The 72089-nt window shown below is 36.2% G+C and overlaps 4 protein-coding genes across 5 annotated transcripts; 2 read left to right on the forward strand and 2 right to left on the reverse strand.

The window, feature by feature from the left end:
• Positions 1–12025: 12025 nt before the first annotated feature.
• On the reverse strand, positions 12026–16646 carry LOC104089769 (serine/threonine-protein kinase PEPKR2-like). Its single transcript, XM_009594736.4, has 3 exons — positions 15694–16646; positions 13033–13329; positions 12026–12717 (listed from the first exon to the last, which is right to left on the reverse strand). Exons 1-3 carry the CDS (start codon positions 16466–16468, stop codon positions 12350–12352), a joined length of 1440 nt encoding a protein of 479 aa, XP_009593031.1. The 5' UTR covers positions 16469–16646; the 3' UTR covers positions 12026–12349.
• A 15901-nt stretch (positions 16647–32547) lies between these two features.
• Positions 32548–38105, forward strand: LOC104089770 (phosphoribosylaminoimidazole-succinocarboxamide synthase, chloroplastic). The gene is made up of 12 exons (XM_009594737.4): positions 32548–32964; positions 33443–33544; positions 33675–33804; positions 35108–35200; positions 35315–35403; positions 35926–36006; positions 36696–36785; positions 36869–36958; positions 37141–37191; positions 37298–37344; positions 37518–37575; positions 37647–38105. The coding sequence occupies exons 1-12, from the start codon at positions 32656–32658 to the stop codon at positions 37704–37706; spliced, it is 1200 nt and encodes a 399-aa protein (XP_009593032.1). The 5' UTR covers positions 32548–32655; the 3' UTR covers positions 37707–38105.
• A 1136-nt stretch (positions 38106–39241) lies between these two features.
• On the forward strand, positions 39242–40208 carry LOC104089771 (glutathione transferase GST 23-like). The gene is made up of 2 exons (XM_033654456.2): positions 39242–39556; positions 39665–40208. The coding sequence occupies exons 1-2, from the start codon at positions 39242–39244 to the stop codon at positions 40025–40027; spliced, it is 678 nt and encodes a 225-aa protein (XP_033510347.1). The 3' UTR covers positions 40028–40208.
• On the reverse strand, positions 39757–43059 carry LOC104089772 (pentatricopeptide repeat-containing protein At5g27460). 2 transcript variants are annotated; one of them, XR_011408229.1, is made up of 4 exons: positions 42907–43059; positions 42560–42812; positions 40442–41728; positions 39757–39940 (listed from the first exon to the last, which is right to left on the reverse strand). XR_011408229.1 is itself a non-coding variant. In XM_070176611.1 (4 exons), the coding sequence occupies exons 1-3, from the start codon at positions 42948–42950 to the stop codon at positions 40493–40495; spliced, it is 1533 nt and encodes a 510-aa protein (XP_070032712.1). In that variant the 5' UTR covers positions 42951–43059; the 3' UTR covers positions 39757–39940; positions 40465–40492. The 2 variants fall into 2 exon arrangements, 1 of the variants encoding a protein (XP_070032712.1); XM_070176611.1 differs by having other exon boundaries at positions 40465–41728.
• Between the last annotated feature and the right edge of the window lie 29030 nt (positions 43060–72089).

The following is a 72089-nucleotide window of genomic DNA, read 5'->3' on the forward strand; positions in this document are numbered from 1 at the left end:
ATACTTTTTTTTGAATAAATATCTTTCGAATATACTTCTTTCAAATAAATATATTTTTAAGAAAAAGTCACCATGTGACACCTTATTTCACAATCATAAAAATTACGGGTCTCAGTCTACTTTCATATTTTTCACTGCACCTCGTGCCCATATTTCTATCAAAATCACACGGACAACTCACGTGTCAATAACAAAATCATCATATTTTTCCCGGCACCTCATGCCCATATTATTTTCATAACTGCACGGACAACTCACGTCCCAAAATATCAATGTATATAAGATCCGCAGGATTAATTTATTTTCAATAAAGTAAGGTTAAAATCTTTAAATCAAGTAACAAATCAACAAAAAGATAAGTTTATTTTAGAAATCATTTGAGTCAAGAAAAATGACATTTCCATTAAAATAAAGCATCAGATAAGCTACTGATTTGGATATAAAATTTATTAGATTAAAACATGCTAGAAATTTTCTTTTATTTAAAATAACTCAATCATCAAAAACAAGTACAACCCAAAAATACAAATTTTCAAAGTCTCGTACGAAGAAGTCAAGGTCAACACAATACATCAAGAAATATAAAACACTTAATATTAAGTCAAATAATACATCACGAAAAACACAAGAATTTACAAATTACGAAAAAATAAAATAACCAAAGGCAAGTGTAGCCATAGAGAAATATCAACAAAAGGGCACTCCCGAGGTACCGCCTCGTAGTCTAAAATCATAAATAAATTCACAATCTTTCCTTATATCACCGCGGGAGCCTTCACATATTATTCTTTAAAAATTATTTTTTCAGAAATAGCATCCCGCGTTTTAGCCACCCTTATCACAGTGCATGACTTCTAGTAGTTCCCCTACTAGCCACGCGTTTCAAGCCACCCTTATCTCACCGCATGACTTCTAGTAGTTTCCCTACTAGCCACGCGTTTCAAGCCACCCTTATCTCACCGCATACATATCAATATCACAATATTTCACAAATCGCACCTCAAGTGTCCAAATATCACAGCATAATACAACTTGCACCTCAAGTGCTCACATATCACAACATATCACAAATTACACATCGAGTGCTCAAATCTTACCACATATCTCAAATTGCACATCAAGTGCTCAAATCTTACAACATATCACAAATTGCACATCAAGTGCTCAAATCTTACAACATATTAAAAATTGCACATCAAGTGCTCAAATCTTACAACATATCACAAATTGCACATCAAGTATTCAATTCTTACAACACATTATTTTTCCACAATAAGGAGCCACGACTCGATCATAATGTGCACAACATCTTAACAAAATGTTCGGGAGTTAACAACTCGACCAAATAATATTTCACAATTTGGCACTTTGTCTCAATATGATTCACGACCTTTATAATTCAATACCAAATTTTCAACAACGTGAACTGAAAAGTAATTCATCCAGGAACAACACTTCTTTTAAATCACAACTTCAAGAAATAAATTGAATTAATCATCTTATTAACTAAATTTTTCATTTAAATTATCTGTAGATAAAATCAATAATGAAAGTATTTTCCATAAAAATGGCAATTCAAACAAACACATAGTTCACATAAAAGTCAAGTGGCAATCACACCAAACTATCATATAAAAACAACCTTGGCAAACAAGGAACGAGGCATGACAATAAGGGATTTAATAAGTTACAATAATTTTCCAACTTAATACTTATTAGCGTCTAGGAATTTCAACCGATATAATTTGCACATATAAACCAAGTACGTACTCGTCACCTCACGTACATAGTTTTCAATTACACAAATTTCCACATAAGACTCAATGCCTAAGGGATAATTCTCCCACTCGAGGTTAGGTAAGATACTTACCCCGGCGAAACTAAATCAATGCTTTAAATAATCTTCGCGAGTGAAGCTACCTCCGGACAACTCAAATCTGAAATTGGCCCCTTAATAATACTACGATAGTCCACCACACTAAACAAATTTCAATCTACAACAATGAAACATAATTGCACCAATACTAATAATACATTTTCAGATTTTTGGTCATTTAGGCATTTTATCAAACACCTAGAGTACATAGCATTTTACTACCTCAACTAATGGTGTTTCTTCATCCAACAATCCCTCATTCCCACCAACAAGATATAATACTACATCCTTTGTCCAATAACTACCTTCTTAGCATCGTTATAATCATCAATGAACTCACATCCACCCAATTGTTACTAACTAATTCATTACAAAAATCTCTACAACACCCAATAATCTAGTTGAAACATTTATGGTTTCCAAGCACCATCCAATAAGTGCAAATACTTATTTCTTGCTCATATATTCACTAACAATCCATGATTATAGGTTTAAGAGTGAAAGATTACCTCTTGAAGACCAAATCTTGAAAGTCAACTTTTGGGGTGTTCTTGAGGTTTTGAAGAAATCCTATGAAATCCAATACAAAACCTTGTTGTAACTAGTGATCTAGAAGTGGAATCATCATAAAAACATACTTAAAATCTCACCTTAGGTGTGTATTGGAAGCCTTGGCCGGATGGGTGATGGAGAGAAAGCCCTAGTCTTGAAGAAATGACTTAGCCCCTCTCTCTACCCGTCCTTGGGGTTATTTAATGGGCTCCTACGTGCGCGGCCGTGCGCCTGGGAAAGTGGCCGCGCACCTGAGGCAGAAAGTCTCAAATATGCGTGGCCGCGCATCTGGGCGTGCATATGACACAGGTCCAGTAACATGGCCATAACTTTCTGTATACGTATCCAAATGACGAACGGTTTGATGCGTTGGAAACTAGAATCAAAGGGATTTAATTTTATAGGTGTTACACCATATAACTCTTTATATCTTGAGAGTTGTGCTCGTTGAAATTTAAATCCTATGCAAACTCACTTGAAACTTTAGTCTATTATGAAATTTCCAACCTCTACATTCGATGTTGAAACCTATCGAATCAAATCCGATTGACCTCAAATTTTGCACACAAGTCATAAATGACATAACGGACTTATTCCAATTTTCAGAATCGGATTTCGACCTCGTTATCAAAAATTCAACCTTTGATCGAACTTTCCGAAAATCGTCTATTTTCCAACTTACGCCAAAATGCGTCGAATTGTCCTACGAACATCCAAATCCGGACATACGCCTTAGTCCGAAATCACCATACGAAGCTATTGACATCACCAAAATTCTATTCCGGGGTCGTTTGCTCAAAAGTCAACTCTCTAGTCAACTCTTTCCATTTAAGCTTCTAAATAAGAATTGTTCTTTCAATTTATTTTCGAATCTTCTGAAAATCAAACTCGACCACACCCGCGGGTCATAATACATATTACGAAACTGCTCGTGACTTTAAGTCACTGAACGGGGCATTAATTCTTAAAACGAAAAGTCGGGTCGTTACATTCTCCACCTCTTAAACATACGTTCGTCCTCGAACGTGCCTAGAATCTTTCTGAGGACATTAAATTACTGAGTGTATTCTTACACACATACTCGTGGGTGATTCTACGTTTCGCAATTTAACATGGGTCCGACAACACCATCTCAGTTGAGATTATTTTTTTTATCCATACTTATAAGCTTTAAATCAAATTCCCTAACTCTCCAATCATTTCCATAATGCCTGATTTTCACTTCGACGTACGGTATTAGTCTCAACTGGCTATAGCAACTCGTGTCTATGCCCACATCAACTTTCTTGATATTGTTGAAGTACTTTAAAAGCTTTTCGGGGTGTTGCATTCTCCCCCGCTTAGGATCATTCGCCCTTGAATGAGAAATAGAGTCTGCCCTCAAACACATAACGTAACTTTTCTTTTCTTCCGCACATATCAATCTCCCAAATTTTTCATACTCCCAAATTTTTCAGAAATTTCGGCAGAGTCTTCCCTGTAAATGGGCCTATCTACCTGCCAGAGTAATACCAAAACAACTCCTAACAACACATCCACAACCCCACAAAATACCAAAATGTATATATCAATAACACTAATCTCAGCATTACAAGCACTGCACTATCACAATGATATCTGGACATGAAGCACATCATATATATGTTCATCACCACATCTCTGGTCTTAAAAGCTGTTCATAATTAATTTCAGCATCATCAATTAATCTCATATTAACCACCACCTCATTTCAAATTTTCACAACACTGACAACAGAATGCGAGGTATGAAAACCTCATGATTACTTACTCGGGTCAATGAGTCACATTTAACGCCACCTGGGCACTCATCTCATAGGTTAAAACTCAATGTTTACAGCACGAAAATGACTGAATATGCACAGAAAATATACAAGAATTATCAAATAAGCCTAACAGGCATGACTCCCTATTAATATTATTGTACAAATTAAATTTCACAAAGGGAGAATTTTTCAAGTCATAAATATTTCACCACAAGAACCTCGTCCTTATATAACTTCCATCGCGGCTCGCAGCCCAGTTTAAATATTTCACATCATATAACTCTTTATATCTTGAGAGTTATGCTCGTTGAAATTTAATTCCTATGCAAACTCACTTGAAACTTTAGTCTATTATGAAATTTCCAACCTCTACATTCGATGTTGAAACCTATCGAATCAAATCCGATTGACCTCAAATTTTGCACACAAGTCATAAATGACATAACGGACTTATTCCAATTTTCAGAATCGGATTTCGACCTCGTTATCAAAAATTCAACCTTTGATCGAACTTTCCGAAAATCGTCTATTTTCCAACTTACGCCAAAATGCGTCGAATTGTCCTACGAACATCCAAATCCGGACATACGCCTTAGTCCGAAATCACCATACGAAGCTATTGACATCACCAAAATTCTATTCCGGGGTCGTTTGCTCAAAAGTCAACTCTCTAGTCAACTCTTTCCATTTAAGCTTCTAAATAAGAATTGTTCTTTCAATTTATTTTCGAATCTTCTGAAAATCAAACTCGACCACACCCGCGGGTCATAATACATATTACGAAACTGCTCGTGACTTTAAGTCACTGAACGGGGCGTTAATTCTTAAAACGACAAGTCGGGTCGTTACATTCTCCACCTCTTAAACATACGTTCGTCCTCGAACGTGCCTAGAATCTTTCTGAGGACATTAAATTACTGAGTGTATTCTTACACACATACTCGTGGGTGATTCTACGTTCCGCAATTTAACATGGGTCCGACAACACCATCTCAGTTGAGATTATTTTTTTTATCCATACTTATAAGCTTTAAAGCAAATTCCCTAACTCTCCAATCATTTCCATAATGCCTGATTTTCACTTCGACGTACGGTATTAGTCTCAACTGGCTATAGCAACTCGTGTCTACGCCCACATCAACTTTCTTGATATTGTTGAAGTACTTTAAAAGCTTTTCGGGGTGTTGCATTCTCCCCCGCTTAGGATCATTCGCCCTTGAATGAGAAATAGAGTCTGCCCTCAAACACATAACGTAACTTTTCTTTTCTTCCGCACATATCAATCTCCCAAATTTTTCATACTCCCAAATTTTTCAGAAATTTCGGCAGAGTCTTCCCTGTAAATGGGCCTATCTACCTGCCAGAGTAATACCAAAATAACTCCTAACAACACATCCACAACCCCACAAAATACCAAAATGTATATATCAATAACACTAATCTCAGCATTACAAGCACTGCACTATCACAATGATATCTGGACATGAAGCACATCATATATATGTTCATCACCACATCTCTGGTCTTAAAAGCTGTTCATAATTAATTTCAGCATCATCAATTAATCTCATATTAACCACCACCTCATTTCAAATTTTCACAACACTGACAACAGAATGCGAGGTATGAAAACCTCATGATTACTTACTCGGGTCAATGAGTCACATTTAACGCCACCTGGGCACTCATCTCATAGGTTAAAACTCAATGTTTACAGCACGAAAATGACTGAATATGCACAGAAAATATACAAGAATTATCAAATAAGCCTAACAGGCATGACTCCCTATTAATATTATTGTACAAATTAAATTTCACAAAGGGAGAATTTTTCAAGTCATAAATATTTCACCACAAGGACCTCGTCCTTATATAACTTCCATCGCGGCTCGCAGCCCAGTTTAAATATTTCACATCATATAACATGTGAGGATCCCGTCCTCAACTCCGAATCACAAGCATTTTGCACATTGTGCCAATTTAAATTTTCAATTTCCTTCTTTCTTCTTTTCAATAGATTTCATAACAGTTTTCACAACACATAATGAACCCACATACCGGTAGGGCATGTAATTCATAAAAATTGGAATCAATCATTCCGAAACACATTAAACCCACTGTAATGAATAATAATAATTACTTTTGGACTTATAGCCCTCAATGGTGTACAAAAATAAAATGACAGACACGGGCTCACATCTTCAAATCTCCCAACAGGGATAAACATATAAGTGGGTCACAAATTTACGAAGCTCACCCATAAGTGGAGCATAATAGGAGGACTCACCTCAATATTTAGAACCGAATCAAATTAAAGGAAAATATTCTTTTATAACAAAATCAGGATCGTACCTGTAATGACACCATCTGGTGTATCGGCCTCAGCCAAATCATAGTGATTATATCAACGGGTCGGGCCTCCACCTCTTAGGCGCCCACTACCCGCCTGTCCTCCACCTCTAGCTGAATGTGCACGTGGAGTATTAACTGGAATAAAGCTTGTAGCTGGAGTGCTCTGATGAAATCCACTCCTCTCAAGTCTGGGACAATCTCTCATAATGTGCCTAGTGTCACCATACTCATAACAACCCCTCCGCGGGTTCGGTTGCTCACACTGAGTATGTGCCGGATAACTGGAATAACTATCACAGGAATCCCGTACCGGTGGTTCATTGTAAGAACTTACTGTAGCACCCCGAATATTTTGAAATTGTTATTGTTTTGTGACCCCGCCGGTACTAACATGTAGAATTATTAAGGACACGGAAATACCGCATGCCCCAGCATCATCCCATACAAATCTCACCTCTTAATCATATACAAGTTTCGGAGAACCTTTCAATACCACATAAATACATCTTAGGTCCCAACTAATATAACACATGACCTCGCAATCTGATTGTTGATAGTGGACTCCTCTCACTTGGCGCGAAACCACAGGACACATTCCGATGATCCACAATACTAATCTTCATCGCTCGTAGGACACCGATAATAAGACACCTCAAGCCATTTATTTGGCGCATGTCATCCTCGTGATAGTTAAACTCGCTTCCTCCAGTGCCTTGGCTGTGTATGTACCCTTTGCTAAATAGAAATACCATACGAACTACATAGTCTATAGTACCACCAACTATTTCAGATCTATATCCACCTTATGACCCTACCACAATTGTGATGATTAGGCAATTAATTAAACCTTCTTAATATCATACTTATCAATCAGATGTCAGAACATGTTGCACCCCCATGTGCACAACTGAATGATCTCTCAATACTTCCGTATCCTCGATCTGGGCAACACGTTATAACAATAGTTGAGCAACCCTGGCTCCCTTATAACCCCTATGTAGTATCACGAACCGTTGGTGCATAGTTGATACCGAGTGCGCAATTTCATACACGAATGGATGCAAAAGAACATAAGATATGTGATTCAAGCTGAATAAATGCTGCACGATAAGGAATGAAAGAAGTGGAGATTTTTCCTACTAGCTCTGTAGCCTCTCGAAGATAAGTACAGACGTCTCCGTACCGATCCGCAAGACTCTACTAAACTCGTTCGTGACTCGTAGAACCTATGAACCCAGAGATCTGATATCAACTCGTCACGACCCAAAATCCCACCACAGGCGTCGTGATGGCACCTAGTCTCTAAGATTAGGTAAGCCGATTTTCATTACATTTCGAAGCCTTTTTTTCCAATACAACTGTCAAAACCAATAGCGGAATAAATAATGAATATAACAACCTCCCAAGACCGGTAGTACTGAGTCACGAACTCTAACTGAATACATGAAATGATCACGAGGACCGAATATACAATATTGTTTGATTAAAAATTAACAGTACAATGAAATGAAAAGACTCCAAGAGACTGCGATGACCAAACAGCTCTACCTTGAATCCTTACGATCCCGCTTTAACTCTGCTCAAGTCCGATATCTCCAATACCTGGCTCTGCACAAAAATATGCGGAAGTGTAGTATGAGTACACCACGGTCGGTACCAAGTAAGTATCAAGACTAACCTCAGTGGAGTAGAGACGAAGTATAGTCAAGGCACTCACTAGTCAAATAACCTGTGCAATATAACAGTATACAATAGTACTGGAAAACAACTAGCAATAATAATAACAAACTCAACTAGTGATATAACAACAACGCAACCAGAACATCATAATTATTGCTCAGGCGAATAAGGAATACAAGTACAAACAATAAGTTAAGTCCTTCAAATATAAATCCTTTACATATTATTCTTTAAGATAAATATCTTTCAAATATACTTTTTTTTGAATAAATATCTTTCGAACATACTTCTTTCAAATAAATATATTTTTAAGTAAAAGTCACCATGTGACACTTCATTTCACAATCATAAAAATTACGGGTCTCAGCCCACTTTCATATTTTTTACGGCACCTCGTGCCCATATTTCTATCAAAATCACACGGACAACTCACGTGTCAATAACAAAATCATCATATTTTTTCCGGCACCTCATGCCCATATTATTTTCATAACTGCACGGACAACTCATGTCCCAAAATATCAATGTATATAAGATCCACAGGATCAATTTATTTTCAATAAAGTAAGGTTAAAATCTTTAAATCAAGTAAGAAATCAACAAAAAGATAAGTTTATTTTAGAAATCATTTGAGTGAAGAAAAATGACATTTCCATTAAAATAAAGCATCAGATAAGCTACTGATTTGGATATAAAATTTATTAAATTAAAACATACTAGAAATTTTCTTTTATTTAAAACAACTCAATCATCAAAAACAAGTACAACCCAAAAATACAAATTTTCAAAGTCACGTACGAAGAAGTCAAGGTCAACACAATACATCAAGAAATACAAAACACTTAATATTAAGTCAAATAATACATCACGGAAAACACAAAAATTTACAAATTACGAAAAAATAAAATAACCAAAGACAAGTGCAGCCATAGAGAAATATCAACAAAAGGGCACTCCCGAGGTACCGCCTCGTTGTCCCAAATCATAAATAAATTCATAATCTTTCCTTATATCACCGCGGGAGCCTTCACATATTATTCTTTAAAATTTATTTTTCCTGAAATAGCATCCCACATTTTAGCCACCCTTATCACACCGCATGACTTCTAGTAGTTCCCCTACTTGCCACGCGTTTCAATCTATCCTTATCTCACCGCATGACTTCTAGTAGTTCCCCTACTAGCCACGCGTTTCAAGCCACCCTTATCTCACCGCATGCGTATCAATATCACAATATTTCATAAATCGCACCTCAAGTGCCCAAATATCACAGCATAATACAACTTGCACCTCAAGTGCTCACATATCACAACATATCACAAATTGCACATCGAGTGCTCAAATCTTACCACATATCACAAATTGCACATCAAGTGCTTAAATCTTACAACATATCACAAATTGCACATCAAGTGCTCAAATCTTACAACATATCACAAATTGCACATCAAGTGCTCTAATCTTACAACATATCACAAATTGCACATCAAGTGTTCAATTCTTACAACACATTATTTTTCTACAATAAGGAGCCACGGCTCGATCATAATGTGCACAACATCTTAACAAAATGTTCGGGAGTGAACAACTCAATCGAATAATATTTCACAATTTGGAACTTTTCCTCAATATGATTCACGACCTTTATAATTCAATACCGAATTTTCAACAACGTGAACTAGCAAGTAATTAATCTAGGAACAACACCTCTTTTAAATCACAACTTCAGGAAATAAATAGATTTATTCATCTTATTAACTAAAATTTTTATTTAAATTATTTATAGGTAAAATCAATAATGAAAGTATTTTCCATAAAAATGGCAACTCAAACAAACACAGAGCTCACATAAAAGTAAAGTGGCAATCACACCAAACTATCATATAAAAACAACCTCGGCAAACAAGGAATGAGGCATGACAATAAGGGATTTAATAAGTTACAATAATTTTCCAACTTAATACTTAAGGGCGTCTACGAATTTCAACCGATATAATTTGTACATATAAACCAAGTACGTACTCGTCACCTCGCGTACATGGTTTTCAATTACACAAATTTTCACATAAGACTCAATGCCTAGGGGGTAATTCCTCCACTCGAGGTTAGGCAAGATACTTACCTCAACGAAACTAAATCAATGCTTTAAATGATCTTCGCGAGTGAAGCCATCTTCGGACGTCTCAAATCTGAAATTGGCCCCTTAATAATACTATGATGGTCCACCACACTAAACAAATTTTAATCTACAACAATGAAACACAATTGCACCAATATTAATAATAAATTTCCAGATTTTTGGTCATTTAGGCATTTTATCAAACACCTAGAGTACATTGCATTTTACTACCTCTACTAAGGGTGTTTCTTCATCCAACAATCCCCCATTCCCACCAACAAGATATAATACAACATCCTTTGTCCAATAACTACCTTCTTAGCATCGTTATAATCATCAATGAACTCGCATCCACCCAATTGTTACTAATTAATTCATTACAAAAATCTCTACAACACCCAATAATCTAGTTGAAACATTTATGGCTTCCAAGCACCATCCAATAAGTGCAAATACTTATTTCTTGCTCATATATTCACTAACAATCCATGATTATAGATTTAAGAGTGAAAGATTACCTCTTGAAGACCAAATCTTGAAAGTCAACTTTTGGGGTGTTCTTGAGATTTTGAAGAAATCCTATGGAATCCAATACAAAACCTTGTTGTAACTAGTGATCTAGAAGTGGAATCATCATAAAAACACACTTAAAAACTCGCTTTAGGTGTGTATTGGAAGCCTTGGCCAGATGGGTGATGGAGAGAAAGCCCTAGTCTTCAAGAAATGACTTAGCCCCTCTCTCTACCCGTCCTTGGGGTTATTTAATGGACTCCTACGTGCGCGGCCGTGCACCTGGGCAAGTGGCCGCGCATCCGACCGCGCACCTGAGGCAGAAAGTCTCAAATATGCGTGGTCGCGCATCTGGGCGTGCATATGACACAGGTCCAGTAAAATGGCCATAACTTTCTGTATACTTATCCAAATGATGAATGATTTGATGCGTTGGAAACTAGAATCAAAGGGCTTTAATTTGATAGGTTGTACACCATATAACTCTTTATATCTTGAGAGTTATGCTCGTTGAAAATTAAATCTTGTGCAAACTCACTTAAAACTTTAGTCTATTATGAATTTTGCAACTTCTACATTCGATGTTAAAACCTATCGAATCAAATCCACCTCAAATTTTGCACACAAGTCATAAATGACATAACAGACCTATTCCAATTTACAGAATCGGATTCCGACCTCGTTATCAAAAATTCAACCTTCGATCGAACTTTCCGAAAATCGTCTATTTTTCAACTTTCGCCAAAATGCGTCGAATTGTCCTACGGACTTTCAAATCCAAATCCGGACATACGCCTAAGTCCGAAATCACCATAAGAAGCTATTGACATCACCAAAATTCTATTCCGGGATCGTTTGCTCAAAAGTCAACTCTCTGGTCTAATACTTGCCATGAGTCTAGTATCCATATAGACTCTTACAGATATTCATAAAGATCATTAGTGACTTCATATAATTTGAAATTGAGGCGTAAATATATGAACAAAAGTTTGACTTCATCCACAGAATACGATGCAATAAGGAAGTTAATGAGCAAACTACAGCAAAATGCTCCATGTGTACATATAACTGAACCAGCGCCTCAAAGAGTATCCACAGGTTAAAACATTTCAATTACTGTTGAGGAAAAGTTAAAGAAAAACAAATAATAGTATGAGATATCAAACCAGTTAGTTTCTTATTGTATGGTGTAATGAGAAGAGTTATCCTATGCTGCCATCAGCTATTTACATGTCTGTACAGCTATCAGTTTTTTCCCCAATACATGTTATCCACTGTCAGGTGAAGGAATGCCTCAACTTTCATCTTAATCTTTGACAGACCTTTCAAATCCAATAATGATGGTGTTATTCGAGTTAATCTGCATCAAGCTTCTACAGTCGAAAATTGCACGCTGGAAACTTAATTAGTCTCCTCCAAGAAAATGAGGCATCAGCATTATAGGGTAAAGAAACCTGTACATGGACTATGGTTGGAATCAAAAAGCCTTGCATAGGCTAGACTTCAAGTTAGACGAACATTGTTCCCTTATTGGACTACTTGTCACACACAATCTGCTCCTTTTTGGTTCAGATATCCTGCAATGCAATATCGCTGCTGCAAGCACATCAACTAAGCCAGAGTCGTCGGATTCGTCAGATTCTCCAGATTCTCTATTCAAACTTTCACACCTTAAATCTTCGGTTTCCCCAGTGTTAGATTTACTGTATCTCTTCTTTCCATCTGATTCTAGTCTAGAGGTAGTTGTTGGTATTTGGCTTGGTGTACCAGAGAAATGCTTTGGCTTCAACCTGACAGACACTGTCTTCAAAGTTCGCTCTGTGTAGAACAGCATCCATGGATGACCTGAAATGCATCTTAATCATAAATTGGAAACTAAAGCAGCAAAGTGTTGATTATTATTTGATAAAGCTGATCAAGAAAAAATTTAACTAGGCAAACGAAGGATACAGAAAAAGTAAAGGTGGTTCTGCCCGTGAACCAGTCAAAGGTAACAGAAAATTGTTAACAAGTCAATAGCTTTAATTAATCAGATACTACTCCGTAGAAAATTTCGTGTTTGATCAAAACTTAGGAACTGAGAATTGTCAACCCAGTTACCTACTTGTTGAAGCAATTAGCAAGGGGAGCAGTCAATAACAAGTAAACTAATATGCTTACTTAGTACTTCTTCTGCAGTTATCCTTGCAGCAACATCCCTTGTGAGAATCCGCTCAAGAAGATCTCGTGCAGGTTTAGACACAGATTGCCATTTTTCGGAGTGAAAATCAAGTTTCATGCTTTTAATTGCCTCAAAAAGAGCATCCAGAGATCCCCCTTGAAACGGAAGAACACCAACTAGTAGAGCATGTAAAAGAACACCAGCACTCCAAATATCAGTCTTTTTCCCGTAATCCCCTGTAAGAACTTCAGGGGCCACATAAGCAGGACTTCCAGCCAACCCACTTAAACTCTGACCTGCATTATAAAAACAACATCTATAAAAAGGTGGAAAGCAGAGTTAGGAGGAATGTATCCCCTCCTATACTTTGCAGAGTAACAGACATAACCACATTCTTCGGAAAAAGACCAAAGAATAAAATAAAAGGAAAAGAAACTTAGACATTTTTTGCCTGAAAAAGTCTATGGTCCCATACTGTCCTCTCTAGAATCAGCACCATCAACATATAGATTTGACAAATCCAAGAGAATATTGCCACAATCTGATATTACTTCAGTTATATTTTGGATTTTTCCAGGTTTATACAAACATTCATCAGTCAAGCCGGAAAAAATTATTTGAATTGCTCAAAACTTCAAGCATAGAGGGTAACTCAATTAGATGTTTTACTATATTCACGATCATTGCTTTAGAAAGTTTATTTGAGGTATGCCTTGAAGAGAGGTGCTACTATATCACCATCTACCAACAGGGGTAGGCAAAAGTCCTTTGAAGTGTATGCAGTTTTCCATGGGGTGTTTGCCTGTAACTTTTTCTTTTTCATCAGGGAATATTTTTTACCCTTTAGGAAGTTAGACTTCAAAAATATCATACTTCAATTTTTATTTTTTAAACTAATGAGAGGTAATTTAATCAACATCTATAGCACATGTAATTTGAGTTGGTTCACTACGCCAAAGGGAAAGAGAGAAATTCTGTGAAGCCCTGACTTGTGTAACGCTCCCCCCCACCCCCCACCCCACCCCACCCAAAAAAAACACACAAATAGACATCACTGATTGGACATCTCCAGCCATTCTTAATTTGCTGTTCGCTGCTCTGTTCGGACTCCACGATTTCAACTCTGTCCTACATACCTTGGTTCTTGCTGCTCTGAAATATTACTCCCTCCTTTTTCTGACTTAGTTTGAGTTTTGTGTCCTGTAGAAGCTTCAGGATTATATCATGGTTTGATTTTGTTAGTGAATTCCCGCTATCCAAGTTTTTTTTTCCTTTTTGGATTAGCCTATTCTCTGTATACTAATCCTATTTATGTTTTATTATGAAAATAAGCTCCAAAATGCTCCTCATGCCTCGAGGAAATATGTCTACCGCCACAGTAAGGGTCAAGCCTGACAAAAAGCACCGGGGGCTTTGTAAACTGCAGCAAACACGAACAATAAAAAGCATGGGAAGGAATAGGTGTTGTCTACGACCTCGCAAAATATTAGAGGTTTACATGGTCGTGAAAATGGGGTTAATATAAAGTTAATGTATAAAATATCACACTCAGTGAACCATAATCTAGAAATACTATATTGGAAAACCACAAAGGAGTTTCTGCTGATCTATGTGTAGTAGAGCTACACATCTGAAAGTACAAGTTACCAGCCATTCATTGAGTTTCACAATAGAATACATGAGGAAATACCGAAATAGGGATAGTTGGTATTGGAATTGTAGGACCCAGCTGTCTTAAGGTATTCAATAAAAATGGTCCTTCAGCAAAAATCAACCAATAACACATCTGCAAGCTAAGTTGTTTTTCCAGATAAACCAATTTCTTCAATTTTACCTGACTTCAGTTAAATTGGGAAAAAACAAAAGAGAAAGAATGAAAAGAGCATCAAATACATAGGAATACACTCATGAGATCATTGATGTTCTCTGTTTCCACTTTCCACCATCCATCTATTCTCTATCACCTGAAAATTCAAGCATTGAAAATTCCATTGCTATGCAGTGACATGGGTGACAAATAGTGGAACACAGTGTAGATTTCAGATTAAGGAGGTGATATCATCCAAGCGCTTGAACCTTTTTTTATAACCAAGAAATTTCCCAACAGCAAGTGGTGTACGGTTCAAAGCTCGGTGGATTGTGGACCCGCCCCTCTACCCTTCTCCACTTAAATACCAGGTTTTTGTAATCAGCAAGGCTCAAACCCGTGACGCGCGCCTAACCTGCGATGCTCTCTTACCACTAGGCCAAAGCCCTGTGAGCCCAAGCACTTGTGCCAATTAACAGAATAGCTAGGGGAAGGCTCACATGTAGGTAATCTCAAAATAACTTTCAAAGATTAGAATTCCCAAATTATCAGCATAATGGACACATCTTTTGAAGAAAGAAATAATCACAAGAGATATCCCAAGATTCAAACAAGTACACAGACCAACCACAGAATTTTTGAGTTAAAAAAATAACTAGAACATAAACTATTAGAAACGAATCGCAGTTGGAAGAAATGTGAAACCGAATGCTAGGCAGAGGCATTGCCACTAAGATAATACGAGCAAAATTTACCATAAAAATAAACCTTCTGGTTAACATGACAGTGTAATAAGTAACACAAAACAAGCAAGACTAACATATATAATTGGGTTCAAGTGCAAGTGTTTTACCATTGGCAATCCTCATAGCCAAGCCGAAATCTGCAAGCTTTATCTTCCCAGAAGCAGTTAAAAGGATATTCTCAGGCTTAATATCCCTATGTACAACTCCCATATCATGACAATACTGTGTCACCAACATCAAATCCTTAAATATATTAGCAGCCTTCTGTTCCGAAAACCTACCCTCCTTCGTCATCCGGTCAATCAACCTCCCACCGGAACACAACTCCATCACCAAATGAAAACTTTCCCCATCCTCATAGACAGACTGCAATGTCACCACACCTGGATGCCCCGATAAGTGTTGCATTATCTCCACTTCCCTATGAACCGTCTCTTCGCCTTTAGGCAGCGTCTTGCAGGCGAATTCAACCCCAGTCAACTTACTCCTACACATAAAAACTGACCCAAATTTACCTTTCCCTAATGCTTCCCCCATTACATAATCATCTTCAATCTTATTCTTCCTACCCATTTGTGTGGCTGCATCTATACATCCTATTTTTCTTTTCAAACCTCGGGTACACAAACTAATCGACGAACTGCCACCTGGCGCCGGAGCAGTTGCAGCAGCAAGCCTAATACTAGTTCTACTACAAGATCCTAGGCCAACAGCATCATCTTCCTTGCACCTCTTTTTCAACCTTCTAGAACATTCTTCTAATGAAAAATGGGTTTTTTTCAAATTCGATATCATCGAATCATGGGTTGAAGTTGAATCCCATATTTCTCTCTGTTTTTTATAAGGGCACGGAATTTCACATCCTTTTCTCTTCTTCCTCATCAATCAATAAATCGATTGCAGCATATATATACGTCAAATTAGGGCAAAATTAATCTAAACCCAATTCACATATCACTTATCCAGTGACTCTGAAAAGCTTTCCCGGAAAAAAGAACACGGAATTGAGGGAAATATGGGGATCAAATGATTTGGGTTTCTAGAGAGTGTCTGCAAAAAGAAAAGGATATAGAGAGAGTAATTTTCGATCTATTTATAAGAGCTTAATAGGTTATTTCTCCTTGTCCTACTTAAATGAGGATATTTATTAGGAGTCAAAAAAGTATGATTTTTTATTTAAAAAAATATTATATAAAAAAGATGTAAATATACTCCTAGCCCAAAGGTTTGAAAGTTCGCAATAATATTTCAATACTTCAAATAAATTTAAGAAAATTAGGAACTGATATTTAAATTTATTTCTGATTTAGATATTTGAATTTACCTGATTCTAAGCATCTTTTTGTGAAGCGTATATAATATTTTCTAAGGATTAACTAAATAATCACAAAGTTAGTGATTGGATACTGATAATAATATATCATAATTAAGTGTTTCCTTTTTTATGTCATTGGACTTTTATTGCTTTTATTATCAATGGATCAAAAATAGATAAGAGAATTATTTTTGAGAGATATTACTTGTATTACTTGATAACAAAATGTTGGAAAAATAAGGTTTTTATGAACATTTATTTATGGATATACTTCCTTGTATAGTTAGGTTTATTAAAGGAAAGTTTCTTGTAAGAAAAGTAATTATTATATGGTAGCTTGATTTCTTTTGCCAAAAATGAGCACATTATTCCTGGTAGGGATGTCAATGTATATTTAAAAACGACTAAATCGACCGAGCCGTATCATGTCGAACCAATTTTTATGTTTCTTTTAATAAAACTATAGATTTTTATATAAATATATAATCATACCGATAATTAGGGTAGGCTTTTTATTTTATAAAAATAAATCAAGAAAATAATCGTACCGAATAAATTTACATGTGAAAAATATATTTACGTATTAAGTTTTAAAATAATTGTAATATATTAAAATTTTCCTTGTGCCTTAGAAATGTGAAAACTGTTACAAGCCAACAAGTAATTAAATTCAAAATCCTAATTCCCAAACATATAATGCTACTTCTATTGAAACTAAAATATTTCTAGCATATTCACTAGCAAGACATAAGGTATTCTAGCGATTAGTATCAAACTACAATATATTGAATATGTTTCCTTTTGTATGATTTAGATGTATATTTTTGAATATTTAATTTTCTATAGACTTTATTCTTGAGTTTCAGTTTGGTTAATGTCTTTTGTACTCGTGTGGTTATGTTTTCTTTGTCTTTGTTTAGTTTCTTTTACGTTGTTGATGGATCTATACTCTCGCCATCTTTCGTATTTTCTTAATCCATCACCCTTTAAATAGTAAAAATATCTAGAGAGTTTGTTAAGTTCTATAAAAGTACGTATGTTATTGCATTCTACTTGTACTAGTAATTTTTACATGACATTTTAAAAAAATATTGAAAATTAACCGAACCGTACCAATAGCGAAGAGAAACCAACACGAGACGGTTTTGAAAAGTCTTATTTTAGTTATACATAATAGAATAACAGAAAAATTAGTATGGTACAAATTTTAAAAAATAATTGTCTGAACCGAACCATTGACACCCCTAATTCCTGGGAAGAATATTTTATTCTTCTATAAATAATAAAAAAAGGAGAACTCCTTTATGCCAATTGTATAACTATATTTTTTAGAAATAAATTCTATACAGTTTTTTCTCTATATATTTTCTTTATATAACTATTTACGACATAGTTTAATTTATCACTAGATGGAATCATACCATAAAATCAATTCAGAAACACTACTAGAGTTTGGTGTGAATATGCTTCAAGAGAAAAGGCACAATTTAGAATTATCGAAATAACTCGACAAATTTTGGGATTTTTTTTTTTTGGCATAAAGCAAGCTAGTTTAAATTATTTCACTTGATTTTAGTTAATTTTTCATTTGAATAAGTTGTCTTTATCAGAATGTTCTATATTCGTATCCATGGAAAAAAATATTCAAATTTTTGAAAACGAAAAAAGAACTTTTATAGGTTTGTTTAAAAGTACGATAATTTAAGTATGTCCAAAAAGGATTTAGAGTCGCCACCAAATAAAACCACTGATTTGATTAAGCGTATTAAGCCACCTAATGTGGTCATAATAAAATCATTAGTTGTTTTCAGAAACAAAACCTTTGAACTTGGAGTCTTAATGATTAATACATGTCATGAAGTTCAGTTGACTGTATGTGTCATTTGTCAACCACACGTTAGATCTTATATACTAATAAAGGTCACGTTGTATAATATTAACTAGTGAATATGTTCGCGCATCACGCTATTATTAAAGAGTTAGTGAATGTACCAATCATAAAAAATTCAATAATTATTTTTTTATATATGAAAAAAAAGAAAACATTCATAACAACATATATTTAGTTAATTCATACACTAATTCATAGGTTAATTCACCAGATTCGGAAGGAGCATGAGAAAACTAAAAAGCTTTGTAATAAAATTACATAAATCTCATTTTATTTATTTTTTTGGTATGAGGGGAAATCCGCAACCGCTACAATCTCTGCCCTTCGGATGAGCACTCTGTGTGCACTGGGTAAACCTCCCTCTTTGTAATAGTACGCAAACTACACATACCGTACTAGGCTTTCAACCCCAGAAGGCATTGAGAGGGGAATCGATCCCAAATCATCCGTATGGATGGTTCCCTCCAAACCAATTGGGTAACCCTAGAGGGTTAAATATAAATCTCATTTTATAACTACTAATTATCATACAATGGAAGCATTTAAATATATATTTAAAAAAGTCAATCTCTACGGACACCCAAGCTATAAAACACTATTTTAAAAAATCTAAATTAATGATGTCAATACGATTCAAAATTATTTGTCTGGCTGGCCTATTTTTAACAAACTTATATTCAGACTACTCATCTAAAATTTGAGTTTATCTCATAAGAAATTAATTTATCCAAGTTAAAAAGTGTTTGAGCGTGCCAAAAACAAAATTACACTTTTTTATTGGCACTAAATCTTGGACCATCAAACAAAAATAAGGTTTAATTGTTTTTTCTTCTCATTTTGTCTATTATTATGATATTATATTTCAAAACTAAAACCAAACCTTCTCTCTCTCTCTCTCTCTCTCTCTCTCTCTCTCTCTCTCTCTCTCTCTCTCTCTCTCTCTCTCTCTCTCTCTCTCTCTCTCTCTCTCTCTCTCTCTCTATATATATATATATATATATATATATATATATATATATATATATATATATATATATATATATATATATATATATATATATATTAAAAGATAATTTTAAATTTATTGATAAAGTTTTAAAATTCAAATTTAAATTAATAAAATTTTATCTTATTTTAATCATGTTACTTAATTCGGTTAATGATCATATGCAATCATGTTAGAAACTTTTGTTATCTTTTCTAATTATTTAAATACTACTTCGCCTCTGGTAAAAACAAAAACAAAAAAAACTACTCCTTATAACTATAAAACTCTTTCACATTTAAAACCCTATAATTATAGTTCTTTAAAACACTGTAGATAGATTTGAATAAAGCAAATTTCTTTTAAAATAAATGTAATATATATGGTACATGTCTATGTTTATCCAAATAACAAAAAAAAAAGAGTTTAAAAATCAAATAAAAGTTTACTTACATATATAATGAAGTAAACATACATTCTGGAGAAAGAAACATCACAAAAATTAGTCAATATTAAAAAAAATTTGTTTTTCTCTTTTCTTTATGAAAAATATTTGTTTGAAGAGACAATTTGTATAAATGGACATCAAACAAATAACCAAACTTTGGCTATACAATTGCTATCATTAATTTCAATTTAGCACATTCTATGAATTGAAGGGTATAAGTTGAAACTCTTTCATTTAGCTGCAGTCAAGCCAATATTGCATGGTATAATATTTTTTTCGTTGAAGAATATTAGTTTTGAATCATTAGATTATGTGAAAGCTTTTATTTTTCTCGAACTCAACAAGAGAGATATTGGTTTCTAATTGATAGTTTCTATAGCGATTTTCAAGTGTAACAAAGAGTATATTTTTTTAAACAAAAATGGTATGACGTGATTTTTTTCAAAAATGTAAACAAATTATTTTGAAAAAATTCCTTACTTTTTTCTACTTCAAAGATAATAAAAAGATAAGATATTTTTAAAAATTAGTAGAGAGTTTTTAAAATTATTATAATAGAAGTCATATCATGGATAAACTCAAAAAATCGAAATCTTATGGAATATTTACATAAATATCCACCCAGATTTATTCTTTACTTTTTATAGCTAATATAAATAGATGAGATACCGACAACACACGATTATATACACATTATATATGGATTATATATAAATTACACATCCTTCAATTTTTTAATTTAAGTAGTCGGGTGAGCACCTATTTAGGCTGATTAGATAAAGCCAAAAGAAAAATATGAAAGAATTTCAACCAAAGACTAAATATATAAATAAAGTTCTTATGTAGGTAATTTCTATTAAAACTCATCTTTTTATAGTGAAATAAATTATTTTATTGTAACAAAAGAAATAATGACATAGAAAATAAGATAAAAAAAATAAATATTGAAAAGCGTGTATGAAAGATCTAAAAATCAGAAATAAGAGATGACAACGAATTTCTTCTTATGTTTCATCTTTGCTGAATATAAAAATTTTGGAAGTTAATCTCATCGATTTCAAATATTTTTTTCAACTCAAATACATAGATTATAAGATAAGGGTATCTTAGAATATTTTTTTTTATATTTACATTGTGTGCCATTTTTAAAAAATCACTATTACTAACAAACTTATATGATATTCGAATTTGAATTTAAATGCAATTTGAGTAGTTTGCATTGAGGTTAAGCCAAGTATGGTGTCGAAAAATAAACTACTTGGCAATTTTAAGACAATATATGCAGTGTTATATAATAACAATCAACTAATTTAACACTTAATGATTCAAAGAACAAAATTTTTGTATATATAGGGTATTAAAAATTCAAATTTTGTGGCTAGAAATATCGATAAACTTAAAATGGAGTCATACTGAAATAAAGTTTTTTCGACAAAAGAATCATTTAAATTTTTAGATAGCCGATTAAAGTAAATTTTAAATTAAGAATAATATCTTCACTTACATCATAAAGATAATCATTATTGATATATATATCATACCAAATATATTTCAAAATAGAAATATTTTTTGCAAGATAATATCATATCAAATAAGAGTTCAAGTCGTAGTAAAAGAGTCACGTCGTAATCAAAGAATCGTTTATATTGTGTCAACCTTTGTGCTTTTCCATAAATATGAGTTATTATTTCGCTTTGTGGCTATTTTTAGATTCCGATAACGCCAATGAGAATAGTGTAAAAATAAAATTATCACTGCGAGATTTGAGAAAATGTTAGTCTTTTTTCATGTAGTGTTTCTTAATTAATATCTAACGATTATTTATAATTATTTAGAAGGTTCAAATTTTAAGGTTATTAACATATAATTCAAATAACTCAGATATTTAACATGGTTAATGTCAAATATCAAAATAGAGTCATACTGGAAAACAATTCACTAGCTAAAGAATTTTTTAAATTTTTAGATAGCCAATTGAGATGAGTTTTGAATTAAGGATAATATTTTCACTTACATTATGTCACGACCCAAAAATACCACCACATGCGCCGTGATGGTACCTAGTCTATAAGACTAGGTAAGCCGATTTCAATTACATTTTTGGAGCCATTTTTTTTATTTTATTAAATAAGTAACTAAAACTAACAACGGAACAAATATGAATGTACAACCTCCCAAGATTGGTAGTACTGAGTCACGAACTCTAACTGAATACATGGAATGATCACGAGGACCGAATATACAATACTGTTTGATTAAAATTAACAGTACAATGAAATGAAAAGACTCCAAGGGACTGCGACGACCAAGCAACTCTATCTTGAATCCTTACGATCCCGCTTTAACTCTTCTCAAGTCCGATGTCTCCAATACCCGACTCTGCACAAAAATATGCAGAAATGTAGTATGAGTAAGCTACGGTCGGTACCTAATAAGTATCAAGACTAACCTCAATAGAGTAGAGACGATGTACAGTCAAGACACTCACTAGTCTAATAACCTGTGCAATATAATATACAAAATAATAGGAAACAAATAATAATAATGGCAGGATAAAACAACCAGTTATATGCACAACAGATAACAAGAATACCATTATTATCACTCAAAAATTAATAAACACAATTACACCCAATTAAATCAAGTCCTTCAAATAAATGTCTTTCGCATAATTTTTTTTCCAGATAACTCTCTTTTAAATATAATTTTCTGAAATAATTATTTTTCAAATATAATTCTTTCAATAAATCTTTTCAAATATAATTTCCTCAAATAAATATATTTCAAATACAATTCTTTCATATAATACTTTCTAAGTAAAAATCATTTCAATTAAACATTTTGAATATAATTCTTTCAATTAAAAAGTCACTATGTGACATCTCATTTCATAATCATAAAAAAAATGCGGGTCTCAGTCAATTTTTATATTTTTTTTAAACACGGGTCTCAGCCCATTTTCATATTTTCACGGCACCTCGTGCCCATAATTAAATCATCATATTTTCCCGGCACCTCGTGCCCTCATTTCATCTCACAACAGCACGAACAATTCACGTGCCAAATATCATTATCATTTCATCACAGCACCTCGTGCCCACATTTCATATCACAACTGCACAGACAATTCACGTGCCAAATATCCTCATTATTTACTCACGACATCTCATGCCCACATTTCAATTTATAATCCGCCTGGCAATAGCCATCGGCTCTCAATTTCAACATAAATTATATTATTATCAATTTACCAATAATAAGACAAATTGCACAAGGTATAAAAGTAAACATAATAAAATCACAACATCACATAAAAATTATCAACACCACAACCCCACGCTCCTATTGCCGCCCTTATCACTCCTATAACCACCCTTATTGCTCCACCCAGACAATATCAATAGCCACCCTTATCGCTCTTATTGCCACCCTTATCGCTCCGCCTAGACAATATTTCAACAAACACAACAACAGTGAAATGCCACCCTTATAACCACATAATATGAACGGTGAAATGCCACCCTTATCTCCCCAAAATAATAACTCACACAACACAACAATTTACACGGAAAATTATCACAGCAACATAATAAAAAATCAATTCATATCACAATTTTTTCAATGGCCACAACCAAATTCCAAAGCTACAACCAAGTCAATTAATTTCACAACAAATAGCCAAAAGCTCCACACAATGTGTACAACACCCAAAAATAATCAATAGAGATAGAAATTACTCAACATAAAGCAAAGTCTTCATAAAAATTAAATTTCTAATAATTATATAAATACCTCTTCTTAAGCTCATTTAATTAATTATTTGCAGAGGAGAAAATCCAAAATGAACTTAAATTCCAATAATTATCAAACCAGCAAATTCACAAAATTTCATAAATAATCAAATAACAATCACATCAAATTGTCATATAACAATAAAGTCAACAACAAGGATTTAGGCACGACAAGTAGATGATTAAATATATGCCAACAATTATCCAATTTACTACACAATATGCTCAAGACTTTAACTCAATAAAATTTACACATATAAACCAAGTACGTACTCGTCACCTCGCGTACATGATTTTCAATTACACAAATTGCACATAAGACTCAATGCCTAAGGGGAAATTCTACCACTCGAGGTTAAGCAAGACACTTACCTCTTTGAAGCTATGTCGATATTCCAAAATTGCTTTCTTGCTTGAATTGACCTCCAAACATCTCAAATCTATCCAAATTAATTGTATAACTTCATTAAAATTTATCGGAATCAATTCCGGATAATAATACGTCGATTTAAAAATTTATTCCAAAAAGTCAATAAAAGTCTTGCCTCTCGGAACCCGACATAATTTTCATGAAACCCGAACACCCATTCCGATACAAGTTCAACCATACCAATTTTATTGAATTCCAATAACAACTCGACCTCCAAATCTTAAATTTTTATTTTTGGAAGATTTTGTAAAAATCTTGATTTCTTCCATTTAAATCCGAACTAAATGCTGAATATAATCATAGATTCATGAAATATAATTACTTTAGGATATAGAACACTTACCCCAACCAAGCTTGTGAAGAATCCCTCCAGAATCGCCCAAATCCGAGCTCCAAAAATTCTAAAACGAAATGCCAAAAATGGCCAAGTTTCATCTTTATGTTTCTTCACAGTTTCGCACTTGCGGACCTTTTAGTCGCACCTGCGAGTTCGCTTTTGCGAGTAAAAATCCGTTTCTGCAGAAGTGCACTGCCTAGTTGACCATCGCATTTGCGGAATCTTTTCCGCTTCTGTGTGAATCGCTTCCGCGATGCCTCACGCGCACCTGTGATGCCCCTCCGCTTCTGCGCCTTCTCTGCCCGCTTCTGCGATCACGCAGGTGCAGGATATTTTTCGCACCTGTGACCACTGCCTAGGCCTTTTCCTTTCACTTCTGCGACTTAAATCTCGCATATGCGATTGCGCATTTGCGATCAATTTCATCGCAGATGCGATGACACCAGCGGCAGATTTTCAGCAGTTCCTTCAAGTCAAAATTTGATCCGTTTAACCATTCAAAACTCGCCCGAGGCCCCCGAGACCTCAACCAATTATACCAAAATGTCCTAACATGCAATACGAACTTAGTCGAGGCTTCAAACCACGTCAAACAATGCCGGAATTACGAATCGCGATCAAATCGAATTATAAGTTTTCAAATATTTCAACTTCTATATTTTGCGCCGAAACGTCAAATCAATCTGGAATGACTTCAAATTTTGCACACAAATCATAATTGATGTAAGGGAGCTATTCCCATTTCCGGAATTAAAATCCGACCTCGTTATCAAAAATTCACCCTTCGGTCGGGCTTTTCCAAAATCTTATATTTTCCAACTTTCGCCAAAATGCGTCGAATTATCCTACGGACTTCTAAATCCAAATCCGAACATACGCCTAAGTCCGAAATCACCATTCGAAGCTATTTCCATTATCGAAATTCCATTCCAGGGTCGTTTGCTCAAAAGTCAACTCTCCGGTCAACTCTTTCCATTTAAGCTTCTAAATAAGAATTGTTCTTTTAATTAAATTCCGAAAATCAAACTCGACCACACCCACGAGTCATAATACATATTACGAAACTTCTCGAGACCTTAATCCACTGAACGTGGCGTAAATTCTTAAAACAACAAGTCGGGTCATTAAACTCTCCACCTCTTAAACAAATGTTTGTCCTCGAACGTTCTAAGAATTATTCTGAGGTTACCAAATTGATGATTTTACTTTTACACATATACTCACGGTTGATTCCACGTTACCATATTTGAGATAAGCCCGACAACATCATCTCATTTGAGATTATTTCTTTTATCCATATTTGTAAACTTTAAGATCAATTTCTTACACTCCAACATTTCAAAAGGTCTGATTTTTCACAACAACGCACGATATTAGTCTCAACTGGCTATAACAACTCGTGCCTATACTATGATGACCCAAAATATCATCTTTAAATTTAATGATTAATTATGTGATCTAAGCACTATTTACCATTACTCGACTTGCGTGTGCAGTCCGTAAAAATATTCCGAAAAGTTTTCAGGTGAAAAATAGATTAAAACGTGAATTAGATGTTTAAAACACAACTGAGTTGACTTTGGTCAATATTTTGAGCAAACAGACTTGGATTAGTGTTTTGACAGTTCCGGTAGGTTCGTATCGTGAATTGGGACTTGGGCGTATGCCCGAAATCAAATTTCGAGGTTCCTAGCCCGAGATATAGAATTTTGATGAAAAATTTAAAGTTTAAGTTCAAATAGTGACCGGATGTCGAATTATGTGCAAATGACCCCGGAATAGAATTTTGATGATTCTAACAGCTCCGTATGGTAATTTTGGACTTAGGAGCGTGATCGGAATTTTATTTGAAAGTCCGTAGTGAAATTAGGCTTGAAATGCCGAAAGTTGAATTTTTGGGAAGTTTGACCGAGGGATTGACTTTTTGATATCGGGGTTGAAATCCGATTCTGAAAATTTTCATAGCTCCGTTATGTCATTTATGACTTGCGTACAAAATTTAAGGTCAATTAGACTGGATTTGGTAGGTTCCGATATTGTTTGTAGAAATTGAAAGTTCAAAGTTCATAGATTTTGATTTGAGGTGCGATTAGTCATTTTAATGTTGTTTGATGTGATTTGAAGCCTCGACTAAGTTTGTATTGTATTTTGGAACATGTTGGAATAGTTAGTTAAGGCTCCGAAGGTCTCGGGTGGAATTCGGAAGGTAAACGGAATGGATTTCGGACAAAGAAGGTTGCTGGAAATTTGCAGAAATTTCGCCAGAAAATTGCAGAAATTTCGCCAGAAATTTTTGGTGTGTGGAGCCAATTTTGGAAGCTTATATCTCATAATTTATAAGGAATCGGAAAATTGTCAAAACACGAAAGTTGTAGTCGTTTGTTTCTCGTTTTCAGAAAGTTAAACCATTAATTATTTGGACATTTGTACAGAAAGTTATGATAGATTGAATGAAGACTGGTAGAGCAGTTTCGCCAGAAATTCTGATGCATGGAGCAGACTTTGGAAGCTTATATCTTGCAATTCATAAGGAATCAGAAAAGTTGCAAAACATGAAAATTGTAGTCGGTAGATTCTAGTTTTCAGAAAGTTATACAATTTATCATTTGGACATTTGTACATAAAGTTATGATCAATTGAAGGAAGGCTAATAGAGCAGTTTCTGGTGGACTTTTAGTGACGGAAAATGGACTTTTAGTGACGGATTGACAGAAACTTAAGGACCAAAAATGGTCATTGCATTCATTTCGTTTTGGATTTTTGGAGCACGGTTCTTGGACGATTTTTGGGCAATTTTCACGAAAAAATATTGGGGCAAGTGTTCCTTATCCTATATTGATTATATTTCATGATTCCATACTCATTTACATCATGAATCCGTGAATTTATGGAAGAAAAATTAAGATTTTTGTAAAATCTTCCAAAAATAAAAATTTAAGATTTGGAGGTCGAGTTGTTATCGTATTTTGGTAAAATTAGTATGGGTGGACTCGTAATTGAATGGGTTATCGGATTTTATAAGTTTCGCCGGATTCCGAGATGTGGGCCCCACAGGCAAATTTTGAGTTAATTTCGAATTTTAATAAAAATATAATATTTTTTTATGAAATTGATTACTATAATTTTTGTTGACTGTATCGAATTAATTATAACTAGATACGAGTCGATCGGAGTCGAAAAATCGAGGAAAAAGCATAATACTTGGTTAAATTGGAGCAAGTCGAGGTAAGTGACTTGTCTAACCTTGTGTGGGGAAATTTCCCATAGAATTGATATTAATGTGATTATTGAAATATGTTGAAAGTCGTGTACACGAGGTGACGAGTGTGTACACGGGCTAAATATAAAAGATTATATTTTTAAATTGTGTAGATCATTGTTGCGCATTTATTAAATTATTTTATCTTAGTTATATTCTTCATCATTGATCTGTGATATATATTTTAAATTTGTTTGCCTTTTTCCTGCTAATTGTTTTACCTGTTTAATTAAAATTTGATTTCTTTCATACTGTGCATTATTTGAAGGTTGATTTTTTTTAATTAAAAATTATTAATATAAAATATTTGACATTTTTAATTTTGATATTGAAGCAACGTATTAAAAATTTGGAATATTATTTTCCTGAATTATTTATTCTTAAATATTTTCGTGAGATTTGTTTTCGTGGAAAATTAAAATATTGGGCATTTGAGGTGCAAATTGTGATATATTGTGATATTGATACGCATGCGGTGAGATAAGGGTGGCTTGATACGCGTGGCTAGTAGGGGTGACTACTAGAAGTCATGCGGTGTGATAAGGGTGGCTAAAACACGGGATGCTATTTCCCGAAAAAAATATTTTCTTTAAATAAATTGTGAAGGCTCCCGCGGTGATATAAGGAAATGAGATATTGTGAAATTATTTATAATTTGGGACTACGAGGCGGTACCTCGGTAGTGCCCTTGTTAATATTGATTTATAGCCATAGTTGCCTTCGATTAATTGTTGTGATTTTCATAAAGTTGAAGGAAATTCTGTTTTGATTCCACGAGATATTATTTGCAATTATTTGGTGTCATTAAATGGGACATACTATTTGATTCATTTCCAGTGTCATTTTATTTTACTATATTGTTAAACATTTTACCATTCCATTATTATATTCCAGTAGTGCCTCACCTGACCTCGTCACTACTCTACCGAGGTTAGGCTTGACACTTACTGGGTACTGCTGTGGTATACTCATACTATGCTTCTGTAAATCTTTTTGTGCAGATCCAGGTACATCTTACCAGCCTAGACATCAGTGAGTTACCTGTGTACGGAGACTTCGAGGTATATCTGCCAGCGTCCGCAGACTCTGGAGTCCCCTTCTATCATTTTATGTTACTTCCTTATTTTTTATTTAGACCTTGATATATAGAGACATTGAGAATAAATTCTTATAAGCTTGTGATTTATTTCTACCGAGTTTTGGGAGTTGAAATTGTTTGAATTGTAGTTTATTTATTTAAGATATTTATTATTATTCTGCATTGTTAGGCTTACCTAGTTTTAGAGATTAGGTGCCATCACGACATCCTACGGAGGGAATTTGGGGTCGTGACACCTACGCACACATAAATTTTCTTGATAGTGTTGAAGTACTTCAAAAATTTCCTGGGGTGTTACATTCTCCCCGCTTAGGATCATTCGCCCTCAAACACATAATATAACTTATCTCTTCCTTTGCAAATCTCAATCCTCCAAATTTTACTAACTCCCAAATTTTTCAAAAAATTTCGGCAGAGTCTCCCCTGTAATTGGGCCTATCCACCTGCCAGAGTAACACTAAAACAACTCCTACCAACACTTCAACAACCCAACACAATACCACAAAGTATATATCAATAACACCAATCTCAGCATTACAAGCATTGCATTATCATAATGATATCAGGACATGAAGCACATCATATGGATGCTCATCACCACATCTCTGGTTTTAAAAGTTGTTCATAATTAATTCCAGCGTCATCAATTAATCTCATATTAACCACCACCTCATTTGAATTTTCACAACACTTACAACAAAATGTGAGGCATGAGGACCTCATGATTGCTTACTCAAATTAATGAGTCACATTTAGAAGAAATGGTTAATTTTTTTCATGTAGTGTTTTTTATTAATATCCAATGACTATCTATATTTACCGAGAAAGTTTAAAATTTAAGATTATTTATATATAATCCAAATAACTTCAATATTTGACATGATTAGTGTCCGCGAATCCGCGTGAATGTTAATACTAGTGAAAATGAAACTGACAATCAACTAATTTCTACAAGAATATGTCCTTTCTATATTCCTATTCTTTGACAACTTACCACATCCCTAGTCCCTATACCCCAGTACTCGCCTATCTAAACAAAGAAAAACCAATCGAAAGAAAATCTAACATAAAAGAATGAATGAAGAGGAAACCAAGAAAAAAAAACAAAAGGAGCAAATAAGCAATCAATATGACAAAACCAACCCATCAAAATTCTCGTATCATACGTAAAAAGTAGATAACTTGCTTGCAGTAAATTTCGCGAGAGATGCTTCTTATTTTTGAAAAAGAACTATTCCAAGAAAGTTTGTAGTTTTCAAGTGATTTTAAGTTTCATCTCCTAACTACTATACGTAATATCTAACTCTACCTTATTTCTTTGATTTTTAACATAACAAAATATAGTGCTTTTGAGTTTTACTTAGTACAACATGATTTAAATAGGGACTGATGTATCAAAGATTTTACAGTGAATTGTTTTCTAAAGATAATGTAAGGCATAACATGGAGACCATTTAGAAGAAGGATCTATAGAAAATAAGGACCCCTAATTGTACTGCAGCTTTCGCTGTTAAAAATTTTCAAATCACCTAGAATTTGCTGTATTTTTTCCCCAACTAATTAATAATAGAATAAATGTTGCTAATGAGTCAATCACATGACAAGAAAGATGCCATCTAATATACTTGACCAGAAAATTATTGAAAGAGGTTCTAGTGAAATTTAAACCAACTCTTCTCACATGAAATTATTATAGCTCAAACAGAAAGAGTGATGAAAACATTTCACGAACTTAAATCCAAGTCACCAAAAATTATTTCAACATTCATTACCAGTTCAAATAGAAAACGATATGGTGCAATGCATCTTCCAGATAGATAGCAACATGCCAAAAACAATCAGGAAAAAAAAAAGTACATACAAAATTATTATAGATATAATTCGACTGCATGAGAAGAAAGTTTGTTCTATGAAGAAAGTACAAGAATGTAGGAACAACATCCACATATTATTATCGACAAAAGAATCAACATAAAGAAGCTACCTAAAATAGAAATATTAATTCGTGACACAATATTAACCAAAAGCTTTCTGGTACTGATGTTCTTCATCTTGTCATCATCCTTGAAGAAGAACTTTTTCTTGGGGCCTGAACTTGTGTTGTTCTGGTTTAGCAATTGACAATATTCAATAAAACGATATCCAATAATATTATTGGGTTAAGTGAAGGGGAATATGTAAAATTGGAATCGAAAAGGATCATAAAACCTTTCAATTTCAAGAAAATCATTTAAAGGCAAGACATACGATACATTTGAAAGAGTACGTAAATGAAAGTTTAATGGGTTATTAAGTATGCAGAATTTAATGGACAAGTAAATATGCAAAATGGAAGAAAGATGGCAGCGAAATTTCTTTCAAGAAAATACATAGAATTAAGGGGTAGGTCAATATACAAAATGGACGAAAAACAACAACGTAACTTCTTCGAGTATGCCATAATTGGAAAAAAGGAAGAAAGGAAAAATGCCAAAAAAGGAGATTAAAGAAAATTACATTTGCTGGGCTTAGAGGTATGCCACACATCTCTACCATTCCCAACTTTATATTTATATATAGATATATAGATATAGATAGATTATATCTTATGTTATTTGGTAAAGGCATAACAGGAAAAGCAAACAAGCAAAAATGATAAAGTAAAAGCTACAAAGAGAGGGGAAAATTATTCACGTACCAAAAGGAAGAAAAAAAAGGGGAAGTGAAACAACCAACTAAAACCAAGTATAGGAGAAAAATTCATATTAAAATGTGCATTAAAAGAGAGAGGCTATTTTGAAATAGTCCTTTCTAGATGTGGCAAAATCAACATATTTTAAATAATTTATTCAACTAGCTTACTTATAAAACTGTTAGGTTATGATTTAATTGTCAAGTTGACCCCCCACGAATTGAATTCAAAATAGCTCGTCAAATTATGTCAAAATAAGATAACATGACGTGCAAAATGCAACTCAAACCCAAATTATAAATTATCAAATTTGGACATTAGGAATTATTTAAAAATACATTAGGTTTCACATTTTTTTTCCAAAAGCAAAATAGGTTGGATCATTGAATTGAACCATTTTGATCCATCCAAATTCGACCTAATCCATAATTTTGGAACCTTTTCTTTCCATTTTCACGTTTATGGGTCAGAATATCAAATTGTCATTTTGGCTTCTACTACAGTTTCATTAAATTTTTATTGAAAATATTTTTTTATATATATTTAGTGTGATATAACAATAATAAAAACTGATAACAGGCCTTTATGTATTTTTTAAGTATATTATTATATATATGGATAGGGGAAGAAAAAAGAAGAAGAATTATAAAGTCATCACTCACAAAGTAAAACTCAAATAGCTAATAAATTGAGTTACTACTTATTTTCAATAGGGAATTGAGGAAAACCAACCCTCCGTATATTATTTCTTCTCTTTTTTCCTTCTTCCCTTTTCTTGTCTTTAAAGTTTAAACCCTCACAGCACAAAACCCAGAAAGGAGAAAGGAAAGAAGGGGAAAAACGATGGCACATCATTTGCCAGCCTTAAACCCTCCCAAAACCCTAAACCCTAACCTTCACTCTATCAGTAAACCAATCTTCTCATTCTCACAAACAGCATCTCGAAAATTTTTGAAATTCAAGAAATACCCATCAGTCACTTCATCCACTATGTCCAGCCAACAGCAAAACCCACTACCCCATATAGCGTTAACCGACAATGACCACAAGGAAGAAGTCATGAACGCTATCAAAACTTCAATATCTAATTGCCTCTCTGAAACCCATCTTGATTTAACTGTACCTGCACTCAAGTCCAAAATCAGAGGCAAGGTAATAAATATTAATACTTGTATTTTTCTCTTTTAGTTAGAAGAATGTAACAGATAAATATGTAGGGTGCTGGAACTTTGTCCAAAAGTTTAAATGCATAGTTTTGATAAATGGATTTTATCTTCTTGATGAAACGTCGACGACTTTATCCCAAATTTATATGCGTAGTTTTGAAGGGAGTATGTTTTATTCACGGATGTATATATGACAAATTGCATGTGTGTATGAACATTATAGATGTATATGATGGAGGGATTATCTTTTAGTGTTTCTATTTAATGTTTTTTCTCTGTTAGCTAGCAGCGTGTGACAGATAAATATGTGGGATGCTGGAACATTGTCCCGAAGTGTTAATGCATAGTTTTGCTAAAAGGGATTTTATTTTCTTAATGGGACTTCATCAAAAAATATATGTTCATAGTAGTGAAATGTGATTTTTTTTCGAATGCACATATGACAAATTTCATGCGCTTTGAAGGTTAGAGATATATATGATGGAGGGGATTACCTTGTAATGGTGACAACAGATAGGCAAAGTGCATTTGACAGAATTCTTGCTTCCATCCCCTTCAAAGGCCAGGTAAAGTTTTTTTATTATTCCCGTTACAAGGTAGCTTATGTGAAGAATGTATTGATATTATTCAATTAGTAATAAGTATAATATGATCACTATCTTCAATATTTAACGTAGTTACACTCTGGGTATGCAGGTCCTTAATGAGACAAGTTTATGGTGGTTTAATAAGACTCAACATATTACTCCTAATGCAGTGGTATCGGTGCCTGATCGGAATGTAACTATTGCGAGGAAGTGTTCGGTTTTCCCTGTTGAGTTTGTTGGTGAGTTTCTACCTTATAGTGTTATTATCTGCAAAATTAGTTCACTGTTCGACCAATATATAATGAGCTTTATGTGTGGTTAGGTTCCTTACTACTACATGTAGTGAGGCAATTGTTGAAGTCAGCCAAATTATCAGTTTGTGTTATATTTTCTGGACCTGCATGTTTAGAAACAATGGAAGTTAACTCTCTTTGTTATTCTCAATCTGGGCACTTCTTGCTCTATGATGCTTATATGTTTAGTCGCAAAATTCTCCTTTTATTGCTTTACAAGCTTAACATGGTTTACCGAACTCCCACCCCCACCCCACCCCCACCGGGGGGAGGATGTAGAGGTTAAGGTATGGGTTCAAATAGCTTTTGCTCGAACTTTGTATGTGTTAGAAAATTTACTAAATAAGTGCAATATATTGATTTCGAACCTATTAAATCAAATGTTGTGTTAGAATTCCATACTCGAACCTATAAAGTTCAAATCCTGGATTTGCCTTTGACCCGCACCTCCCAATAAGGAGAAAAGAGGTAAAACAAAGAACAAATTTGACATAGTTTAGAGAACATAATAGTTGGACTATCATATGATTTCTCACTGTGAGGAAAATGCTGAAGGACTAGCTACGTGTTTGAATCTCGCTCTGGATCACATATGAGCCACTACTATAGCTATCCTACCATCCTCAGCATTTCCTTTCTCCTCTTTGGGAGGAAGGGTGCTAACTGAAGGTAAGTCTTTGCAATTTGTGCAATTGAAATTCTTTTAGATGTCAATTTGAAGCATCCTTAGCGCTTGGAAGGGACCTAATCAATGGTGAGTCTTTGTATTTATTAGATAGTTATATATATATAAGTAATAGTTATATATATATATATATATATATATAAGTATGTCTAGTCCCACATGGAATAGGAGTAATATGTACTATGTAGAGTATAGTTATAAATAAAACTTCTTGTATTATATTGTGAATATACATCAGTAATATTCTTTTCCCGTGCTACTTCTTAGTAATTAATGCCATTGAAAATCTTTTAGATGTCATTTTAAATATGTAAGCTCAAAACCTCCTAATAAGCATCTGATTTTTATGCTTCCATTTTATTTTTGACAAGTATGCTTTCAAGTTTTCAACTGTGTCTTTTAGTGGAATTAAAAATAAATGATAACTTCTCAAAGCTTTTTGTATTAGGTTACTAGGTCCTTGCATCTACTTCTCATGTTAGTTTATGTTTGTTGGTGACTGTCTTGTTATTGTACATCAACAAAGCCGTGACTTCAGATATTAACATTATCTTCTTTTTCTAGTAAGAGGGTATGTTACTGGAAGCACTGATACATCACTCTGGACAGTCTACAATAAAGGGCTTCGGAATTATTGCGGCAACAGCCTTCCAGATGGTGTGGTTTGTATAAATGCATGAATGCCACCATTTTCATTTAGCTTTTTGTCTTCTTCTTTTTATTTGTTTCCTTGATTTTTGTTCTTATGGTCAAGATGAACGTGTTTTACAGGCTTGGTGAAAAATCAAAAGCTTCAAGAAAATATACTCACTCCAACGACTAAAGCAGCAGATCATGATGTTCCTGTAACACCAGACGAGGTCTGTATTTTAACTCTCCTTTTTTCTTTTACTTCTTACTTCTCTACCAGTCTTTCTTTATTTCTATTTACTATTTTATAAAAGAATGAGCTAATTTCTTAAAAGTTGATGAGAATTAGCATAAGATATAATGGATGAATTATGAAAAAATGACTAGCTGGACGCGTTCTTGAAAGATTATATTTCCATCTTTCTGTTTTGCATCTTGGTATTTTGGTGGTATTTGTCAGAATCTGGTTGGTCGCTTTGGTATTATAGGCAGATTTTCTAGCTTTTTGAGCATTTTCATGCCAAAGCCTGGGGATTTTGATATCTGTCATAACACAGAATAAATGTTGATTTGGAAGTGAGAATGACACTTTATCTGCAATATATTTGGCCGACAAGCTAAAACTTATAGTAGACAATAGATGATAATACTACTAGATTTTTCTCTTGTTGCACATTTGTTGTCTTTACCAAATTGCTGAACTTTGTTGTAAGCAAAGATGGCTTAAGTGTCCTGAGCAATTTAAACTGCAGATAGTTCAACGTGGGCTTATGACTCAAGCTGATTATGACGAAGTGAGTAGGAAGGCGATTAGCTTATTTGAGTTTGGCCAGGTAATCAGTTTATATTATGTTTATCAATTATTTTACTTGGTATTCTTACCATGCTTCTTTTTGTTAATACCAGTCTCTTTCACTCAAATTCGCTGAACCAATAATGGCATGATCTCACTTCAATATCATCCCTGTTCCTTAATTTCAAGCTTTCATGATGTTTCTTATCAAATGGCTTTAGTTTGTGCTGTGCAATAGGTTAATGATTGTGGAGACCAAAGCTTTTCTTCCTTTTTTCTTAGTTAATTTTCCACAGTGACGATCTTGGAATTTCGAAGTTCCATTCTGTATGGACAAAGAAGTAGCATGCCTCTTTGTTATTATAAAAAAATGTGGCATGCCCCATAGTCGACATTTATTATTATACATAGATAGTTAAATCAATTCTCATACATAATTTGCTTTGGAACTTTTCACAAGTTTTAATCTATTTCCCATAAGTTTTTATATTTTAATCTATTTTGGAATATTCTTCTTATTTTTAAAAGTATTGAAACTTAAAAAGTTCGTTGGGCTAACGCCCATATCATGATAGGCAAAATACCTGCCCTGCTCCTTAACCTTTTAAAACACTAATGGTTAGAGTTTCTGATGTATATATTGTCTTAGCTGTAGAATGCAGTTAGACAATATTATAGGCATAAATATGCCTTGCTGTTCAGTTGTCTTCACTAACCTTCACATTGCAGTGTGTAGCATTAGATCATGGTCTGATATTGGTGGACACCAAATATGAATTTGGAAAGGGAGCTGATGGTAAAATTTATTTGATTGATGAGGTAAGCGATAGTTTCCTTGTGCCTCTTTGACAATGATTCTACTTTTCTCAGTTAAGGCCTCATCATCTGCTTCCTACTTTTAGGTGCATACACCTGACTCAAGCAGATATTGGATTGCTCATTCTTATCAGGAACGCTTTCAGAGTGGTCTTGAGCCTGAAAATATTGACAAGGTTTCTTACATGATTGAAACTTAATCAGTATCTCTTGCATACATGCTCATGCATTAATCTTTACTGGATTAGGAAAGTAGAAAATATAATTATACTTATTCTTTGATGTTCCCAGTTAGCTTATGAGTTTCGAGTATGTTGTCTCTTCCAAGATGCTGACATTTACTACAATATTTGACTAGGAATTCTTGAGGCTGTGGTTCAAAAATCATTGCAACCCATATGAGGATGAGGTACTCTGTAGGAAATGGGCATTTTATTTCCTCTTGTTTCCTTGGTATTCAGATAACACTCGTATTCGAACTACACTAATCCAAAGTAATCAATTTTCCTGCTTAGGTCTTGCCTGATGCTCCAGAAGAACTTGTTTCTGAATTAGCTTGGCGGTATGGTTCCATGTCTTTTCATGTTATCACTTCAGAGGCAATGCCTCCACTGCTTTTTAGCTAATAAAGCCCTGAAACTTCACTTGGCTGTGATCTACTTGTAGCAAAGGTGTCTTGCGATTATCATTATTCAATGTTTCAGTTATTAGTGCTGATTTCCACCTTACTAACAGATACATTTTCCTGTTCGAGACGATAACAAATTCAAGATTCGAGATGCCTGGGACAAAGGTAAAGCTGAGTAGAAAACAATTATTTATTGGATGAATACAGCAGTTTACTGAAACTTGTTCTTCATGCAGGAGCCAGTTCATGATCGAATCTCGAGAAACGTTTCACAGGCTTTGTCATCTTTGCAGTAAAATAGCATCAAATAGGAAACATCTTGTACAAGGTTTATGAGGTGGAACTAATATGTTCTGCTGGGACATTTGGGAATAATTTGAAGAACTGTATCTTCCATATAATTTGAAGGATTGTAATGTAAGCTTGATATCGAGGAAGTTAGTCAATGTTGTAATGCTATGTGACGCACATATGACAGACTTATGCATCAGTCCCAAGTAAGTTGGGGTTCATAAATTGACAAGTTTTATCTGCATCCCACCCGTTTTATCTGGGCTTGGGACAGGCAATGTAAGTAAACTCATAGCTCTGCGGTGCGCAAATCTGCTTGCTAGTTTATTTCTGAACACTTTTTGAGTGATGGTCTCAACAATTGTATGCTAATAACCTTATTCAGTGGATCTCAGTTACTTGTATACTTTGCGTGAAGTGAAATTCCGACTCTCAAATTCCAAAAGGTAGAATAAGAGAAGCATGACTGTTAGAAGGGTTCAATCTTATGCTTCTAGTAAATCAAGAAATCTTACAAAATGGTGGAAATTGGTTTAAATTGCAAAAATAAATAAATAATTGTTTTATCTAGAACTTCTAGAGTTTTGGATTTTCATTATCCCTGTTTTTTTTTTTTTTTTCCAATTATCCTTGAGATTTGAGTTATCTTTATAGGCATTCTTGAGATCTGAGATTGGAGCAACGGTAAAGTTATTTACGTGTGACTTATAAGTTATGTATTCGAGCTGTGGAATCAACCACTAATGTTTGAATGTGGTAGTGTACAACTCTTTTTGGACCTTGCGTGAATGTGAGATGTATCGGGTAACTCAATAGTTGGCAGACAATAGTATTTCTCCAAGTGTCACCTTTTGACTTGTAAATGCTTCCAGAAAATGCTTTAAGATAGTATAGTTTTGATGTTTGCTCTTAGCTGTCTAGCGTTTTATACACATGGAGGGAATACGGAAAAATCACTGCACTATGCTACCGTTAACTCTTCAAAAGTAACGAAATTGTGATGGTGGCGTGCTTTGACTTGTCTCACTTGACTAAAAAGAACATATAGAGAGCAGCCTTCAACTTTCTTTATTCGGCTTTGATGTCAAACATTTACGTCTTGTGCCAAAAACATCTAATAGGGGGTAATATAAGAAAAATGATTTCTTATTTTTCAAATGAAAACTCTAATGTATTTTCTTGGACATTCCGAAGATAAAAATAAGAAGAGAACAATAGATTGTGCCAGATGGAATAATCACAAACCTACATGATTATGATTGTAGAAATTGTCATTTTCCGATAAGATTAATAAAGGCCAAGGAAAGTTCTTAATATTAAAAGTCAAAGAACCAATCATCTTGCTGGTATACCTTGACCCGGCAGCAATAAAAATGTATAATTATCAAGATCACTTCACTATTTCACACATAATTACCTCAAAGACTTGTAATATATCAACATTTGGCAGCAGCCTTGGTCCCTTTTGGGTTGCATAGCAAGAATTGTACCTCTATATAACAAGAGAGTTCAGTAGCCTCTGCAAAGCAAGAATCAGCAAATGGCAGGTGAGGGAGTGAAATTGCTTGGATACTGGGCAAGCCCTTATGCTCTAAGGGTTCATTGGGCTCTGAAACTTAAAGGGGTTGAATATGATTACCAAGAAGAAGATCTCCCAAACAAAAGTCCTTTGCTCTTGCAGTATAATCCAGTTCATAAAAAGATTCCGGTTCTGGTTCATAATGGGAAACCTATTGCAGAATCATTAGTCATACTTGAATACATCGACGAGACTTGGAAGCAAAATCCCCTCCTCCCTGAAGATCCTTATGAAAGAGCCAAAGCGCGATTCTGGGCAAAATTTGTTGATGATAAGGCAGGTAATAACTGATGTTCAGATATGAAAGAATCGATTCTTGTCACTAGTTTATCATCTTGCAGCAAATCACTCACTGAAATTTTCATGCTCTTTCCTTCTTTCCAGTGTGTGCCAGGAATCTTTGCTACTTTCTCCAAGGTCGGAGAGGAGCAGCAGAAGATAGTAAAAGAAGCTCGTGAGAACTTGAAACTTTTAGAGGGCGAACTAGACAAGAAACGCTTTTTTGGAGATACGAGGATAGGCTTCATTGATGTTGCATCTGCTTGGATCATTTGTTGGGCTCAGATTGTTGAGGAGATTATTGATATCAAACTTATTGATGCAGAGGAAATGCCTTCACTTGTTGTATGGTTTCAGAATATCCTCGAAGCTGCTCCCATTCTGAAAGAGTGTACACCACCCAAAGACAAATTGTTAGAACATAACAAAGGATTTTACAAGATGTTGGTTGCTTCAGCGTCACCTTGAAAACTAAAATTTGATCACATGGTCGAAGATGTTACTACATATGATTATATGATATGTAATCTTTTAGATGAGTTTGTATGACATTTGAGATTTTGCTTATCAAATATAATTTTGTAGGGAAATAAGGGCCTAAGCATCTATGATTATGATATCATAAGCAAACTTCAACTCCTTAAATTGTCAGGGAGCTTTGCACCTTCAATTCCATATAAATTTGTATGTCTAGAAATCATCTCACTAAGGATAAAAATGAAAATTTGAAGTTGAATTGTTACTAAATATATAAAGGTGTAATTTTTTTGGGATTGAGTGTCGCATAAATTGGGAATAGTAACAAGTTCTCTTACAATGCAACGTAGTAACCTATCTATTGCCCAGGTCTAAGAGTCAACTTCTAAAGAATAATTAAAGTACCACTATGAGTTTTCAGTTCTCACGAAGTAGATATATCTGCGACCTTCAGACTCAATGCAAAATGCCTGAACAGATAACAGAGGTCTCATCATCCACTTCAATTCCATCCTTCTGCATCATATCAAGGATGCCCTGTGGACTTTCTTCTCTTGAGGTTTGCATTCTAAGCAATGACTTGTACACTTGCAAATTAGCAAGACGAAAATGTCTAAGAGTCTTAAGAAACTCCATAGCATTCTCAAAATTTCTAGTTTCTTCGAAATATTCTGCAATGGCAACAACAATACTTGGTGAAGGCCTCCAATCATAACGTTTTAGAGCAGCAAGACCACTTTTCAAGGCATCAATAGCTTTAACCATTTGTTGACTTCTTATCCAGCCCTCCACCAGTATCTCCCAGGTTTTAGAATTTGGACATCCACCTTTCTCCAACGTGCGATAATGTAATGATTCAGCTTTTTCCACTGATCCATTTCTCATGTATCCACCAAGAAGTATGTTGCAGACCCTAATGTCATATGTTCTGCATTGAGACTCCCATTCTGCAAAAATTCTCTCGGCTTCTCTCATGTCGCCAAGCTTCACCAAAGATGACAAGATACACATGTAATTAGCACAAGTCATTTGAGAATTTACTGCTTTAGAAGCTTCCCAGACCCGAAGTACTCCATCTTTGTTATTCAAGGAAGCATACTGTGTAATGAGAAAGAAGTAAGGCCGGTGAGTACTTTTGGATATTTTCTTTTCAGCAATTTTTAGGGCCAAAATTGCCTTGTCCGTCAGTCCTGCTTTCATATAAATATTCGCTAATGTAGATAAAGAGGTCCATCCCACTTCTACATTTTGGTTGCTCTGCATTTCTTTGTATACCATCTCTGCCGATTCAACCCCAGAGAGCTCCCCACATGCGTCCATCCAGAAATTATAGGAGAGAACATTTAGGGATATTCGGTTTTGCTTCATTTGCAAAATGACAGATAATACTTTCTGGTACTGAGATGTGGCCATATAAAGCTTCATCATTTCATTAAATGGATGAGGGCTCAGAGCAAGTCCCAACCTGTTTATCTTTAGCATGAAAGCTTCAGCCTTCTCAGTGGACCTTTCTTTAACACAACAACGAAGAAGAGGGACGGAAGCAGCTTTCCGTATAAAAGTGCTTGTTAAACTGTCAAAATATCTTTCAGCTTCTGTGCTACCATGGTCTTTAACAGTTAATTCCAATCTCATGGCGTAATCGGAAGCTAACATGTGAGATCTGTGTTGAGTTTCCATCCACTTAAGTATCTGCAAATGAAGAAAAATAAAGATATACATTATCGTCTTAATGTATCTTGCTTCATTACATGCACACTCGGATAAAAGGAGGAGAGATTTCAAAAGAAAAGGTTTCGCAATTAAGAAAAGGTTTCACAATTAACAGTTAACGCCAAATCCTTACCAGCACTCCTCTATCAAGTATACAAAGCAAATATTAGCATTATATAATTGTATATAAAATTATAAGCAAACAAGTAGAAAATTCTTTTGTACATATTAGTAGAATGCTCTTTCGAGAAAGTCATGTCTTTATGTATGATTCTCTACTTTATGTCACACATGGTATCCGGGGTTTCCCACCACATCAATAATAATTTTTACCTTCATAAGAAGAAAAGAAAACTAGTAGCACAATATCAATAATATTTGACTAAATAGTAGTATAGAAATCACATAATCAAGCACCCACTTTTAACCCCTCAATTTTACAACAAAAAAGAAGAAGATATTTCTACCACCATCTCAGAAAGGAAACAATTGATTCATTTTATCGACTTAAAAAACCTTATTACAGTATTAATCAAGCACCCATAAGGAAAAAGTTCCTAATTTTTTTTTCAGAAAGAGATACTTTAAATGTATTAGCATTCAAAATACATTCTATGTCCAAATATATCTAGTCTCCAAATGTATAATTTTTATTTCCAAAAGCTTAAAGATTCTATGTCCAAATTGAAGTTTGACTCTCGAGAGTATATGGTTACTAACATTATTAACTTAAGTAACCTCACTAAATCATCACATATTCACGCACCAAGCATATGAAATTCTACAAGTTTTGTTTAATTAAAAAAGGACCTCCAGAGCGGGTTTGAAACGACGTCGTTTCACCAGCTGCCGGGTAATAATCCTGAGCTCGGGTACAGAAACTTTACGGCCTTCGTCCACCCAATTCTGAAGCACACTCCTCGTCGTGTTCACATCTGATGAAACCACCTTCAAAATTCGTTTTTTTAGATCAAACCCACTGGGGTAACTTCTGTTAAACAGCGTCGTTTTGTCGGTTGAGCTTGAGCATGATCGTGACAACGCATATCTCCATGTCCATGAGCTGCCAAAAAAATGTACTTAATTTCCATTTTCAGAATTGAAGAGATTGTACAAACAACAGAAATGGAATAAAGAGAGAAAAGGGTGTTTCGTACCATTGAAATCTTGAAAGATTGAAGCCAACTACCTTGAATAGCATTTTTAGAGCTTTCCTACTTTCACTTCTGACGTTGTGAATAGGCTACTTCTTGTTCCTTTTGAGTGTTTTGTTTGGGTTTTGGGGCGTGTTTTAGCGGAAATCATTTGTTTTTGAAAATCCAGTTTAATCCTCGATGTCTGAAATCTTGTCCATTTCACCCCTTCATTAAATGTGTTAAAACATATAGTATTAAGTTGTAACTGTATGGCAGCATTTGGACATAGATTTGACTGAAACTTAAAAAAGAGTTTTTGAAGTTGGATTGAAAAATAATTTTTTGAAAGTTGAAGTTGTGTTTGGACATGCATTTTATTTGAAGAAAAATTGAAGTTTTGTGAGTGAAAAAAAAAAATTCCCCCAAAAACTGGTTTAGCGCAGTTTTTGGGAACTTGAAATTTTTTAAAATTTTTCCCCCAAAACATGATCATATTTCATAAAAAAAAAAATAATGTTTTCAATCTTTTTTTAAAAAAATGAAGCTAAAATCTATGATCAAACGGGAGCTATAATGTTAATACAAAGTTCCAATTAGAGTTAGTAAACACAATTCAAACCAACTACCAAGCTTGAGCTTAGGTACAATTTGGAATAAAAACACTAATTAAACGGAATTGCAATTCTTTTCATGTTTAAAGTGAAATCAATTACTCCATCCGTCTCAAATTATTTGTCATGTGTTTCTTTTACACATCCCTTAAAAAATATTAATTATAATAGTTTTACTTATTTTACTCTTATACATGTCTTATTGGTATTTGAGCAATCATAATATCACCCCATAATTGAGGTCTTTGTAGTCTTCAACAATAATTACTACAATGGTAAAATGAAAAGAAAAAAAAAACTAATTTTGTCTTGAATTTCTAAAATGATAAATAATTTGAGACAACTATTTTAGAAATCACGTCAAATAATTTGAAACGAAGGAGTAATACGAAGGAATAGTATATTCTATGTGCTACAAAGATCTTGAAGGCACTGATATTCCTCTGATGACACTTCATTTTATTGGAGCTGATGTGCCATTATCTACGGAGAATATAATGCCTCCAATTTCAAATAGTAGCGGACTTCAGTGCCTAGCCTTTAAACCAGCGAAAGATTAGCATTTATTCGGCAATGTGGCCCAATCAAACTTTCTCGTCGGATAAGATTTTGATAAAATGATCGTATCCTGAGGGCTACTGATTGCACCAAGTTGGCCCGATTTATTTAATTAACTATAGACTTCTTTGGTCTTTTATTTCTACTTTGTTATGTATATGTCGACTTCAGTCTGTATCATCTATGGAACAAAAAATTTCTTACTATTTTGTGCCCTCTTCATAAGTAGATCTCTCTAGCAAACTTTCCATCGATGACAATGCTTGGGACATGGAGTATTTTTGTAACTATTTGGGCGGTCATTTTGAGTGTTGTAGTCCCGTTCTCCCATTTACTGCTTATTTTATGCTCAATTGTCGTTATGTGGCTTGCCGGGGTAGTTGATTCAGTTCCGGAGATGTTTAGGAATGAGTTGAGACACTTAGTCTCAAGGTTGGAAGCTTAAGTTGAAAAGGTTGACTGTATATTGACTTATATATAAATGGCTCCGGAATGGAGTTTTGATAGTTCCGATAGCTCCGTTAGGTGATTTTGGACTTAAGAGTGAGTCTGGATAGTGATTTGGAGGTCCGTAGTTGATTTGAAATGGCGAAAGTTGGAAATTTAGAAGTTTGGCCGAGAGTTGACTTTGTGGTTACCAGACTCGAATTTTGGTTCTAGGAGTTGGAGTAGGTCCTAGAATTTCATTTATGACTTGTGTGAATAATTTGAGGTCAATCAGATGTGATTTGATAGGTTTCGGCATCGATTGTAGAAGTTGAAATTTTTTAGTTTCTATTAAGCTTGAATTGGGGTGTGATTCATTTTTTTGATGGTGTTTGATGTGATTTGAGGCCTCGACTAAGTTCGTATCATGTTTTAGGACTTGTTGGTATAATTGGTTGAGGTTCCGGGGGCCTCGGGTGGATTTCGGAGGGTTAGCGAATCGATTTTTGGACTTAAGAAAATGTTGATGGGTGATGGAATGGTGTGATCGCACCTGCGAGGGTCATGGTTTCAGGTGCGGGGATGGCGTCACAGAAGCGACTTTGACTGGGCTACTGATGGTTAGTGCCGCATCTGCGAGCCCGCAGATGCGTGTGTGGCTCCGCAGAAGCGGAGGGTGAGCTGGAAATGGTAGTTCGCAGAAGCGAACCTTGTTGCGCAAAAGTGAGCCTGCAGATGCGGGATTGGGGGACGCAGAAGAGATGGAGCGGAGTTTAAGTGAGTTTTGCAGATGCGGAGACTTGACCGCAAAAGCGATATCGCAGAAGCGTAGAAAAAGGGCATAGGTGCGAAAAGCACGGGGCAAAATAAAGGTTTAAGGGTTTTCGTGATTTTATCATTTTAGACTTTGCAAACTCGGACTAAGGCGATTTGTGAGAGGGATTTTGAGAGGTTTTTATTGAGGTAAGTCACTTGTGATTATTTTTATTCAATAATATTGTTTCCCCATTGAATTTCCCACCTAGTTTGTGTGTTTTTGAGGTGGAATTTTGGGAGTTTTAGGCTAGGGATTGGAGAGTTAAGTTTGGGGATTTGAGTGACGATTTAGTGTCGGAATTTGGTATGGTTGGACTAGTGGTTGAATGGGCATTCGGATTTTGTAACTTTTATTGGATTCCGAGATGTGGGCCCCGGGGTTGACTTTTGAGTTGACTTTTTGACTTTTTATTAAGAACTTAGTAATTTTATATGGAATTGATTCCTATAGCTTGAGCTAGATTGGAGGCATTCAGAGACCGGTTCGTGAAGCAAGGGCTTGTTGGAGTAAAGATTTTCATGGTTTGAGGTAAGTAACACTTCTAAACTTGGTTCTGAAGGTATGAATCCCTGAAATTACGTGCCATATGATTGGGTGTTGAGGTGACGCGCATGCTAAGTGACAAACATGTGGGTGTGCATCATAGTAATTGTGATTCAGTCAATTATGTGGAACTGTATAGCTGTCATATCAGAATAATTTTGTTGAACCCTATGTGTTAGAGCACTTGAGTTGTGGTTTATGCTAGAAATCATGTTTAGGCTATGTGCTGGTGTTATTGGGACCCGCATTGGTCGTTCTTTGATGTGGAGTTATTTGCTTAATTGCAGTTATGTACTTAGTCGCATTCATCATTGCATATCATATCTCAGTCTCTATTGTCATACATTGTCACATCACGCATTATTGATTTGGGCTACTTAGCATGAGTGTTGTGATCCCGAAAGCCTGGGAAGATTGATGACTGAATGAGGACGAGGGCCTATTTGTGAGTGATATTTATGGGATCGGGCTACACACTGCAACATGCTTTATTGATTTATGCCATGATTGGCTTATTATAGCGCATGGGCTAGATCTGCCCCTCCGGAGTCTGCACACCAACAGTGAGCGCAGTTGCTATCGATTTATTTGCATTTAGGCTGGATCTATCCTGGATTTATTTGCATTTGGGTTGGATCTTCCCTATACAGTCCTGAGTGATTAAGTGTGATGAGTGACAATTGAGACAGCCAGGTTGAGTACTCCGAGAGTGTGAGTATGCAAGGCTTTCATTGTGTTGCATCACATACGATATGCATATTGGCATGTAGACCTGTCATATTACTCATATCATTCAGACTTGACATATTTTATCTGTTCTGAGTTTAACTGTTAAACCTAAAAGCATGTCTACATTCCTGTACTGGTACCTGCAGATTATGAGTTTTTCTGAGACATTACTGTGATATGTTCTGTAAAATTCTGTACCGTTTAATTATGTATTTGGACCGTATTATTGGGACTCGTCACTGCTTCACTACAAAGGTTAGACTTGTTACTTATAAAGTTAGTTGTACTCACGCTACACCCTATACTTCGTGTATAGATCCAGGTATTTTCGGGCACGGTGGTTGTTGATCTTAGAGTTTTCTGCCGTTCGGAGATTATCGAGGTAGCTACCTTGGAGTCCTTAGACCTTGACTCTCCTCCCATATCCCCCAATTTTACTTATTCAGTTCTACTTTCTTAGATAGTGTATCAGACTATGTATTTGTATAGATGTTCATGTACTTAGTGACATCCGGGTTTTGGGATATTTTTTATTGAGTTGCGATATTTTCATTCAGTTTTATGAGACTTTTACTTAAGTTTATTTTCGTATAATTTAAATTTCAAGATGATGGTATGTGTGAGTTGTCAACTTGTCTAGTATCATGATATGCGCCATCACAACACTTGGGATTTTGAGTCGTGATAAGTTGGCATCAGAGCCTAGGTTACATAGGTCTCATGAGTCATGAGTAGGGTTAGTAGAGTCTTGCGGATCGGTATGGAGATGTCTGCACTTATCTTCGAGAGGTTGCCGAACCCTTAGGAAAACTTCACTTTCTTGTATTCTTTTCGTGAGAATTTATAGATTCCGGGAACTAAACTTCTGTTATTCTATTCTTTCATAGATGGTGAGGACATGTGCTACCGTATCAGTCTAACGACCACAGTACCACCAGCTAGGGCCACGAGAGGTCGAGGTCGCGGTAGAGGTTGGAGTGCAGCTCGCACAATAGCTAGAGCAGCTAGGGGTGTTTGTTGGTCAGTACAGTACGGTATTTAGATGTTTCAGTTTGGTATTTTCGGTATTCGGTATCCTAAAATGCTATACCAATACTGTACCAAATTAAATTCGGCATGGTTTGGTTTTTCCCTTTCGGTTTATTCGGTACGGTAACTTTGGTTTATTCGGTTCTAAAGCAGCTTCTGAACATTATATTTAGGGGAGAATAACACCTTAACTAGCCAGTAAAATTAAAATTATAACTATCCAGCAAAATCAATCTTATGAATTCAACAACACTACACATCATATATAGGACTTCTATAAACAAGAGCATAAGATTAGAATAATATTTACAAACTTCATCAACATGTAAGTATGTCTAGTCTAAAGCTTTAACTTGCATCTCCGTAATATACCAGACACCAGTAAGCTTCTCAAATGTGACCAAAATAAGTTTTTCACAAGTGTTGTTTACAGAAATCATTCGGGTAACATCCATTAACCACATAGGCAAAAATAGGTGGCGCACAAGCTTTAACTAAAGAACATGGAACTAGAAACATTCTCCATAAGCTCTCTAGTAATTGCGGGCTGTAAGGATGACCTGATATTTAAATTAATCCAATATATATTTTGGTACGGTATCAATATTTCGGTATTTAAAAAAAATACCAAATACCATACCTAATACCAATTTTTTAAAAATTTAAACCAAATATCAAATACCAAAAATTTCAGTTTCGGTATGGTAATTCAGTATTTACCAAATTATGCATAGCCCTAAGAGCAACACCTGAAGATCCACCAGTTTCTCCAGCTCAGGAGCAGGTTCCTGATGTGGTCGAGCCAGTGGGGCCATCTTAGGTAGGGGTGCTCAAAATTGAACCGAAATCGAAAATCGAACCGCAAAAATGACTTAATTGCTTATTGGTATCGGGTGGTGAACGAATTGAGATTTTATTATTAATGACTTATCAATTTGGGGGCGGATTATTCAATTTTATTATTGGATAAACCGTTAACCCGTTAAATATTCCTTCCATTTATCCATATGCAATAATTTACCTTGGATATAGTAAGGGCGGTGCTCCATTGTTCTTTTAGGATGTCAAGACAAGTACTACCATTATTGTTGATGTTTGGGTGGAATACTTTGGTTTTGAAGGCAACCTACAAAATGCACAAGCCAAAATAAAGTAATGTAGATAATCCAATCACTAGAACTAGGTGCCTTGAGAGACAACTAAAGAATGAATAAATGCACAAGTAAACTGGCTTTTTGCTGGTATTTACTAGTAACACGAAGGACCAAAATAGGCCTCTATAATACTGATTCAAATAGGCCGATAAAACCCCCGATAATAGCTAAACCGATACCAATCTGCCTGATATCTTATCTGGTGGCTAGCGAATTAATGTATTTAAAAGTAGATAACCGATAAGCTGAACCGTTAAGAGGAAATAACCGCCCGATCCACTCGATAAGCAGCCCTAACCTCAGGCACGAACTGTGCCCATTGTGATTCCAGGCCTTCAAGAGGCTTTGGCTCAGATATTGAGTGTTTGCACTAGCCTTGCTCATGCGGTTTCTGTTTAGACCGCGCCAACCACTTCTCAGGCCGGGGGAGGTACTCAGACTCCCACCGCCCATACTCCAGAGCAGGTGGTGCAGGGACTTCAGATACCGGGGGTACTACCAGCCCAGTCGGTTGCAGTTGCTCATGCCCATGTGGGTCCCGTTATAACTGATGAGAAGCAGAATAGACTAGAGAGGTTTGGGAGGCTCCAACCTCCATAATTCAGTGGGGCTAAGTCAGAGAATGATCAGGACTTCTTGGATAGGTGCCAGCGGATTCTTCGCACGTCGGGTATTCTGGAGACTAGTGGAGTCTCCTTTACTACTTTTCAGCTATCAGGGCTGCCTTCAGGTGGTGGGAGGCCTATGAGAGGATCAGACCAGTCAGTGCTGCACCACTTTTATGGCATGAGTTCTCTGTTCTCTTCTTGGAGAAGTTTGTGCTACAGACTCGCAGGGAGGAGTTGTGCAAGCAGTTCGAGCAGCTACGTTAGGAGGGCATGTATGTGACTAGGGGTGGGCATAAATTCTGAAAAACCGAATTCCGAACCGGACCAAATTAATTCAGTATTTCGATTTTAGTTTTTTCGGTATAATTCAGTATTACATTTTTCAGTATTTCAGTATAATGGTACGGCCCTCGGTATTAGGATCTTGAAGTTTCAGTATACAGAAATACCGAATTTTTAAAGAATTTTATGTTGGACCTATACTGCCCAGCCTAACCCAATATGTTGTATATCTAATTCTCTATACTGCCTTAGTGCCTAACGCCCCAGCCCAACCCAATAAGGCCCAACAGAAACCTCTTTAGTCTTTCACTATAGGGATTAAGGAATTATAAAGGGAGAAACAGAAACGGAGAAACCTAACCTAAGAGAATAGAGATCGGCTGTTGTGACTGTGAGAGAGAACTCAGAGAAGTGAGAACCTCGGCGCGATATAGATTAGTCATATGACGCCAAAATGACTTCACAACCTCGGCGCTGGCGACTCTACTATTGGTTTCCTCATTTTTTACCTTCATTCTTCAATCTTCAACTCTTTAACAGGTTCATAACTTTTCATTCTTCAATCTTCAATTTGTTTTTTTTATAATAATAGTTGTACTGTTGGAGAAGGAATGTTTTTGGGGTATGAATTTTGATGTAAATGTAGTGTTGAATTTTTGGGTATAATTTAGGATTAAGTCCTGTCTAGTTTTTCTGTTTCATTTAATTCGTTTCTGCTTGTATCGTCACTTATTTATCTTTTTTTAGTCTTCAAGTGCAATCATGCCCCGTGTTCCTAAAGTACGCTCTCATATTTGGGAACACTTTGAGGTGAAAGAAGATAACGGAGAAGTTCGCAAAGTAGAGTGCAAGTATTGTGGTCGAGTCTGTAATGTTCATCCAAGAATGGATGGCACATATTGTTTAAGGAAGCATATTAGGTGTTGTCTTGAGCGTCTTCCTGAAATCCATATTTAAGAATTAAGACTAAGTTGATTCGAGACTATTAGTGTAAACTTGAATTGAGGGATGCCCTCTTTGTTTTTGTTGCACTGTGTTTAATTATGCTGCTACTGTTGCACTGTTAAGACTAAGTTAATTCTTCTGCTACTGTTGCACTGTTAGAGTCTTTGTTTTATGTTTAATTCTGCTACACTGTGTGAGTTAGGCAGAATTATTAATTGTGCAATGTGTACTGTGAAGATGCTGTACTCCTTAGTCCTTAATCGTTGTGCAATGTGTGAGTTAAGTAGAATTGTGAATTGTGCAATGTGCACTTTGAATTGACAGCTTTGAAGTTTGAATTGTACACTGCGAAGATGTTGCACTCCTTAGTCCTTAATCGTTGTGCACAGTGCACTGTTGCACAGAATTGTGCACTTGTTAATCGTTGTGCATTGTTGTCGCCCATTAGTGTTGCTTATTTAGCATTATTAAACTGAAACTGTACCGAACCAAAATAAGAAATACCGAACCGTACCAAAATAATTTGGTATGGTATTTGGTATACACAATTGATAAACCAAATATCGAAATACCGAATCGAAATTCTTAAATACCGAACCGAAATACTGAATTCCCACCCCTATCTGTGACCCACTATGAGATGAGGTTTTGAGAGTTGTCTCGTCACACAGTTTGGTTGGTTCCCATTGAGAGAGAGAGGATTAAGAGATTCATTGATTCACCTATCAGTTGCGTTTTGTTATGACTCGGGAGAGTGTATCCGGTGCTAGGTTTGACGAGGTGGTTGATATTGCTCGACGACTAGAGTTAGTCCATATCCAGGAGCATGAGGAGAGGGAGGCCAAGAGGCCTCGTGGTTCAGGTGGTTTCAGCGGTGTTCCCTCTAGGGCCAGTTCCACCACAACAGGGGTCGCCCTTATAGGCCTGCTCAGATGGCTCGCCCAGTTCATCATGGCGCATCAGCTAACCGTGGTTCATACAGTACTCGACCGGATCAGTCATCTCTCAGTGCACTCCCAACTCAGAGTTCATCTCGTGCTCCTTCAGTTCAAGGTTCATTTGTAATAGGTTCTTCTGGTAGTTATTCTGATTCTCAGGGTCTGCCTCAGTATTTGCCACCATTTTCCGAGAGGGGATATTTTGAGTGTGGAGAGTTGGGTCATATGAAGAGGCATTGTCCTCGCCTTTCGGGAGGTCCAGTTTAGCAGATGAGTCAGGATGCGACTTGCGCACCAGTTACTTCACCGCCCGCCCAGCCATCTCGGGGTGAGGCTCAGGCAATTAGGGGTCACCTTAGAGGGGGAGGCCGATCAGGTGGTGATCATGCTCGATTCTACGCTATTCCTGCCAGTCCAGAGATCGTTGCTTCAGACGCAGTAATCATATGTATTGTCTCAATATGCCACATGGATGCTTCTATATTATTTGACCCTGATTTCACTTACTCATATGTATCATCATATTTTTCTCGTTATCTAGATATGTCCCATGAGTCCTTAGTTTCATATGTTCATGTATCTACGCTAGTGGGCGATACTATTATTGTGGATCATGTATATCGATCGTGTGTAGTGACTATTGGGTGATTGGAGACTAAACTTGTTCTCTTATTGCTTAGTATGGTCGATTTCGATGTGATTTTGGGTATGGATTGGTTGTATTTGTTTCATGCTATTCTGGATTGTCACGCTAAGACCGTGACATTAGCTATGCCAGGGTTGCCAGGGATCGAGTGGAGAGGTTCTCTAGATTATGTTTCCAATAGATGGTTGGGAAGGGGTGTCTTTCATATTTGGCCTTAGTGAAGGATGTTAATGCTGATACTCCTACTATTGATTCTGTATCGGTAGTACAATACTTTCCGGATGTGTTTCCTGCAGACATGACGGGCATGCCACCCAACAAGGATATTGATTTTGGTATTGACTTGGTGCCGAGCACTCAACCCATTTCTATTCCTCCATATCGTATGGCACCAGCTAAGTTGAAAGAATTGAAAGAGCAGCTTCAGGAACTTCTTGATAAGGGATTTATTAGGCCTAGTGCGTCGCCTTGGGGTGCACCAGTTCTGTTTGTGAAGAAGTAGGATGGTACTATGCTGATGTGCATTGACTATAGGCATTTGAATAAAGTTACAATCAAGAACAAGTATCCTTTATCGCACATTGATGATCTATTTGACTAGCTTCAGGGAGCGATGTTGTTCTCTAAGATTGACTTGACTTCTAGGTATCACCATTTGAAGATTTGGGACTCGAATATTCTGAAAATGGAATTCAGGAGTTGCTACGGTCACTATGAGTTCCTTGTGATGTCTTTTGGGCTGACCAATGCCCCATCAACATTCATGCATCTGATGAACAGTGTATTTCAGCCATATCTTGACTCGTTTGTCATAGTTTTCATTGATGATATCTTGGTTTACTCACGTAGCTAGGAGGAGCATGCACAACTAGGGGTGAACGTTCGATACTTCGATACGGTATTTATTAACTACGGTTCGGTACTTCGATATTCGGTATATCAATTGTGCATACCAAATACCGTACTAAAGTAGTTCGGTACGGTTCAGTATTTTCTTATTTGGTTCGGTACAGTTTCGGTATCATATCAATGTCTTTCAAATCTCCCAAGATTATGCTATGCCTATTACCTAACATCTCTTCTGACTTCTGCTGAGAATTCAACCACTCAAAGGCAAACTTAGAAAATAGAATCTTGATAATTACATAGAGTAAAAAATAATTCCTAGAGTGCAGTGACCTAGATTTAACAATTGCAACAGTGGATCCTGAAAAGAAAATGTGAACATTGCAAATAGACAGCAGGAGATTTATGCTCTAAGATGATATTGTTCTTTCTTTCTTACTCTTGTACTCTAAGATGATATTGTTCTTTTGTCAGTAGCCTAAGGGAATATGGCAAAGCTTTCTAAAGGAATGTAATGTTTGAAAAATCTAGCGACTCGAGCTTCTTGATTTTATTTTAATGTAGTCCTTCTCAGCTGGCAACCTCAGTGCTCTTTGACGGTAGTTTCTTAGAAAAGAAAAATTAAGACTGAGTTTGGCAAAAACAATGATTCTTATATTCTTAACTCCATACAAGTTCAAGTACGTAACTCAGATCTTTTCACTAGCTAAACCCCCTAAAATAATTATGCTTTAAATGCTCAAAAACTGATTATTCAACATAAGAAACTTAATGAAATATAACAAGTTGAAACTAACATAAAACCTGAAGAATGAAGAAGTCGTGAACCTGTTGAAGACTTGAAGATTAAAGAATAAAGGTCAACAATGAGCAAACAAGCAGTCGTCGAGGAGAGGAGTCGCCACTGCCGAGGTCAGGAAGTCTCCGTCGCCATCTCTGCTATTGTAGTCGTGAATTACAACAACAGTCAAGCAATGTTTTTGAGAGAAATTAGGGTTAGAAAATAGAAAAGGGAAGGGGTAAGCAGAAGTTAAGTTTTGCCCGTATGCTCTCTAAGTCTCTAAGCCCTAAGGGACTAACTAAGGCCAAAGGGATTAGGGGTGTTGGGCTTAGGTTTATTCTTTATTGGGCTGAAAAATAGAAATAGATATGGGCTTGGACTTAATATATTTTGGTATTTTGGTATACCGAAATATCAAAAATTCAATACCGAGTACTGAACCGAAATACCGAAAATCTATATCGAATAATACCGAAGAACTGAAAAATCGGATACCAAAATACAAAATTAATTCGGTTCAATTCAGAATTTGATTTTTCAAATTTTATGCCCACCCCTATGCACAACATATGAGGATTGTACTACAAAGGCTGGATGAGGAGAAACTTTATGCCAAGTTCTCCAAGTGTGAGTTTTGGCTTAGTTCGGTGGCGTTCTTGGGGCACGTGGTGTCTAGTGAAGGGATTAAGGTATATAGGCAGTTCAGAGTTGGACCAGACTGTCCTCATCTACAGAGATTCAGAGCTTTCTCGGCTTGGCCGGTTATTATCGTCGCTTTGTGGAGGGCTTCTCGTCTATTGCAATGCCTTTGACCAAATTGACCCAGAAAGGTGCTCCATTTAGGTGGTCGGATGAGTGTGAAGAGATCTTTCAAATGCTCAAGACTGCCTTAACCACAACTCCAGTTCTAGTTATGCCTTCAGCGTCAAGATCTTATACAGTGTATTGTGATGCATCTCGGATCGGTATCGGGTGTGTCTTGATGCAAGATGGTAGAGTGATTGCTTATACTTCGCGCTAGTTGAAGCCCCATGGGAAGAACTACCCTGTTCGTGATTTGGAGTTGGTAGACATCATTCATGCATTGAAGATTTGGAGGAATTATATCTACGGTGTGTCTTGTGAGGTATTTACGGATCATCAGAGTTTCTAGCACTCGTTCAAACAAAATGATCTAAACTTGAGGCAATAGAGATGGTTGGAGCTGCTAAAGGACTATGATATTACTTTTCTGTATCACCCCGGGAAGGCCAATATGGTGGCCGATGCCCTGAGTAGAAAGGCGGTGTGTATGGGTAGCCTTGCATTTATTCCTATTGGTGAGAGATCGCTTGCAGTTAATGTTCAGGTCTTGGCCAACCAGATTGTGAGATTAGATATTTCGGAGCCCAATCAGGTTCTAGCTTATGTGGTTTCTCGGTCTTCCTTATATGATCGCATCAGAGAGCTCCAATATGATTATCCCCATTTTCTTGTCCTTAAGGACACAGTTTAGTATGGTGATGCGAAGAATGTTACTATTAGGGATGATGGGGTGTTGAGGATGCAGAGTCGGATTTGTGTGCCTAATGTAGATGGGCTATATGAGTTGATCCTTGAGAAGTCCCATATTTAGCGGTATTCCATTCATCCGGGTGACGCAAAGATGTACCGGGACTTGAGGCAACACTATTGGTGGAGGAGGATGAAGAAGAGCTACGCCGATCAGAAGGTTCGTGATGTTGCTTACATGGTTAGGGAGAAGGTACTACTGTCACGACCCAAAATTCCCACCTTTGGGACCGTGATGGCGCCTTACATTTCACTTGCTAGGCAAGCCAACATTAGAATATAATTAGCTATTTTAACTAAATTTTAAATTTATTAATAACAAGGAAACAAATGCTGAAATAAAGTGAGTAAACCATAATAATCGCGAAATCTAAATACCATCCCAGAACTGGAGTCACAAGTGCACGAGCTTCTACAATAATACAAATAAAGGTCTAAATAAAATCCAAGTTGTTTGAAATATAATACACAACTGAGATAAGATAGAAGGGGACTTCTGAACTACGAACGTTGTGCAATTATACTTCAAGTCTCCACTGGTAGTTGTATCCGGGCAAAACTACTATATGGCATTGGGACCAATTACGAAATCTGCACAAGAAGTGCAAAGTGCAGTATCAGTACAACAGATCTCATGTACTGGTAAGTGCCAAGCCTAACCTCAACGAAGTATTGACGAGGCTATGACAAGACACGTACATAAACAACCTCTACAAGTATATACAATACGAAGAAACAATAATACAATAAATAATAATTTATAAATTGGGAGGGAACATGTGAAGGGGAAAGATATAATAATTTCAGTAGGAGATGTATCACTTAGTTGTCAATTAATTCATCAACAATAAAATGAGCAAATGATAATATGAAAATGGCACGGCATCACCCTTCGTGCTTTTACTCTCATTTGAAAATGACACGACACCACCCTTCGTGCTTTTACACTCACAAAAGGCACGGCAATACCCTTCGTGCTTTTACACTCACAAATGGCATGACAACACCCTTCGTGCTTTTACTTTCTTCCTTACCATGAAAATAATAATATAAATTCGGAAGATTATTCAAATGCGGGGATATACACTTATCAATCAATTCAATACCAACATACCGACTTCACCTTCCAAAATATTCAACAATAATTAAATGAATAATAATTTCACGAATAATGATCAAATAATCAATAATAAACTTAAGCAGGAATATCTTAATTAAATAGACAATTATTCACAATAAACAAATTCCACTCGCATGCTTTGACTCAACCACAATGCATAAATACTCGTCACCTCACATATACGTTGTACCCGCATATTAAATCATGTAGCAAATAAACAAATAAGTCATACTCCCTCAAGTCAAGGTTAACCACGACACTTACCTCGCTTTGCAACCAAGTTCAAGAATCCAATAAACTTTTGCCTCGCGAATTCGTGTCTGAAATCCTCAAATATATTCATAAACAATTCAATATACTCAATATAAATCGTAGGGATTAATTCCATATGAATTTGCTAATTTTCTGGATTAAAATCTAAAATTCATCTAAAAAATCAACAGTGGGGCCCACGTCTCGAATCTCAGAAAAACTTATGAAATCCGAACACTCGTTCCGAGACGAGTGCAACCATACAAAAATTACCAAATTCCGATGTCAAATGGACCTTCAAATCTTAATCTTTCAATTTTGGAAAGTTTTACAAAAATTCTAATTTCTTGCATATAAATCTGAAAAAAGTGATGAATATGGACAAGTTGAAACTAACATAAAACTTGAAGAATGAAGAAGTTGTGAACATGTTTAAGACTTGAAGATTGAAGAATAAAGGTCAACAATGAGCAAACAAGCAGTCGCCGAAGAGAGGAGTCATCGTCTCTGAGGTCGTGAAGTCTACTTCGTCGTCTCTGCTAATGTTGTCGTGAATTATAGAAACAGTCAAGCAATGTTTTTGAGAGAAATTAGGGTTAGAAAATAGCAAAGGGAAGGGGTAAGCAGAAGCTAGGTTTTGTCGTATGCTCTCTAAGCCCTAAGGGACTAACTAAGGCCTAAGGGATTCGGGGTGTTGGGCTTAGGTTTATTCTTTATTGGTTTGGAAAACAGAAATAGATGTGGGCGGACTTAATATATTTCGGTATTTCGGTATACCTAAATATCAAAAATCAATACCGAGTACCGAACCAAAATACCAAAAAATCTATACCGAAAAACTAAAAAACCGGATACCGAAAAAAAAAATTAATTTGGTTCAATTCGGAATTTGGTTTTTCAAATTTTATGCCCACCCATATGCACAACATTTAAGGATTGTACTACAGAGGCTGAGGGAGGAGAAACTTTATGCCAAGTTTTTCAAGTGTGAGTTTTGGCTTAGTTCGGTGGCGTTCTTGGGGCACGTGGTGTCTAGTGAGGGGATTAAGATGGATCCAAAGAAGATAGAGACAGATCAGAGTTGGACCAGACCATCCTCAACTACAGAGATCAGAGCTTTCTCGGCTTGGCCAGTTATTATCGTCGCTTCGTGGAGGGCTTCTCGTCTATTGCAGTGCCTTTGACTAAATTGACCCAAAAGGTTGCTCCATTTAGGTGGTCTGATGAGTGTAAGGAGAGCTTTCAAAAGCTCAAGACTGCCTTAACCACAACTCCAGTTCTAGTTTTGCCTTCAGCGTCAAGATCTTATACAAAGTATTGTGATGCATCTCGGATCGATATCGGGTGTGTCTTGATGCATGAGGGTAGAGTGATTGCTTATGCTTCATGCTAGTTGAATCACCATGGGAAGAACTACCCTGTTCATGACTGAAGTTGGCAACCATCTTTCATGCATTGAAGATTTGGAGGCATTATATCTACGGTGTGTCTTGTGAGGTATTTACGGATCATCAGAGTCTCCAGCACTTGTTCAAACAAAAAGATCTAAATTTGAGGCAACATAGATGGTTGGAGCTGCTAATGGACTATGATATTACCATTCTATATCATCCCGAGAAGGCCAATATGGTGGCCGATGCGCTGAGTAGAAAGGTGGTGAGTATGGGTAGCCTTGCATTTATTCCTATTGGTGAGAGACTGCTTGCAGTTGATGTTCAGGCTTTGGCCAACCAGATTGTGAGATTAGATGTTTCGGAGCCCAATCGGGTTCTAGCTTGTGGGGTTTCTCGGTCTTCCTTATATGATCGCATCAGAGAGCTCCAATATGATGATCCACATTTGCTTGTCCTTCAGGACACAGTTTAGCATGGTGATGCGAAGAATGTTACTATTGGGCAGGGTTGGATTTGTGTGCCTAATATAGATGGTCTATGCTAGTTGATCCTTGATGAGGCCCACATTTTGTGGTATTCCATTCATCCATGTGTCGCAAAGATGTACCAGGACTTGAGGCAGCACTATTGGTGGAAGAGGATGAAGAAGAGCTACGCCGATCGGAAGGTTCGTGATGTTGCTTACATGGTTAAGGAGAAGATACTACTCAAATTTTTGCCTATGAATGATGTTTTGAGGTTCGGCAAGAAGGCAAAGTTGGGCCCTCGCTACATTGGTCCGTTTGAGGTGCTTCATAGGATTGAAGATATGGTTTACAAGCTTGCCTTGCCTCCTAGTTTATCGAGTGTTTATCTAGTGTTTCATGTTTCTATGCTCCCCAAGTATGTCAGCGATCCGTCTCATGTTTTGGACTCCAGCACGACTCAATTGGATGGTGATTTGACTTATGATGTGGAGCCGGTGGCCATTTTGGATCGACAAGTTCGAAAGTTGAGGTCAAAGAACATAGCTTCAGTAAAGGTGCAGTGGAGAGGTCAGCCAGTCGAGGAGGCTACTTGGGCGACCGAGCGGGAGATGCGGAGCATATATCCACGCCTATTTGAGACTCCAGGTATGTTTCTAGACCCGTTCGAGGACGAACGTTTGTTTAAGAGGGGTAAGATATAACGACTTGGCCGGTTGTTTTGAGTGTTGTAGCCTTGTACCCCATTTACTTCTTATTTTATGCTCAATTGTCGTTATGTGACTTGGCGGAGTAGATGGTTCGGTTCCGGAGATGTTTCAGAATGAGTTGAGACACTTAGTCTCAAGGTTGGAAGCTTAAGTTGAAAAGATTGACCGGATGTTGACTTATGTGTAAATGGTTCCGAATTGGAGTTTTGATGGTTCCGACAGCTCCGTTGGTTGATTTTGGACTTAGGAGTGAGTCCGGATAGTGATTTGGAAGTCTGTAGTTGATTTAGGCGTGAAATGGCGAAAGTTGGAAAATTAGAAGTTTTGGAAATTAAGAAGCTTGACCGAGAGTTGACTTTGTGGTTACCGGACTCGGATTTTGATTTCGGGAGTTGGAGTAGGTCTGTTGTGTCATTTATGACTTGTGTGAAAAACATTGAGGTCAATCGGACGTGATTTGATAGGTTTCGACATCGATTGTAGAAGTTGGAATTTCTTAGTTTTCATTAGGCTTGAATTGGGGTGTGATTTGTATTTTTAATGTTGTTTTATGTGATTCGAGGCCTCACCTAAGTTCGTATCATGTTTTAGGACTTATTGGTATAATTGGTTGAGGTTACGGGGGTATCAGGTGGATTTCGGAGGGTTAGCAGAAAGAATTTTGGACTTGAGAAAATGTTGATGGTTGCAGGATTGGTGTGATCGCATATGTGAGGGTCATGGTCGTAGGTGCGGGGATAGCGTCGCAAAAGAGAGTTTGACCGGGCTGCTGATGGGTGGCAGGTGCGAGGGTAATGCTGCATCTGCCAGCCCGCTAATGCGTGTGTGGCTCCGCAGAAGCGGAGGGTGAGCTGGAAATGGTAGTTCGCAGAAGCGAACCTTGTTGCGCAAGAGCGAGCTAGCATATGCGGGATTGGGGGCCGCAAATCGATGGAGCGGAGTTTAATTGAGTTCCGCAGATACAGAGACTTGACCGCAGAAGCGATATCGCAGAAGCATAGAAAAGTGGAAAAGCACTGAGCAGAATAAATATTTAAGAGTTTTTGTTATTTTTTTTTATCATTTTGGACTTTGCAAACTCGGAATAAGGCGATTTCTGAGAGGAATTTCGAGGGGTTTCTTGAGGTAAGTCACTTGTGATCATTTTTATTCAATAATATTATTTCCTCATTGAATTTCCCACCCAATTTGTGTGTTTTTGAGGTGGAATTTTGGGAGTTTTAGGCTAGGGATTGGAGAGTTAAGTTTGGGGATTTGAGTGACGATTTGGTGTCGGAATTTGGTAAATTTGGTATGGTTGGACTCATGGTTGAATGTGCTTTCGAATTTTGTAACTTTTATTGGATTCCGAGACGTAGACCCTGCGGTTAAATTTTTAGTTAACTTTTTGACTTTTGATTAAGAACTTAGTAATTTCATATGGAATTGATTCCTATAGCTTGAGTTGTTCATATAGAATTGTTTGTGGCAAGATTCGAGGTATTCAGAACCCGGTTCGCGAGGCAAGGGCTTGTTGGAGTATAGATTTGCATGTTTGAGGTAAGTAACACTTCTAAACTTGGTTCTGAGTGTATGAATACCTGAAATTACATGCTATGTGATTGGTGTTGAGGTGACGCACATGCTAGGTGACGGGCGTGTGGGCGTGCACCGTAGTAATTGTGATTCAGTTAAATTCGTAGAACTGTATAGTTGTCATATCTGAATAATTTTGTTGTACCCTATGTGTAGAGCTCTTGAGCTGTGGTTTATGTTAGAAATCATGTTTAGGCTATGTGTTGGTGCTATTGGGACCCACATTAGTCATTCTTTGCTGTGATTATTTGCTTAATTTCAGTTATGTACTCAGTCGCATTCATCATTGCATACCATATCGCAATCTCTGTTATCATACATTGTCACATCACACATTATTGATTTTGGCTACTTAGCATGAGTGTTGTGATCCCGAAAGACTGGGAATATTTATGACTGAGTGAGGCCGAGGGTCCTATTTCTGAGTGATATTTATGGGATCGGGCTGCACATCGCAACATGCTTTATTGATTTATGCCATGATTGGCTTATTATAGCATTTAGGCTGAATCTGCCCCTCCGGAGTCTGCACACCCACAATGAGCACAATTGTTATCGATTCATTTGCATTTGGGTTGGATCTGCCCTAGATTTATTTGCATTTGGGTTGGTTCTCGCCTGGTCTGGATCTTCCATGTACAGTGCTGAGTGATTGAGTGTGATGAGTGAGAATTGAGACGGTCAGGTTGAGTACTCCCAGAGTGTGAGTAAGCGAGGCTTTCATTATGTTGCATCACATACGATATGCATATTGGCATGTAGATATAGAGATGTCATACTACTCATATCATTCAGACTTGACATATTTTATCTGTTCTGAGTTTAATTGTTAAACTTGGAAGCATGTATACATTCTTGTACTGGTACCTGCAGATTATGAGTTTATCTAAGACATTACTGTCATATGTTCTTTAAAATTCCGTACCGTTTAATTATGTGTTTGGACCGTATTGTTTAGACTCGTCACTGCTTCAGCCCAAAGGTTAGACTTGTTACTTATTGAGTTGGTTGTACTCACGCTACACCATGCACTTTGTGTGCAGATCCAGGTATTTTCGGGTATGGTGGTTGTTGATCTCAGAGTTTTCTACCGTTCGGAGATTATCGAGGCAACTGCCTTGGCGTCCGCTGACCTTGACTCTCCTCCCATATGCCTCAGTTTTACTTATTCAGTTCTACTTTCTTAGATAATGTATCAGACTATGTATTTGTATAGATGCTCATGTACTCCGTGATGACACACGGGTTTTGGGATATTTTGTATTGAGCTGTGATGTTTTCATTTAGTTTTATGAGACTTTTACTTACTTGAGTTTATTTCGTATAATTTAAATTTCAAGATGATGGTATGTGTGAGTTTTCGGCTTGCCTAGTATCACGATAGGTGTCATCACGACACTTGAAATTTTGGGTCGTGGCAATTTTCACTTCAGTTGTTGTTAAACTTTTCAATGTATACTATTGATCCTCTTAGGCATATCAGTTGGTGAACAAAAGTTAGAACTTTGTTATTGATCCTCCACTATTTTTCAAGAGGAGAATATTGTGATTGACTCAGAAATTACTAATACTTTCCTTCCTACACCATTCTACAACTAACTTGAAATATTGGTGAGAGAATCCATTGAAGTAGAACCGTGGGTTGACAACTCATCATTTGGGTTGACTCTCTACTACAAAGATCTAAAAGGCATTGACATTTTTTCAATGATGCTTTATTTTATTGGAGCTGATGTGCCATTGTCTACGGAGATATAATGCCTCCAATTCCAAACTGTGCCAATGAGGGAACTTTTGATCTACGAAAGATTTGAAAAGCAACTAAGCCAAGAAAACACAGGAATTCATCAAGATTTCAACCAACAATAAGTGCAATAGAGGAGTTTGTATCGAATCATTACCATTAATGTTTTTTTTTTTTAATGTTTAAGCGTTATTGAGATGACTTTTTCCATTATTATGGAGTAATTCCCCTTAGGGTGTTGACATATATGGTGTATTAATAACTTGATTAGGAATTCGATTCTTAACAATTGTTTGAATTAATTGATGGAGTTTTAATTCGTACTGTGAAGTTATTTATTATTTTGATTAATCGAAAGATGGGCTTGATATTGAATTTCTTTACATCATATGCTCTAGTTTAAATTCGTGATTCAACTAGGTAATCGAAAGAGTCTCTTGAATTATTAATCGAACTAGAAAATAGAGAAATATTTGTGAGAAGTTACCCTTTAGACTAAAACAATCATTTTATTCGTTGCAATTATTCACCGTGCTTCAGTTGGATTAATTACTAACATTAACATTTAGTCAAAAGAGGAGCATTAACTTCAAATATAATATAATTATCTGTTGAATTCGTGAGAATCAACAGTATTATAGAGTGAACTAATTCAATTAGATCCCGAGTCAATTGTCTTGCACATGTCTAGTCAATTGCCCTTATTTCTCTCATTGATATTTCTTTGTTGCTCATATGTTATCTTCCGCGATCAGTTGTTAATCGTAGTTGATAATCATTCAATCAAGAGATACTTTTCCTAGATAGTAATTAACTAAAGATTATTCGAACACTCTTTAAATTAAATCCTTGTGGAGACGATAAATTAACTATACTATCTTAGACTAGCGAGCAATAATTTAGTGTTGTATTTTGCGCTCTTCAAATTTTGGCGTCGTTGCCGGGGATTGGCAATCAATAGTGTTCAAATCTCACTTGTGTGCAAGCAACATGTTTAACTTCTCTGGTGTATGACTCGATCTTCTTCAAAAGAAGTGATTCCATACAATCCAGAGGTGGAAAAGCATCTGCGATAGTTGAGGAAAGAGAAAGAACTCACCAGAAAACTTTTGTGGAAACCTTCAACCCAAGTACACATGGATAATAAAAGTGATGATGGGGTAGACTTAGCCACAATAGAGGCAACACAACAAAGAGATCAAGCTGCACAAATGGCAACTGAAGTAGCCCTTTGAGTTGCTGATGAGACTATCAAAGATGATGGGGGTCAAAGATTCAATCTAAATTGACCCTTGGATGAAGACCAGTTCAAAAATATGGCTTTCATGCCTGGAAGAGCATTAGGTAATTATGCTAGACCAGTATACAATCAAGACTGTCAAGTGTGTGACCTCCACCCATAGCAACAAATTATTATGAGTTGAAGCAAGGCTTGCTTCAAACCATCAAGAACAACTATGTAGTTAGAGGGAAGGCCAATGAAGATCCTAACACTTACTTGATGAAATCATGAACACCTTCTAGTATAATGGATTATCAAAAACTACGGTCTACTTAAGGGAATTCCCCTTTTCATTGAAGGATGACGCGAAGCACTGGCTTTGAAGCTTACCATCTGGGTCGATCAGGACATGGAAGATATGACTAAAATGTTCCTTGACAAGTAATTCTCAGCTGCAAAAATAGTGAAATTCAGAAGGAAAATCCACAACTTATGCTAGAAGGACATTGAAACGGTGTTCGAAGCTTGGGAAAGATACAAGGAGATAGTGAGAAAGTGTCAGCATAATGGAATCAGATTGTGGATGCAACTCCAACCTTTGGGATGGACTGGCACCTTCCTCACGACGAACTCTGAGTACTGCAGTTGGAGGCCCTTTAATGAAGAAAACTCCTGAGGAGATTGTTGCAATTCTTGATGAGCTCTCTGAAGTTGATAACCAATGACCCACTGAGAGTAATGATAGAAGAAAATCAGTTGGAGTTCACCAGGTAGAGTCTAACACATCAGTGCAAGCCCAACTAGACACCATGGGCAGAGAGATAAGAAAGTTGACCTTTGCCAAGGTCCATAGCCAGTCATCATCAGCTTGTGACTTTTGTGGAATGGGTCATCCAACGCATGTGTGTCAATCCTCGACAATAGATGAAGTGGTAAATCTTGTGGGGGGATTTAACAGAGGAAACTACCATAGTTGCAGTAATTTTAATTCCATGGGGCAGAGGCACATAGGTTTTTCTTGGAGTTCACCAGTTGGTAGTACAAATACATGGCAACAGAATAACTCCAGACCCCAGGTACAAGGAGCTCCTAGTTTTCTCAATTAGTAGAGACATCAATACCATCCTCCATAGTCGAATTAGTCTAGCATGAAAGATCTGATGAAGACCTTTATTATTAAGACAAATGAGAGGCTTGAAACTCATGGAATAACTATTCGAAACTTGGAAAGACAGGTGGGTCAACTTGCTAATATATTGTCTGAGAGGGTTCCAGGAACTCTCCCTACTGATACTGAAAGAAATTCAAAAGAGACAATAAATGCAGTGTCATTGAGAAGTGGGCAAGTATTAAAGGACCCCATAGCAAAACAAAAGGGTGAGTTGATTGAAAGACAAGAAGAAATTAAACATGAGCAGAAAGAGAGCAACAATCAATAAGGTGAAGTGAGGGTAGATCCATATGATGGTCTGAAGAAGAAATGGAGAACTAGAGCTATAAAAAAGAAGAAGGATGAGAATTCAATGAATGAGGAGAAGGAGGAAAGCAAATACATACCTGCCTTAACTTTTCCCAAAATCAAAGAAGAGAGAAGTTGGACAAACAATTTGAGTTTTTTCTATAAGTGCTTAAGCAGGTGCATGTTAATCTACATTTCATAGAGGTTCTCTCTCAGATGCGCCAGCCTATGCTAAGTTCATGAAAGGAGATATTGTCCAATAAGCGTAAGGTTAAAAGGGCATCGATTGTCTAGCTCATAGAGCATTGTAGTGCCATTTTGCAAAATAAGCTCTCTCAAAAGTGTGGAGATCCGGGAAATTTTACTATACCTTGATCTTTAGGAAGTACTAAGTTTGAAAAATATTTGTGTGATTCAGGTACTTCTATTAATCTTATGCCTTTGTCTATTTACAGGAAATTGGAAGGAGAGATTTGAGAAATCAGATCTATACTTGTATCTTTGCAGCCGGCGGATCAGACCACAATCATATCTAAAGGAATAGTGGAAGATGTGATAGTTCGTATGGATAAATTTGTGTTCCATGTGGGCTCCATTATGGTGAATATGGAAGAGAATAGGGAGGTACCTCTGATTTTAGGGAGACCCTTCTTGGCAACTAGCAAATGTATTCTGGACATTCAGGAAAGGCAGCTCATGCTGAGAGCGGGGGAACAAAGGGTGATTTTCAAGATAGAGGAAGCAATGGGAGCACCTATTGATGAGATAACTGCACATTCTGAATTCAAGACAAGGGCCCTAAAAGAGCGAGCTGGAGAGAGTAAGCATGACAAGTATGGGGTGTACCCAAAGAAAGCAGAAAAGAAACTTTCATCATGGATGTGTGCACTGGGTCGGGCGTGCAAATGGGATCCCGACTTCGATTCAGACCCATATTAGATGATTAAGGGGACTTTTCTTTACCTCTTGCTTTTTATTTGTGTGTCATATAGACATGCCACAATTTTTGAGGGATCAAAGTCGGAAAAAAAAAGTTTTTTTTCCTAAGGTAGGGTAATAATTCCCTCTTGGTTTTTCTTTGTGCCGCAGTTCTTTTACAAGGGTTTTGCTTGAACCGGGTGTAGTTAGTTTTTATTTTGTCATGAATAGAGAATTCTTATGCTATGGTGTTAAATGGAGCTGGCATTTTTTGACTTTGTTGTGCCTTGAGAGTAGTGGGTGCCTTAGTTGTGACGCCTAGGATCATTTCTTGTCTTATGTATTATAGTGCCTTGAATTGTGTAATTTTATCTTTGCTTAACTGCTTTGACTAGAGAGTCAGGATATATCCGATCCTAAGTGAGTTATGTGCCAATGTGTGTGTGAGGATTTTGTCGATATTTTGTGTATGTTAGTTGATATCTAGAACTTGCCCTGTGTGTTTGCATTGCAAAATAGAAGTCTTGTTTAATCTTGGAAGTGATATAGGCATTTCTTTATTGAGCTAAATATATACTTTTACCCACCTAATTATTGTTCTTTGTTAGCCCCATTGATCTTGTAATCCTATTTCTTTGACAACCACACTACAAGTCTGACCCCTTTATTGAATTGACCATTTGCTTGAACATTTTTTCTCTCATGAGCATTTGAAATATTTATGATCTTGTTACAAGCTAAGTGGATGTATGGTTGAGTTTTTGAGTAGAACTATAGAAAAGAAGAAGGGGCACTATTTGAAAAATTTATGAGAGCCACTTGTAGGGAATTGGAAAAATAATCAGAACTTAGAAATAAAGAAAGAAAAAGACGAGGGCAAAAAGGTTTGTGTATATATTAGAGAAAATAAATTTGATTCCTTGCTAGTGGTAGTTGTCATATTGTTTGTGCTTAAAGAAATTAGGAGCTTCATGTTATTAGGCTGTGAAGGTTGGGATTTGGTTCAACATAAATGTGGGGTTTGAATTGTTAATGTATTTATATTAAAGTACTTAGGGAGGTGTAGTCACTATATCCAAATATATCCTACCCATCCCGCAACCTACATTACAACCAATTAAAGTCCTACTTGATCTTTGACTGAATAAGCTCAAATTAGTAGATTATTACACTATGGGCAAGCCTATGGTACGTCTTCTGTGGCATAGGAATCTTAATTTTGAGAGCGAGTGAATTCTTTCTATCTTGAGTTCCTAATTATTCTTGAACCTTATTGTGTGTGGAACAACTCTCTATTGTTTGTGTGAGGGCACATGACTTGTGATGGAAAGGTAACTTCATTGACCTTTGTATTAGTGTAAGTGAGTAGGTTTTAAAAAATACATGGTGCTTATGAGTTAAATCTTGAGACTAGAATGTTACGGTATGGTGCTTGGACAACTTTAATTATTCTTGCCAGGATGAGTTAGGAGAGTTGATTGAAAATGTCGTCTCTATTTGAAATGTAGTTTGATTGCTCGAGGACGAGCAATGGTTTAAGTGTCGGGTATTGATAGTAGGCTAGAAACCCATATTTTAGTCGTATATTACACTCTAATCAGTGCATTTTACTTGTGTTTGATCTTAAATGATGGTGATTTACACTTATTACGTGTTTTATACCTTGTACAAAATGATTCCGGGCTATTAAGATAATTTGGAGTTAAATCGAACAAGTTGGAGCTTTGAAGTATGAGTAAAAGCTCAAAAAATTAAGCCGGGATCACGTTCGGGGGTCAAGGACCAAGTTTGGATGTCAAAAAGTGAGAATAAAAGATTACCCTGAGAAAACTGCACTACCACGCCGCGAGGCGCAAGGTGGTAGTACAATTTTTCTGCAGAGTGTAAAAATCGGCCCTAAGTTCTCCACTGGCGCGACGCGCATGTGGAACCGTGCCATGTGTCGCGCATGTGCACTTTTGTGAGAGTGATTTCCCGTTTTGGCTTGGAAAGAGCCGTCCGGAGCCGTTTCTATATGGTATAAATACATCAAAAATACAATTTTTAAGAAATGTTTGACCTACGAAAGATTTGAGAAGCCACTAAGGCAAGAAGACACAAGAATTCATCAAATTTTCAACCAACAATTAGTGTAAATACCTATTTTTTGCTCTTTCTTTTTGTTCTACAATATATATATATATATATATATATATATATATGTGTGTGTGTGTGTGTGTGTGTGTGTGTGTGTGTGTCTTTATGCTTATTTGTGTATGTGTAGGTTTAAAGAGTTGATTAATAGTTTGATAAATGGGGTAGTGATTGTGCTAGTTGAATTTTAAAGAAATTTGGCCAAATATTGGCCCAAATCAGTGGCCCAATTCGATTGACCCAATCTAGATCAAGGCTAGCCCGTGTTGCAATCTAAACATCGTAGTTTTATGACAAAACTATGCCGGTTCGTCTAGTGATCCATAGATCAAATCTTAGTCGTTTAAGATATTTTGATCCAATAGTTCTGAGGCCCTCATCACCCATGGTATTTAATCCCCAAAATCCTAAAATTTTGCCCCTCATTTCCCCTATTAGTCTCACTTTCTTCTCCCTCTCTTCTCACTCTCACCCTCTCTCTGCGCTGCCACATTTCCCCACCGTGCACCGCCATCGGAAATCACCCTCCAACAATGAACGGCCTCCAATCGGCCCCATATTTTCACCATCTCCTTATCCCCTCTTCCCCTTTCTATATCTCCAACCCGAATCCTCAAACTCCCTCTCAAACTCCACAAATCCGGCCAAATCCGAGACCCTAGCCGCCAGAATTTTCTTTCTTTCATTCTCAAATTCGCTTCGAATCCGACCGCCCCACCACACAAACCTCACATAAACAGTAGATCTCCTAGACATCTACACTTCCCTTTTAGTTTCACCCCTGAAAGGCACCACCACTGTCGTCCAACTACCCCTAATGTCAATTCAGCATCGCCACTACCACCACTGCTCCTCCGCTCTAGCCTTATCTCAACCTAAAGGCACGTGTTTCTTTCTATCACGAAGTCGAAACTTGTTTGTTTTGGCGCCTGCTAAAAGAAAATGTGCGCTTCAATGTAGGACAACCCCTGCTCGATATTTCCGGCATCTTCTCACTACTTGAATTTTCTTCGAGCATGCTCGTTAGGTATTACCATCATCCCTTTGTTTAACTTCTGGCTTTTAATAGCAGTAGGTTAATTTTTTATTTTTATTTTTCGGTTTGATCAAGCACTGTTAATTAGAGTTTCTAGTTAGTACATTATTGATTAGTTATCTTTGTTTGTATTGATTAGTAGTTTGTTGGACAGCTAGTGATCAAACTGATTTTTAGCTATTAATCGTGAGCCTCGACTTATGGTAGAGCCTCAATCTTTTCCATACCTCTTAGTTTCTATTTTCTGGTCTTAAATAGTTTAAATTTAGGATCGATTGTATTGTGGTTATCACTTGCCACTATAGCTTGTTAGTTGATACAATTGTTTCTTTAAATTGAAATCAATTAATGGATTAACATGTTGTTTATTGTTGGTGTTAGAAATAAAAATGGCCGTCTTCTCGAACCTTTTGGTGGTGGTATGGAGAGAGACAAAGGCGACTAGGTTTTACTTATGTTACTTTGTGTCCGAAGAGAGGTGTATATCTTACAAAAATGGGTCAAGACATATTGGACTCCACTGTGATTGGACTTGTTTTACTTTGGATTTAGCTTTCAACAATTGGGCCTTAAAGCTTCAGCTATTTTTATTGACCCATTCTAGAAGGACCCAGAAGATAATAAAATTATTCTTTTGTAAATATTCCTTAATTAGTTACAATAGATGTTAGGAGTAGACAAGTAAAATACTGCCAGCTGACAAAGTTTGTTTAGACTAGATTTCATTCTATTGTATTTATACGTTACACTGTACAGAGAAATAAACACAAAAAATTTTCCAAAATCATTTCTTTCATTCTCTTCATGGTATTAGAGCATGAATAATTTGCTCTTCCTTTTCACGATCCTTTTTGCTTCATTTATTTTTATTTTTGCTTTCTTCTTTCTTCAAGTTATGGGTACCACTGCTCAGACCCTAGATTCACTTGCGTCATCCATTTCCACAGACAATCCTAATGTGCATGCAACTTCAGTTATGAGTGGAGTGGTTGATTTATCACATCCTTACTATCTTCATCCTTTGGATTATTCAGGGATGAATCTTGTTTCCATAGTTTTTGATGGAAGAAGCTACAGTGGATGGAGAAGAGCTGTAATAATTGCTTTATCTATAAAGAATAAGTTAGTTCTCATTGATAGAACTCTTACTATTCCACAAGCTGATTCTGGACTTCAAAGAGACCCGGGCTAGGTATAATGACATGGTAGGCTACTCAATTCTCTATCTAAGGAGATAGCTGAGAGTGTGCTTTACTCTCAAAGTGTGAAGGACTTATGGAGTGATTTAGAGAACAGATTAAGACAAACATATGATGCAACGCTATTTCAGTTATAAAAGAAACTTAGTGTTGTGGTGCAAAGTAATTCTAGTATATCAACCTACTTTACTAAGATGAAAAGCCTATGGGATAAGCTTGATACTTTGAATACTTTTTCTGTATGTGTTTGTGAATGTGACTGTGGTGCCAAGGTGAAGAACTTCAAGGCACATCAAGATGAAAGGTTGCTACAATTTCTGATGTGTTTAAATGAAACATTCATAGGTGTTAGGAGTAATATACTATTGTCTTCACCCTTACCTTCCATTGGACATATTTATTCACTTGTGATACAGGATAAGAAACAAAGGGTTATCCATGCTACTCCTACATATCAAGGAGATTCTGGATCCTTCCTTGATACAAACCTATAGGGAAATGAAAGAAGATTCAATTAGAACAAAGGACAGAAGGGAGGTTTTAATCCTAGAAAGAATGCTAGAATTTAGGAGTACAACTGTCCTCTAAAAAATTAACCTCTCATCAATGCCTACCTCTAATTGAGAAGATCACAGCAAGAATCAATTGTTAGTCTGCAGTGTTGAGTACAGGAATCAGTTGTTATATAAAATAGGAGTGCAAATGCCTCAGGATTGTGCTTTTTGCAAAGCAACTACTGAAACACTTGAGCATTTATTCTTTGAATGCTCAGTAACAAAAAGAGTGTGGAGCAACCTACTGGTGTTGTTAGGTATGAAAAGGAACATAACTGGCTAGGAATAAGAGCTTAGCTAGGCATGTCGAATGGCTGTAAAGAAGACATGGCGAGGTGACATTACACATCTTAGATAGATTTGCTTAGTTCTTTTGTATGTAATTATCTATACATCTTCTGTTTCTAGTTTTATAAGCAATTTCTGGACTTGTAGTAGGCATGGATGAAATGTGTAATCTAGGACTAGACTTATATTTAGGATAGTAGTTAGTCAGCAACTACTTGGCATTGTACAAATATATTTTTATTTAATACAATTTTGACTTTAATAAAAAAAAAGAATGCAAGAATTTGTGCTTACTACAAGAAACCTGGCCATAGCATTGATAAGTGTTATAGGATTCATGGTTTTTCTCCAGATTTTAAATTCACAAAGCAGAGGAAATTTCAGGGCAATGTGCAAGCAAATGATGTGTTTAACACAAATGAAAAGGGAAACGAGGGAAATGCTAATATACTAGGAGTGAAATCACTTACTCAGGAAAATGTGACACAACTATTGCAGTTTCTACAACAGGTTAACATGGGCCAGCAGGGTGCAGGAACCTCTTATGCTTCTGCAAATTTGAGTTGTGTTGGTATAGCCAAGTTTTTCAATTCTTTTGCCCATTTTATTGAAATTGATAGTGATTCATGGATATTAGATGGTGGAGAAACTGAGTATATGACTTTTAACAAA

This window comes from Nicotiana tomentosiformis, chromosome 1 (assembly GCF_000390325.3).
Source record: "Nicotiana tomentosiformis chromosome 1, ASM39032v3, whole genome shotgun sequence".
Taxonomy (NCBI): Eukaryota; Viridiplantae; Streptophyta; class Magnoliopsida; order Solanales; family Solanaceae; genus Nicotiana; species Nicotiana tomentosiformis.

Excerpts from the sequence above, each read along its gene's own strand:
- LOC104089769 (XM_009594736.4), bottom strand. The coding sequence starts at position 16,468 with ATGAGGAAGAAGAGAAAAGGATGTGAAATTCCGTGCCCTTATAAAAAA. Across the intron at positions 13,330-15,693 it reads GGCTATGAGGATTGCCAATG|GTCAGAGTTTAAGTGGGTTG; the intron begins GTAAAACACTTG and ends TTTATAATGCAG. Across the intron at positions 12,718-13,032 it reads AACTGCAGAAGAAGTACTAA|GTCATCCATGGATGCTGTTC; the intron begins GTAAGCATATTA and ends GATGCATTTCAG.
- LOC104089770 (XM_009594737.4), top strand. The coding sequence starts at position 32,656 with ATGGCACATCATTTGCCAGCCTTAAACCCTCCCAAAACCCTAAACCCT. Across the intron at positions 32,965-33,442 it reads AGTCCAAAATCAGAGGCAAG|GTTAGAGATATATATGATGG; the intron begins GTAATAAATATT and ends TGCGCTTTGAAG. Across the intron at positions 35,201-35,314 it reads CGGCAACAGCCTTCCAGATG|GCTTGGTGAAAAATCAAAAG; the intron begins GTGTGGTTTGTA and ends CGTGTTTTACAG.
- LOC104089771 (XM_033654456.2), top strand. The coding sequence starts at position 39,242 with ATGGCAGGTGAGGGAGTGAAATTGCTTGGATACTGGGCAAGCCCTTAT. Across the intron at positions 39,557-39,664 it reads CAAAATTTGTTGATGATAAG|TGTGTGCCAGGAATCTTTGC; the intron begins GCAGGTAATAAC and ends CCTTCTTTCCAG.
- LOC104089772 (XM_070176611.1), bottom strand. The coding sequence starts at position 42,950 with ATGCTATTCAAGGTAGTTGGCTTCAATCTTTCAAGATTTCAATG. Across the intron at positions 42,813-42,906 it reads AATCTTTCAAGATTTCAATG|CTCATGGACATGGAGATATG; the intron begins GTACGAAACACC and ends TTTTTTTGGCAG. Across the intron at positions 41,729-42,559 it reads GTTTCAAACCCGCTCTGGAG|ATACTTAAGTGGATGGAAAC; the intron begins GTCCTTTTTTAA and ends CTTCATTTGCAG.